At 45.7% G+C, this 63,000-nt stretch overlaps 1 protein-coding gene across 2 annotated transcripts; it reads left to right on the top strand.

Moving 5' to 3' along the window:
- The first annotated feature begins 8,573 nt into the window (after positions 1-8,573).
- On the top strand, positions 8,574-38,844 carry LOC116942496 (interleukin-17 receptor A). Of its 2 annotated transcripts, XM_032954497.2 has the most exons (15): positions 8,574-9,195; positions 17,343-17,367; positions 18,521-18,670; positions 19,278-19,399; positions 21,233-21,359; positions 28,248-28,295; positions 28,937-29,100; positions 30,988-31,056; positions 32,074-32,145; positions 32,548-32,632; positions 33,100-33,126; positions 33,954-34,040; positions 34,715-34,765; positions 35,624-35,647; positions 36,482-38,844. In XM_032954497.2, exons 1-15 carry the CDS (start codon positions 9,073-9,075, stop codon positions 37,849-37,851), a joined length of 2,544 nt encoding a protein of 847 aa, XP_032810388.2. In that variant the 5' UTR covers positions 8,574-9,072; the 3' UTR covers positions 37,852-38,844. The 2 variants fall into 2 exon arrangements, with proteins under 2 accessions (XP_032810388.2, XP_032810389.2); XM_032954498.2 differs by lacking the exon at positions 33,100-33,126 and having other exon boundaries at positions 8,577-9,195.
- Positions 38,845-63,000: the final 24,156 nt, after the last annotated feature.

Genomic DNA, 63,000 nt, shown 5'->3' with positions numbered 1-63,000 from the left:
TTGATTTAGAACATCTTTCCAGTGATTGCTTAATTTGAAACCATCCTCTCGGTTGAAATTGTGTCTGTGTTTGTAAGTCTGAATTGCCTCGTGGACAAACCTCTGATAAAAAGCGGTAAGTTCGCAGAGAACCTTGGTATTGGAGAAAACTTCAGAGCTTTAACGCTCTGTCGTCCCGGCAGTTTTTGTTCCTTCACCTGAAGAAGGCTACTTGTGTTGTGGCCAAAACGTCGTGAGAATTTTATTGTTTTATTTTATTATTTTATTCTCATTCTACATGACTTTACCGAAAGAACCAAAGAAGATCTAGGAATGTATTCTATAGTTTTGCATTGAACTCGGAGCCATTGCCATTGCCTATAAATATATGGCATTTCCCCACCATTTCTTCAACCAAGCGTCAATTCTGATGAGACACTGAATGTTGAAACCAGTTCAAATGTTGCTTGCATTAAACTAACTGCTGAAAAAAATACTCCCAGAAGGCCATGTGGAGGGAGAGCTATGGGAAGGAAGCATAATGTCTGCTTATTGTAATGTCAGCTAAGTTAATGTCTGCTTATTTATTTTGTGGTGTATCCCTCTTTGAATTGATAGCATATACCTCATGCTCCCACTGAATATATAAATGAGTGTGATACATAGAAGGCATGCTGTGCATTAATAATAATTATTTTTTTAAAAAAATATTGCGCTATCATGCAGACAGACAAGGCTATCGTGAAAAAAGGTGCTGTGTTTCACAGTCTGCAGTATTTTCATAGTAGGGGGCGATGTTACTATAATGCAGTCCAACTAAGTAATATATGGTCAATCAATCTTTATTTTGTGTGCCAATATCGCCTTCAATAAAGTAAGCATCAGTGCACATTACAACACCGCTGAGGTCCTGAGGGGAATGGTACAAGGGCATGGAGTAATAGGAAAGAAAGAAATCCGTCACGACCCCAAGCGGTCTAATTTTTTAATTTGGAAAATATGAACCGTGACTTACGGGATCTGTAACAAGAACTGAGGCAAACGGCACGTAGTATTTTTGCTTCATGTGTAGTGACATAAATGGGGTCACTATGGCGTTTAGGGCCAGCTACCGTCACAATAGTGGAGCTGTGTGTCTTGGGCTTCTCTCGGGTATCAGAGTGGGTATGTCATGGAAGCGGACCCTAGGGGGCATAGTCCTGGTGACAGTGAGAGAGAGGTCGAGTGAGGATATATACAGTCTGGGTGACCCCGAGAGGGCAGGTGACCGGACGAGGTGGCAAGGGGGCCCCAAAAGGGGGAGAGCGGGACATGTGATGTAGGGGCCAGAGTCTTCGGGAAGGATCTGGAAGGGGGAGTGGCCAAGCGCGGAGCCCGGCCATGCCGTGGCCCATAAAGGCCGAGTTCCAACCCTCGATCGTGGCTGTTCTCTGGAATCAACCCTCGGTGCTACGTTTCTCCGATCTTCGGTCTCCGCTCGACATCGTGGGTCATTCAGGATGTTACTGACTGACCCTGTTATGTAGTTACCCTGTAGGGGTCTAGTTAACGTGTGTCCGTTTATGTAGTTGGCCCTGTTGGGGCTGTGTAATAAATATGTTGCCTCCAAGTCAAGTATGTGCCTGAGTGAAGAACTGGAGTCAGAAGTTAAACAATAGTTAGGTGATAGCCTAGCGTTAAATAATGTTAACTAGGCGGAAACAACTCACCAATTCGTCTTCAGACGAGGAGGAGGATGACGGGGTGATTCCACCGACAGCCCCAGGAGCTGCAGCCCCGGAGATGGAGCACGAAGATCTTCTGCCGGTGGAGCAGGGAAAAAGCCCGGACCTTGCCGTGCCATCACCGCCGGAAAGGGAGCGGCGATCGGAACTGTTCAGGGCATAGAGGTGCGGATGCTCATCAATACCGGAGCATCTGCTACCATCATTTCAGACATAATTTTTAAATGTTTGCCGCTAAATTCGCACACCATTCGGCCCGTTGACATCACTTGTTTTGCCACTAATGGACAATCCTTAGGGATTATTGGCCAGATATCGACGACAGTCTGTATAGGCGACATTCGGTTAACAGGACCAGTACTCGAAGTCCCTGGCTGTACCCTGCCTGTTTGGGACAGATTTTCAAGGGAAAATATCACTGAAGATTCTTGTGGATCAAGGCTGCATTGAGTTACCGTCGGGCCACCGAATGGCGTTTTTGTCCTCTCCTACTCAGTTCCGCACGGCTAACGCCACGGTCCAAGTGCTGGCCAAACAAACTGTTAAATTCCCCCCTGGTGCACAGATGCACATCCCCTTGCGACTGCGAAAACAACTCGACCGGGAAACGACCACGGGAGTGATGCTGTTAGTCCCCTCTAACAAGTCAGTTTGAGTTCCAGCTTTAGTGTATGCGCAGACTTTAGTGGCAAACGATCAGCAACCATTTATCCAGGTTTTGAACGTCGGTTCAGAGACATCCGTCATATAAGCGGGTACTGTTTTGGCTCATGCGTCGGCCGCGTGTTGCGAGGGGGAAAATGGCGGGACTGTGGGAGTTGCGGCGGCTGTGGGGCAGGGTGAAAACTGTGACGAGTCGTGGATTGACGCACTCTGCTCCGAGGGCCCGGATTTATCCGAGGCACAGAGGCTCAAGTTGCGTGCATTTTTGAAGGAGTTTTCAGACGTTTTATGTAAAACTAAATATGATATTGGCTGCATGCCGCTGTTATGTCACCACATTGATACGGGGAACGCCGCCCCCATTTGCCAAAACCAATACAGATTAAGTCCCAAGGAGAAAGACCATGTGCGTCACGCGGTTGCCGAGATGTTGGCCGCTGACATCATTTCCCCGTCAACCAGTCCGTGGGGGGCTCCCATTGTGCTTGTTAAAAAGCAGGATGGGAGTCTGAGGTTTTGCATCGATTTCCGCAAACTCAACAAAGTCTCCGTGGCTGATGCGTACCCACTCCCACGGATGGATGACTCTTTGGGTGCTTTGTCAGGGGCGCGTTTTTTCTCCACCGTTGATTTGTTGTCGGGGTTCTGGCAGTTGCCCTTAGACGACAGTTCTAAACCTAAGACTGCATTCCACACAATCCAAGGGTTATTCAAATTTAACCGTCTCCCGATGGGACTTCACTCGGCCCCTGCCACGTTCCAGAGGCTCATGGAGTTGGTGTTTGTGGGGTTCCAAAGGGACGCTTGTCTGATTTACCTCGACGACGTCATTGTTTTCGGCCGTACGTTCGAGGAACACCTGCAGAGGTTGCGTGCAGTTTTTCTTAAAATGCGGACTGCGGAACTAAAAATTTAGCCGCAAAAATATAATTTGCTGCAAAGGTCTGTCCAGTACCTGGGGCACACTGTCAGTGAATCCGGGCTATCGACGGACCCTGATAAAACTGCGTGCGTGTGCACATGGCCAACCCCCAAGTCGGTGGGTGAAGTTCATAGTTTTGTCGGGTTCGCCTCGACAAAACGGCGATCGCAAAGCCTCCCCATGTCCTCACGATGGGAGGAGGAAGAGGCTGCGTTTGCCGCGCTGCGAGATGGCCTGGTTAATGCACCTCCCCTTCGGTACCCTGATTTTTCTTTGCCCTTCATCCTGGGATTGGCGCCGTGTTATCCCAGGTTGTAAATGGAGTGGAGCGTGTGCTTGAGTACGGGAATAGTACTATCCCCGGCGGAGCAGCCCTACTGCATGACACGCCGTGAGTTGCTGGCTATCGTTCACTTCGTCCAGCAATACCGTCCATACTTCTATGGAAGGAAGTTTGAGGTACGCTCGGAGCATGCGGCTCTCCAGTATGCGCCATCCGGCCAGCTATCCCGATGGCTAGAAGTCCTTCAGGACTACTCCTTTGTGGTCTCATAAAGAAAGGGTGTTCGCCATGTAAACGCTGACGCACTATCACGACTGCCACCAAGTGATCAGTGTAAAGGTATTACGTGGGCAGAGCGTTGCAAGCCTGCTGTGACGGGACCATCTTGCACTGTTTTGCTGCAGCGGATGTTGCACACACAGACACTGCTGACATATGGGACAACACAATCGGCCTCACCCATACGGTGCCTCCTTATTGAAAATAAGGCACCGTGCTAAGTACTTCATGGAGGAGGAGGGCCGTCGAGCATTGTCCACGGTGATCTTTAGAGGGGGTCTATTGATGAGGTAGGATGGAAAATTGCGGAAATATAACATCGTTGTGCCCACCGTTTTGCGGGGCAAAGTAATATGGGCGACGCATGAATGAGTGATGCATCTTGGTGTTCAAAAGACATTGTCGACTCGGAAATGAAAGGCGCGAATGCACCAGTATCAACGAACATTCTGATTTCAACCCCCTCTATCAATCCGATAACAGCAGATGAACATACGGTCGCAGCAACCACTCTATGGGCCAACTCCGACGTTGTTGCGGCACACGGCAGCCCGACGAGATGTGTTCCTGCAGGCCGCAGTTGTAGCACACGACGAGCCTGCTCCCAGGACGAAGTTGTTCATCCCGTGGCACCATGCCGTCCCCTCGCCAGCCTCCGCCATGGGTCGAAGCACAGGCTTGGACGGGCTCCACATCTTCAGGTGTATCATGCGCCTCACAAGGCGCGGTACACGCCGCCAACCCCTTACATCGTTGCAAGAGCAGGTGCGCCTAGATGCATCTTGCAACCTTGAGAGAAGGCAAATCATCTTCGGCGACGACCGGCATGACGATATTGAGGTCCTTTGCCAACGCCAACAATCTCTCGACGACCAGCGAGTCGACTCCGTCGTGGTCCATCTTCGGGAAGGCAGCCTTTGCTAGCGCCAATAGTGCGCTACAGAAGGCGAGGGGCATCTCGGCCTCCCCCCTCCTCTGCGCAGTGAACTTATGGCAAATGTTTGACAGAGGTTCGTAGATAGCCACCATTTTAGCAAAGGCTTGTTGTAGCGTGACCCTCTCTGACAGCGGGATGATGAGAAATGCCACTAAGGCGCCGTCGTCAATGGCGGCGGGTAGCACTCTCAGCGCCTCTGCCTCTGTCCACCCCGCCAAGTCGCAGTTTGTCTGGAAAGGGCGATTGAAGGCCACCCAGTCACCTCTGGCGGCTGTAAATTCTTTAACAAAGGGTAGTCGTCGCCTGAGAGATGGAATGTCAACAGGTGAACTTGATGCCATCTCAGATTTGGTGGGCTCTCCGCTCCGCGAGCTAAATGCTGGCCACTTGCGCGGGCAGCGTCACGGAGGTTTTCCGTTGGTGGGAAACGGCGACGGGATGCTCGACCCCGCGCAGCTACGGTGCTCTCTCCTCCACTGCTGGCTCTTCGCGGTCGAGCTCCGCGATGATCATAGCCACGGCCTCAAGGAGTTCAGCGAGGCGGGAGCGGAATGTGCGGCGCTCTCTCCCCGATGTCGCTGGGATGGTCGTCGCGATGCTCCGCCGACGGCGCCTCACTCCCTTTCTCCGGGATTGCTATCCCCGGGGCTGTCTGAGGAATAACGCCTTTGTCGTCCTCGTCGTCCGACGTCCTGGTATGTAGTCTGCGTCGCGTAAGCATAACCTAACTCAGCTATCTTACATACAAAATAACGTTTGGCCACTCCCGACACCAGTTGTAGTGAGTTCAACTGAGTCACAAACGTATGCTTGGAGGCAACACATTTATTTAACTCCAACACACGAGGTAACGTCCCCTTAACAGAATAACAACCTGGCTAACTACACTAATTACAATGTTACTAGCTACTACGGACCGGGACCACAGCTCGGGTCCAGGTCCACGTGTTGGAGACTCGTTGAACGGAGAACATAGACGTAGACGAAGGTTTCTCCAGGATGAACAACAATGCCGGTCCCTCTGGGGACCCGGCTTATATTCTCTGCGGCGTGGTTGGCTCCGCCCTTGGCCACGACCACCTTCCAGAATCCTCGGGAAGGATCTGGATGCTAACCACATGACCACCCCCAACCTCTACTTGGGCCCCTTTATAGACTTAACTGGTCACATGTCCTCTCGGGTCAACCAGAGTGCCATGGCCTTTAGTAACCTCATTCCTACGGCCGACACTCCCACACCCTGTCCTGTCGGGCTGGCACTACATTTCAAGCGTGATGCCATCTAGCGCTATCCATCAGCGCTCACCGGGCCCTTCTAGTGCCGGTACTACACCCACACCCTTGTGGTATCCGCGATGTCGTTACACCGCACGCCGTGCCTCTCTAGGATCGACACTGCACAGTGACATCCCGCGATGCCACTACATATTTATTGCTGTGCTCGGTTGAATGGAGGCCGTTTGTTGGGAGCAGTTCAAGCGTCGTAGGTTCAATCACAGTGGTATATAGAATATGAATTCCTGCAGTCACGAAAGCTTGAAAAGTTAACCGCCTCTACGGGGAGGGTTTCCACATAACCATAAGATCTTTTAACAAACTCCGAGTCAAGAAAGCTCATCTGAACGAGTCACTCACATTTCTGAAGAGATGCCGCGACTCTAAGTGTGGGTGTGTGCAGCAAGGTGCAATGCTTTGATTGGTGTAGACCTACTGCCGGTGTCGGAGCCTTCTCCTACATTAACATTAGCTGCGCTGCCCATCTCTAAACCTTTATAAACAGCTCTTTGATTGGTGTAGACCTACTGCCGGTGTTGGATCTTTCTCCTACGTTAACATTAGCTGCCCTGCCCATCTCAAAACCTTTATAAACAGCTTGCCCTCAGAGGCTAACCTCCCTGTTTCTGATGACGACCGCTTGTGTTGCGACCGAAACATCGTGATATTTTTATTCACTTTATTTTTATTATTTTATTGTTATTTTTTCTATCTACGTGACTTTACCGAAAGAACCATAGAATAAGGGATTTAAACCTTTAAATGAAATAAGTCTGTGTCACCGCGGCCTTACAAATTGCACACGAATGGATGGAATGAATATGACGTCGCAATCTGCTTTTCGCTTGAATGTTTCAGATTTACTGCAATACGCCCGTCCTTGAATGGGCTATATGCTCGTTACTACTATAATGAACCAATAATGTATGTTTGTGTGTAACGTGCGTAACGTCACTCCACATCACACCTCCCCATCATTAATATTCATGAGCGGGTGGATTTCTACACTCACGCAGGTCGAGCAGAAATAAAAAAAATTGCAAATTCGCTTTAAGTTTGACGTTTCTTTATTGAAACTGAATCTAATAAATAATTCTACGCAGCAACAAAGTGGATTTGGTGTCTTTATTTCTTCAGCACTTGAGACAAAAGGTAAGTCTAATTTATCCTTCTACATTATGGTCAAATAGACATTTCTCGGTCATTTCCCAGATATTGTATCGAATTCAAATGTATTTCAACCCCAGCGACCAAAAGCAGAAGAGAATAAAGTATCAGAGCAGTGAATTTGAACAAATTGAAGGTCAAATTTCGATTTAAAGCTTTCGTGACTGCAGGGATTCTTCTTGGTTCTTTCGGTAAAGTCACGTAGAATGGAAACAAAGTAATACAAATAAAACATAATAAAATAAAAATCTCACGACGTTTCGGCCACAACACAAGTAGCCTTCTTCAGGTGAAGGAACAGAACTGTCGGGACGACAGCACTTCAATGAACGCTGCTAAGATTCGTAGCGTCTTTTAAGCTAGGTGAGAGAAGTAAATCGCTTTGACAAAGCAGTTTACATAACAGGAGAATTTAGCATTGAAATAGCTGAGGGATTAGCTTGTGACTGGTCACAGAAATAGCTATGTTAAAGTCAAAGTTTACATATCAACAGAGGCATTTAGTATATGGACGCTAAAGGGCTGCAACTACCCAACTATCATACAGTAAACCGATGTGATACTTCACCTGAAGAAGGCTACTTGTGTTGTGGCCGAAACGTCGTGAGAATTTTATTTTATTGTTTTATTTTTATTACTTTGTTTCCATTCTACGTGACTTTACCGAAAGAACGAAGGAAATTGAAGGTCAGTTATATACAGTGCTAGTGACATGAACTGAGGTTTTTATGACGTAGTTTTGTGCAAGATTCACTGCCATTACATTTACACAAGATACACTTATACTCTGCCCAATTTTTTCGTAAATATTACAGCTTCCGTTCGAGGACGGGCAAACAAGCAAGTTGTAATATATTTGTATAGAACGCGTGGAGTTGTAGATAAGCGGCGCGAACCCGCAGGATATCGGTCTTGAGCATTCTCCACATAAACACCCGCAGGATAACTGCACTCCCTCTACGCTGCTCAGCGTGCGTGCCAGGCTAGGTGTACTCCACCGAGAACAGGACGAGCCGTCTGTCCTGTACCCACCCAGTGCGCCTCCTCCTCGCCCGCTCACAAATACCGCCCGCCCACACAACAAAGATAAAGATCCCCCGTATTATAGCTTTCACAGAATGCTGGGGCAAGTGCTGTTAGCGAGCACCTATTAAGGTCGGCACACAAGGTGGAAGGCCAGCACCACGCCCGGCCGCCTTTGTCTCCCGAGTAGCGATATTTACACACCGCACCAGGTACTCATTGGAGGCTGAGTAGGGGAGCCCCAGAACAGGTTCAGATAATCGTCACTGTATATCTGAATGTACGGTATTTAGAACGTCTTTCGCACTGTAGGTAGCCAACCGTGCTCATCAGACTGGGCTCGCCGCGAACCGCCGCGCCACCGCTCCCCATCGTACGCCCACACACACCGACACACACACACAACGACACTCACGCCCCACACACACACACCGACACACACACACCGAAACTCACGCCCCACACACACACACAACGACACTCACGCCTCACACACACACACCGACACACACACCGACACTCACGCCCCACACACACACACAACGACACACACACACCGACACTCACGCCCCACACACACACACCGACACACACACACCGAAACTCACGCCCCACACACACACACAACGACACTCACGCCCCACACACGCACGCGGAGGCACGGCGTCACAACGCGGACAGGTCGGACCGGTCCTGCCCCCTCTCCTTCCCCGTGTGCTGCGGTGGCGACGTTTGGCTCTCGTCGGATTTCCCGACTGCTGGAGTTGGTACCAAACTCGCGCAGAGGATAGAGGAGACAGGGCGAGAGGCAAATCACGAGATGCCGCTCCTGGGAATCGCGTTCCCCGTCGCGGCGTGTGTCTTGCTGCTCTGGGCGCAAGGGGTGACGCAGACGCTGGGGTTCGGCATCCTGCCTCTACATGACTTCAATTGCTCGCAACTGGTGAGTGGTGGTGGATGTTAGGCAATGGCGAGTGTGTGTGTGAGTTGGTGAGATGTGAGTTGTGTGTGCGAGATGTGAGAGAAGTGTTCCGAAAAGTCTATTTAGGATCTTTGTAGTGGTGTGTGGGTCTGTGAATGTGAGTGTGCGTCATGATGAGAGCGTGTAAAATGACGGTCTAATGGTGAATGTGATTACTGGAGTAGGAAGCGTGTGTGAGAGATGGTGAGAGGGTATTGGCGAGTATGTGTGTGCACATAGCCTGGCACAAGCGCCATTGTGACGTCACTACCACATAGTGGAGAATGGCGGTGGTTGTAAACATCGCTACTAGGGAGACAAAGGCGGCCGGGCGTTTTACTGGCCACCCCACCCACACACCAGTGTGTCGTTCCAGCCTTCAATAGGTGCTCGCTAACAGTAGTTGCCTCAAAAATATGTCAAGGCTATTACAGTACGGGGATTTATTTGTCTTTGTAGTGGTAAGTGTGAGTGGGTGATGATGGTGTCATGGTGAATCTGTGTATGTGTGTGAATGGTGGTGAGTGTTTTTGAAATGTAAGAATGATGGTGAGTGTGTGAGATGGTGTGATGTTTTGGGTGAAGATGGTGATTGTGAGGTGGTGGTGAGCGGTGCTTGAATGTGAGAGTGAGATAGTGTGAGTGAGTGCTAAGATAGGATTGCGAAATGGCTCATAATAGTGAGTAGGATGGTGAGTGCTCAGATGGTGATCGGTGATAGATTGAGATGGTGAGTATAAGATAGTGTTTGCGATTGTGAGCGAGTCTAAATAAACCATTTAAACCAGCTGTGGCTGGCCAGGACTTGGCAGTAGAGCAAGTGAGTAGGTTAACCCTCTTGTTCGGACCATTGGAGTGTATGGTGGTTTTCTACAGAATTGGCCCAACATATCAGTGCAGAACCCTCCTGAGCAGAGTATTGGGACTTGGAGAGGTTTCGCCTGATAAATGATAGCATTATTTATTTGCTGAGTGTCGTTAAATGCCAGATGTATAAGTGAATTCGTTGCAGTCTACAGTGTGCTGTGTAGTTGTGAAGGTGGCGCTGTATTTGTGCTCCCTTGTGAGCTGCTTGTTTTGTGTTGTGTATCATGCAGAGGCTTTTTCGTTGACCTCAGACCCATATCTCACAGAGTCCTTGCATATAAACATCCGGCAGTTAAACAGCATTGGTTCAAGCACGTCTGAATGCTGAGACACTAAATGTCAAAACCGGTCCAGGTTTAGCTTGTGTTGAAGCTATGTTGCTGCAATTAGATTGTGGCCAAAGGAATGTGTAAACAAGCACTTACATTTTCATGTGGAGGGATAGTTGTGGGAAGGAGGCGGATTGTCACCAATGTTTTGGAGAGTAAATCCACACCATTTCCAAATCGAGTACGACGTTTTGACGATAATTACAACTAGCCTCATCAGGCGATATCCAGAAACGGTATGCTGAACTAGTAACTAATTGACATGCTTTGTTTACGCGACAAATCTGACTAATTGGCTGTCGGGTGGTGGCAGGTTTAATGATACATGTATATACACGCAATCTAACCCAAAAAAACCTCTTATGGATAATATTGGTCGCGAAAGCCTACCTGCTTGACCAACCCCATATTGATCACATCTCGAAGAAAATAAAGTCAAAATAACATTTTTGCATAGAAACAAACATTGTCTTCCCATTTGTTTGCGCCTGCAAAATGTTGAAGCTATCATTCTATCACTGCTTGACTATGGTTATACTGTTTACAGATCAGCTCCTAATGAATCACTATACAGACTGAACCCACTTTATAATGCTTCTCTTAGATTTGCACTGAATGTACCATACAGGACCCATCATCGTCACTTCGACTTAAAATCTAATCTCATTTCACTTGATGCAAGAAGAAATCTACATTGGGCCCTCTTCATAAAATCCTTCTTGGCAAAATTTGCGCTATACTTAGCTAATTCATTAACCCCATCGTCAAATCCAATAAACCTAAGACGTCCATCGAATTGCCTTTGAACTTTCCCAAGAACAAGAATTCGAATAGGTGAAAAAGCCTTTGCCATTACAGCACCAATTTTTGGAACAACCTTGTTTCCTGCCTTAACATACATTTTTCCTTCAAAACATATTATGAAGCAGAAGATTGGTGCTGGATACAGTCACATTTGCAAATGTGATTTGGAAATGTGATACTTAAATATTTCAACAGTTTTATTGAGAGACTGTGTGTTGTCTTGGTGTGGTCTGGGAGTTTGCATGTTCCCCCCGTGGTCACGTGGATGTTTTTTCCGGGTCCTCCAGTTTTTACCTCCACATTTATAAACATGCGTCTAGATAATTTTGCTACTATAAATTTCCACGTAATAAGCCATTTTGTTGACCTATCATTTGTAGCAAGGTCGCTTTTGAAAAAGAAGCTAATAGCTCAGAGGGCCCTACCTGGTAAGATAAAAAATTGTTTAGTTTTATTTGTAAATATGTTTAAGTGATTTGTTTGCCTTTCCTATACTTTGCACGCCTATCGTGTTGTATTGTTTGTTGTTGTAACGTTTTGTTAAGAAAACGGTTGCACATAGAAGAAGACCTGATGCAGGCAGTGATGAGAAGGAACCTGTCGCGATTTGGACATATGTAGGAAGGACAACAACAGGAAAATTAAAAGTATTGTTAGGAAAAATGGAAGGAACAGGAAAGAGAGGAAGATCTCACAGATAATGGTTTGACGACGATATAAGAGATTGGTGCCAGAAAGATGTGGCACTAATTGCGCATATTGGCAAAAGACTGAGGAAAGTGGAAACATAATGCAGCGTGCAGTAAACACCTATGGTCTATCTGCCCATGGATAGTGATGATGATGACTTCCTACTTAAGTGTGTTGTCAAATTTGTAACTGAATCCACTGTAACTCATACCGTGTGTAGTTTTGAAAGTCATGTGCATTGTACAAGTTCTGGGCTGAGGCATATGGACACTCGTTTGCCTTTTACTTCGAGGGTGGTTCAGTGTTACCGGTAATGATTAATACATGCTCGGTGAAACGGTGTTGTGTTTCACAACATTTGGACTCTGGAAATTGAACCCAGGCAATTCAGATCTTGTCAAACTGCAACAAATGTTGGACATAAATGATCATATGGTAGAATATATGTACGTATAGAGAATCCCATTGAAATCGTGGTAACCTTGGTTTACATAGAGCAACACTAACTGCTGATAAACAATAGACAGGAAGGACAAGTTCAGATGGAGCGATGGTCAATCCAGCAGTTAGTTATTTTGTTTTCTGTAATTCAGAGGTTTACTAGCTACCGGGGAGAGTTTTCAATCAGTGCGTGTTGCTGTGACGTAGTGAACAGAAATGTGCATTCGGAATTTTTTTAATGAAACAAATGTCCAGAAGTACTATATATAAAACAGCATGGATAGATGCATGCTTGGAATGATACTGAGAGGAAGACAGATCAATGAACATCACTGGGCTTTCGCAGGCTGCATTGCTACAAGGGAAGGTCGCTGTTGGACAAGGCTGGCTTAGGGATGGCAGCCAAGTGAGAGAAGGCTCAAGGGTACATTAACCTTGGAGATGGAGCGATGGTCAATCCAGCAGTGGATCCAGCAGTGGATTGACCATAGCTGATGATGGCGATGAGTGAAATTTTATTAGAAAAATACTGTTACATCTTTTTTGGCAAATATAGCCTAAAGTATGTTTTTTGTAGCAAATGTTCTTTTCTGTTTAAGTCTCTTCAGAGCCATGCCCAGCTACAACCTGGAAAAGGGAGCCCATATGCAGTGTTAAACGTATTCACATCACTCTTGGAGCTCATTAGCATGGCGTGGCATGAGAGTTCTTAAAGGCGAGGAGGCCCTGTCAAAGTCCCCAGAGAGCCTTAGGCATGCGAGGAATTGAGGCGAGGAGAAATCTCGTTGTGTTGTCATGTGCGGATGCAGCCATGCAAATCAATAGGATAGCGTCACTCGCGACATCTCTTCAGGCTCGAACTGAAACTCATCCCATGGTTTGTATTATGGTTTATTCCACTTGCTTACCCAGAAAGACTTACTGAATCTCAAAGTTATTTTCCAGGAGGCTCCTGGTGGGTGATGTTACTATGTGTAATCCCATTTTGGGTAATTTACAGGTAGATTTTCAGAAGTGGAATATTTTGGCCCGATACCAGTTACATTGGTGTTTTAGCTATGGGAGGAAATCGGAGAAACCGGAGAAAATCCATGCATAACAGGGCACTTTAAAGAGATAGAATCAGTCTGTGACATATAAAGCTATCCTGTTCTTGCGTTTAATGGCAATCTGTTCAGGCGCTAAATGGAAATGTTGAGGTCTGCTTGCCACTAGAGGGCTTCAGGAGAGCGTTTGTGTAGTTTTGTTATTCCTCCATTGAAGGACCACATTTTGGTTACATGGCCACAGTCGCACTGCTATAGCTTGTCTAATGTTCTATTCATAAAGGGGATGTGTTCTTCACCCTATTGACGTTATGATGCAGTTGATGGTTAGACCAGTGTCTTCGAGGAATGTTTAAGCCAGGAGGTGCGATATTTGGATCTCAAATGAGGTGTTTATTCTGTACTGTCTGCAGTGTTTCACTCTGTTCGCCATTGTGCAATCCTGATCTGAGTTATATTCTAGGTTGGTGACAGGACAAACCCAGAAGAGGAATGGGAACTTGAGTCGGCAGCGAGGAACATTGATGGATAGGTTGTGGTCGTTGGCAAGAAAACGTGTAAACTTGTTTTTGTATATTGCATGTCTTTGCAGATATTTGGTGGCAGAATGTTTGCCAAAACAGGGAGCAAGTAGATTTGTGTCAGTTTCAGAGTTCTGGTTATGATGTGCATTCCATCTAGAAGTTTTTGTGTATGTACTCCCGTACCAAGCTGGAGCACAATTACAGTACTCTGGCACTGAGTAGATCAGCGATAGAGCAGCAATTGGCAGCACATCAGTTTAGGGTGCTCCAGGTAATTCCTGCAAGTTTCTGTAGCAGGGCGATACAAATCTGTTTTATGTGGGACTTTTAAGGTCAGGCTCCTGTCCATGATAACCCCGAGGTATCTTGGGGTTACCACAGAATGTTTTACCACAGAATGACACATTAAGCATGGCATCTGCTGCTTCAATGTTCAAGTGGAAAGCACTTGTGTTGGTTTTTGAAGGATTTTATTGCATTCTCTAGTGATGGAAATATGCCTCCAATAAAGCGAGATCAGCTGTTAGAGGATTGACAATGTTCTTGAGGATTGTGCTCTGTACAGTAAGGGCTATGTAATCTGCATGTATGAATTTGCGAGATAAGGTACATTACAGGTCACTTATATGTACAGCGTAAATAGTGATGGTGCAAGTACCGAGCCTTGACAGAGGCCATTGTTCATAATTCTCTTGTAGCTGTACAACCGAGTTGTACCTGGAAAAGTACGGTTGCTGAGCATCGCGCCGATTAGGTATGCAGTAGGACAGCATCTGATGAATTTCACCAACTTCAGCAGCAGTTGGTGAAATCAGCAGCAGAGAGGTCAATCATTGCTGTGTCAATTGTCTGTTGACATGTTCGCATGTACCAACCAGTGCATTCCAGACAAATTCCACTGGGATCAATTACAGGTTCCTGACTTTTCGAAATCGGTATTCGACTTAAACAATGGTTTCCAATGTAGCAATTGTTGTTTAACAAGGTGAGCTGTGAGAGCGACTTTTTCTGTGACACTTGGGTGGCCGTGAGGCTGATCTGCCCACTTCTCACCACCGTCATTCACTCTCTCTGACTGGAATTTCCAAAGAGTCTTCAGCTACTCAAATGAGGAAGCAATAATTTTTCATATACTTATAGAGGCAAGAACGTTGCGTGGAAGAAGTTTTTTCTTATTATAATGACGTTAAATCATGCACTCTGCCTGGGGTTGGATTTGCAGTTTACATGACTTAACATTAAATAAAATTGTTCTTGGTAATAGTAATAGTAAGAGTTAAGGAGTCAGTTACATTTTTGATTCAGCACTCACTAATTCACTCGTCACTCACCGGCAGTCAGTCATCTCCTTAGCAGTCTTCTATCACTACTGCCATGGTTACTGTTCCTGTGAACTTGACGCGTTGATTTCTCCTCCCATGTTGAGGTCTCGCTCTACCATACACTGTTTTGTCCTATCCACAACACTGTCTTGAGCCACCATCCAATACCAACACCCACCGTTCACCACTAAGTGACGGTGACGTCACCACGGCGCCTGTGCCAGGCCAGGTGCACTTTGAGGCCACGTGAAATTTCGAAGGCTTGCTAACAAAAGTTCTCGGGACAGACCCAGCAGGTGCCATGGGTTGGCTGAATGAAATTAATGGTAGATGCACCAGCTGTACCCCCTACTGTGCCAACTTGCTGCATTTTAGCCGCCCGGCGTTCTGCTCGCTGTTGTGAGCATCGCTCCTCTGCCCTCTGTTGTTGCTGGAGGGCGACTGCCTCCAACTGCCTTGTTAGCATCCTTCAAGAGCCTCCTCCATAGAGGCCGATCTTGATATCGCTGGTACCGGTTGTCGGCAAGTCCACTCAGCTCCACATCCTCCTGTACCGCATTAGTCCATCTCTTCTCCAGCCCATGTCATGACCGTTTAGCCTCTATAACTTTTCGGAATCAGTATTGGTGTCTGGACATGCAGGCTACATGAAACAGCCAACGCAGCCTTTACTGACAGAGGAGCTCACTGATGGGAATGTATCCAGATCTTTCAATAATTTGTGAGCGCACACAATCCAACCTCGTTAAACCCAGGATGGACAGACATGCCAGCCTAAATGTTTGTAACCAGCGCCGATGTTCCATTAGAGGTGTCCACGTTTCACAAGCATTAACAAGGGGGGGGGGCATGAGTGTGGCCGATAAGACTCGAAGCTTCGTGCGGAGCGACAGACCAGGTAGCTTCCACAGCATTACGCAGCTGATGAAAAGGTTATGCCGCCCGACTGATTGGGATTGAGACCTCTGCTTTCAAACTGGAGCTGGTCATAAGCACACTGCCCAGGTATGGGAAACTCTCCATTCTCTCCACAACTGCTCCATCACCTATGGGCAGCTGAGGGGGTGGGGTGTTTGGTGGCACAAAATACCCAGGGAAATGCTTAGTTTTGGTTGAGCTGATGGTAAAACCCCACCTCTTAGTGGTACACTCCAGTTTCAGCAGCAGGATTCCTCTGAGTGAGCAGCAATCACCAGATCATCAACATACATAACATGGTTGATCAATAGGGAGCCATACTTGGACAGTACCCGGGCATTGATCAGCCTCCCATTGTATCTATACCAGATGTAAATTCCTCCGATAGAGGCATGGAAAGCACCATCACACTGCTGGTTACGCACATTCACCCCATTTACTGACCCACCTACGTGCTCACCCACTTACCCACTCGCTCACTCATTCATCCACTCATTCACCACACTGCAGGTCACAACACTTCTCTATCTGCTTCTACTTTCACACTGCTCCACTTTGTAATTCCTACCATCGTCTTGTTCCATAAACTCTTATAACCTTGCTGAATTCAAGAAACGTGTCAACTTTTACCCATTACACCATTAACAGTGTTGTTTGTTGCTGGCCACTTGGAGTTTTGGGCCTGTGCCTGACCACTCGGTAAATACCATGCAACAATAACTGTTCCACGTTGCTTATTTGATTGAATCTCATTACTGCTCAATTTTACCCTCTCACTTTAATCATTAGCTTCACAAATGTATATAGTTGCATGAACTAGGACCATTATCTAACAGACAGAATCCTAACCTATAAATATCAGGAAGTTCACCAGCATTGGCCCAAGCAAGTCGGACTGCTGCTGAGACATTGAATGTCAAAACCAATTGAGACTTTGCTTGTGTTGAACCAATGCTGCTGAAATTATCCACTCCAAAAAGGCTGCGTGGCGGATGGGATTTGTAAATGTACCATTATTTTTTATATGGAGGGACATAATATAGAGGTGAAAGAGATGTATTGTCTGGTTGACTGCCTTCCTGGTACTTGAACACTTTCTTCGGGTTTGTGGTGGTGTAATTGTATTCAAGCATGGAAGGGCGTACTTCATTCCACCTTCCTGATCTCTTCCTCATTCTCTCTTTGCAGGGTGTAGAGTGCACTGCGGAGGAAGGTGAGTTGCCTTGCAAGCTGTGTGCACTGATTACCATGTTGTATTTATAAATAGATAGTGGCACGATGGCCTCACCATTTTAGAGCATTGAGTAACACTTGATACTGATGCTGGGTTTTAATTCAGGTTTTAATGACCTGTGCATCTTTTGTTGCTTATTTTCTCCACAGTGACGCTCATAATTATTTTATGATGTATGTATGTTGAACGTCTGCACTGTACATAGCCAACCATGCTAATTGGAGGTGTTGTGTATTCTCTAGTTTTGCATCAAAGTAGGACCCGCATTTCAAGGGGTTTGGTTCTGAATAAACTCTGTAGATAGGCAAGGGACATAGTGATGTATCTATGCAATTCAGATGAACTTGACCTTGTAAATTGCTCTCCAATTTGAACGAGAATAATAACCCCTCTTGAAATATAAATCAAAGTGATGGGTGGGATAGTTAATTTACAAGTTAAAGTATACAGCAGAATGAGAGATTGGATTTAGCAAATCCAAAGTGGTTGTGGAGGTTGCTTTTTGTTTGTCAGCATAGTCTAGGCGAGGCATAATGGCAGTAGGTGTTGGCCGTGAGCTGGAATGGAACTCGAACGATCGGGTTCTAAACGCAGCGCGGCTAACCTCTACACTACCGCTCTTCACAAATATGCATGCACACATGTAATATCAGGAACAAGAAGTAGCTCTGGGCCCCTCTTAAGTCGACTCATCCTCAAATGAGTACTTGGTGCGGTGTGTAAACATCACCACTGGAGAAACAAATTGCGGCCAGACGTGGTTCTGGACACCCTCACCTTTATGTGCTATGCCGGCTTTAATAGGTGCTCACTAATCCCTCTTGCCCCAACAGTCTGTTAAGGCTACATGAGGGATCTTTGCGTGCGTGTGTCTAGTGAACGTCGAGATTTTCCATGTTTGGGGAGCGGTCGTGTCGTGGTTAGTGCACTGCGCTCCGAACCTGGCGACCCGAGTTCGATTACCGCTCATGGCCACCACCAGTGACAATTATCTGAATTGGTCCTGGGTCTCCCCCTAAGTCGACTCTACCTCAAATGAGTACCATTGCGTGCCATGCCTTCATAAGTGCTCACTTACAGCACTTACCCCAACAGTCTGTTAAGGCCACACGGGGGATCTTTGTCTTTGTAGTGAACGTGCCGCCCACCAGCTGGTTCGAGTCTATGAACTGGACGCCGATGCCACCCCAGCGCATGAATGTGACGCTGGCCTTGGTGACTGAATCCACATGCCCCATTCCCCAGGCTGTGCTCAACATTACCTGGCAGGTCGCCACAGACGGTAAGTACCTTCCATGTGTTATGCATGTATGTGGACCATCAGCACTGGGGATATTAAAGCAGCCGGGCGTGGTGCTAGCCACACTACCTCCTCGGTCACCATTCTGGGTTCTTTCTCAGAAAGTCTCCGACTCTGTATGGCTATATGAGGGATCTTTGTCTTTGTGTCTTCACGTGCACATTACGTTTGCGTGTACGTTTACCTGCATGTGTATAAGTTTGTGTGTCAGTCAATTCACCCTTAATACTGGAGCCTGTCCCGTAACCCCCTGCCAGCTGGTCTCAAAGTGCGCACATAGCATGGCACAAACGCTGTGGTAACATGTGTGTGTCCCCGCAAGTGTGTAATTTTACGTCTGTGTCTGTGCAGTTCTCATAATATTTTAACTGGCACTGGGACTGCCCTAGGTCGACTCAGCCTTCAAATTATTACCTGGTTCAGTGTTTAAACATTGCCACCGTGGATACAAAGTTGGCCGGGCGTGGTGCTAGCCATACCACCTCATCGTCTGCCGTGCTGGGTTTAATAGGTGCTCGCGAATGGCATTTTGCCTGATATTTTGTTGAGGCTACAAAGGGGATATTTGTCGTTGTCCGTCTGTGTGCAGCGAGCATCCTGCACCTGGAGGGTGCCGAGGTGTGCGTGCTGCGCCACCAGGGCAGCCACAGCTTGTGCGTGCGCTACGCCTTCAGCCGCTTCAGTAGCCCGCACAACCCCAGTGGACGCCCGGTACGTGTCACTCCAGCCAGCACGTCAGGCCTAGCTTTGTACATAAAACAAAAATAAATACACGCAGTCCCCGAGGTACGAACGTCTGACTTACGAAGATTTGTACTTACAAACGAACCATCCAACTTGCAGATGTTTGGTTGTACTTACGAACTGAATCGCGGAACTATTTTGTTCGGCGGAGCTCTCTTTCGTGAGATGTATTGAGTCCCAACAATCCCGAATGATGTCAACGATAGTGAACTGTTCAACTGAAAGTAAGTGAAAATAAAGCTAATATTTTATTTTCATGTTACTTTATTTTATGTTTTATTCACCATACAGTATTTCAGTATTACATTTTAAATGTATAATGTTTCTTCTTGTATGTATGTTGAAGTTTTCTCGCACCATACGTAGCCAACTGTGCTAATTCGAGGTGTGGGGCAAAGACAATAAACTAAACACAAAAAGCAGTTCTAAAGAAATGAGATTTAAAAGTGCATCACTCCAATGACTTCCTTCTTATTCATGATCTTAACAATGCTTCCCATTTTTGTTGAACCATAACACACTTTATGGCTCCTACCTGCAGCCCCTCCTTTCGCACCCCTCCCCATGTGCCCCCCCAAACCCCCTACGATGCCTCCCGTTGCCCCCCCCCCTCACCCACTCACCGCCCTTCCCCTCGGGTGTCCTCCCCCACGCCCCCCACCCGCATGCTGGCCATGCAAACCCCCCCCCCTCCTCTTTGCGTGCTTTGTCGTGCATGGCCTCCAGCCAGTGGACCTCGCCCAGGGCAGCACATGGCCATCTAGCAACACTTGTCTGTTTTCATATATAGCACAATAGCACTGTGTTTATCTTAGGAAAGGCTCACTAAGTTTCAAGATGTTTTTTTCAGGAGGGTCCTGGCAGGTTTTTGCAGTAGGGGGTGATGCTGCTCTCTAATTCCAGTTGAGTGATTTTCAGTTACATTGTTTGTTTTTCGCTATGGGATGAAACCATTGAACCTGGAGGAAACCCATGTAGAACAGGGGGAGAACATACAAACTCAGCACATTCACACACGCTCACAAGACACAAAGATCCCCCTTATCGTCTTAAGAGACGTTTTGGGCAAATACTGTTAGCCAGCACCTATGAAGGCCAGCACGGTACATGAGGGGGTGGGTGGCCAGCACCATGTCCGGCCGCCTTTGTCTATTGGCGATGTTTACACACCGCACTGGGTACTAATTTGAGGCTGAGTCGACCTAAGGGAGACCCAAAACCTGTTCAGATAATAGTCACTGGTGTTGCCCATGAGCGGCAATCAAACCCGGGTCGCTGATGTTTTAGTGCAGAGCACTAACCGCTACACTACTGTTCCACTCAATCACACTCACCCACCAACACTCAATAGGAAGGGAACATTCAAGCTACACACAGAAGGCATCCAAGTGGGGAATCGAACCAAAATCCTTCTTCCTGTGAAACACATAGGTTACCACTGTATCACCCTGCCAACCATGATGATGATTATTATTATTAAAATCACTTGAAAGTAACATTTCCCTTATATTCTTGGTTCTTTCGGTAAAGTCACGTAGAAGGGAAACAATAAAATAAAATATATATATTTTTATTATTTTATTGAACCAAGAATATGAAATCCCTGCAGTCACGAAAGCTTTAAATCAAAACATTTCCCTTGTTTTCATTCAAACATTAAAAAATTTAGTTTACCCAGGAATCCCTCACTGAGTTTCAAGACTTGGTTTCACGGGGGTTTTCGCTGTCGGGAGCGATTGCTGTGCATTTCCGAATTACTCCACCTTTGCACCCATTTGTCTTCTATCTCCTGTTTTGTAGTGGGAGTTTTACTTTGACAGATTTGAGGCTGAACCCAGCATGCAATACACGGTGTACATCTACAGCCTTCCCATGGCCATGTCAGGGCAAGATGACCTCCACATCTCAGCTGAGGTTTGCATGCCGGGTGAGTCGGTTGGTCCGTTTTTTTGGCGCTCCCTTGTGATGCTTTGGAGGTCAACGTCAAAGCAATCTTATGCTATGATCAGCATTGAGGCGGTGCTCATTGTTGTATATGCCGGGTCTTGAAAATTTAATTAAAATAATAATAATGAAATAAAATTGAAAAAAATGCGTAATTGTCCAAAAGTATGTTAATTGGTTTAACTATGCACATAAATTATGCTAATTATGGAGGCGTGATCTTTTGAAGTCATACAATTGTTTGCGATTATGCTAATGCAAGCCATTATGATAATTAGGCCCTGCCTCGCTGACGAGGGTAGTATTATTGGGATCATACAATGAATTGTATGAAGTTATGCAAGTGTGATGTAAGTATGCTAGATTAAGCTCAGCTTCGTTGTCATGGGTCGTATTATCGATCGGGAGAAAACAATTGTTCTCGCTTTAACATTTACTGATTATGTATTAGTGTGTTTATGTCAGGTCTCCAATTCAAATCTCACCGCAGGATACAGTTCTTATAACTAAGATTAGTTCGCATGAACTTAGGAAGACACCACTCGGACACTTCTGCGTTAAGCAATTTTAATTTCTAAACAAAAACATAACATATTCTTGGTTCTTTCGGTAAAGTCACGTTGAAGGGAAGCAATAAAATAATAAAATATATATAAAACAATAAAATTCTCATGACGTTTCGACTGCAACACAAGCAGTCATCATCAGGTGTGAAAACCAATGGCAAGAACATTTGAAAGAAGTGGCGGTTTGTATTTATTTATTTTAAACGTTAGCACTACGGATAGCGATTTGACAGTTTGTTTAGATGGACGAGTCCATATTATGTTCGGAAAAGAGGAGGGGGGAGACGAAAAATGTATGTATGCTGTCTGAAAGCCACCGTAAGCGTGAACGATCAATTAAGACATACTCTTTGGTTCTATTCGGTAAAGTCACGTAGGTAAAAATAAAAACAACAAAAATCACGACGTTTCGGCCACAACACAAGTGGCCTTCATCAGGTGAAGGGACCAGGCTGTCTCGAGGACAGCGCTGGAGTGAACACAGCCAAGCTCAGACCGCGACCTTTAAGCTTGTGTGAGAGGAATTATGGTGCCTTGACAAAGGAGTTAGCATAAAAATTAGCATTCAATTGGCGGACTTAGCATGGTGAACGGTGTAGAGGGGGTGAACATGTGCAGACCGGCGAGGGGGGGAGGGGGAGTTTACATATTGATGGTGTGAAAAGGGAATTTAAGCAACTGCGAAAGTTTGGGATACCACTACTTGAAAAAATATACTGTACCATTGAAAATTAGTTTAATGTTTGGTTCGATTTAGAACATCTTTTCAATGGTTGCTTAATTTGAAACCATCTTCTCGGTGGAAATTGTGTCTGTGTTTGTAAATCTGAATTACCTTGTGAACAAATCTCTGATAAAAACCCGTGGGTTTGCAAAGAACCTTGGTATCGGAGAAAATTATATCGTGATCACCCACAGCGTTGTAACAGTGATCAGCTACGGCAGAAGAATTCGTTCTGCCGTGTTTAAAATCTGATTTGTGCTCGCGAATTCGGTCAGGGACATGTCGTTTCGTCTCCCCGATATAGCAGTCACCACAGGTGCAGATCAATCTGTAAACTCCGGGGTACTGTAAGTCAGGAATAACATCCTTCGCGGAAGGGATCAGGTCACGGATTTTGTGAACTGTATTGAACCGGACCAGGATCTTGTGTTTGTTTAGAATTTTGGAGATCTTTTTAGTAATGCCTGCTATATATGGCAGTGTGAAGGTTTTGATCGGAGTATCAAGTGGTTGTTTCTGTATGGAGGGAGAAACAGCTTGGCGGATGGTACGGTCAGAGTTTCCATTCCTTTTGAGGGCCAGATGCACATGTTTTAATTCACAGGTCAAGTGGTGTCGGTCCGAAATGCAATGAGCCCTGTGGGGTAACGTTTTGATGAGAGAATTCTTTTGCGTCGGGTGGTGATGGGAATCAGGTTTCAAGTAGGAATCTGTGTGGGTGGGTTTCCTTTAGATAGAATGTCCCAATGAGCCATCAGGTCTCCTCTCAAACAGAACATCCAAGAATGGCAGCTTGCCATCTTTCTCTGCTTCCATGGTGAATTTGATGGCGGGGTGTCTGGAATTTGTGGTCTAGGAAAAGGTTCAAAGCCGGGAGGCCATGTGGCCAAATGACGAAAGTGTCGTCTACATATCTCTTCCACAGGGAAGGTCTGAGGGTGGAGGTCTGGATGGCGTCTGATTCAAATTTCTCCATGAAAATATTGGCTATCACTGGTGACAAGGGGGATCCCATGGGGGTACCCTCATTTTGTTTGTAGAAGGAGCCATTCCAAGTAAAGTAGGTATTGTTGAGGCAGTGCCTAACCAGTGCAGGTGTATCAGGGTTTAGTCCATGTTGGAACAAATTTTCAATTATTTCAATGGTATCAGGTACTGGGACCTTGGTGAACAAAGAGACCACATCGAAGCTGACAAAGATATCGTCAGGGGACAGTACAACGTCTTTGACCATAGAGACCAATCGGGCTGAGTTAAGTACTGCTGAGGTGGTCTTGCCAGTGAAAGGCAGCAAGGTATCTGACAGAAAATGGGCTAGTCTATACGATGGGTCGTAGTGGGGTGCCTTTATGAATCTTGGGAAGACCATAGAATCTAGAGGGTCTTGCAGCAGAAGGTTTTAGGGAGGGACGTTTAGTTGGGTCAATTAGGGAGGTCGAACTTGTGATGATCTTGTTGGTTTTTATCGCTCGGCTATTAGTAGGGTCATTTTAAATTTTTGAGTAACTTCCATCGTTGAGCAGATTCTGGATTTTGTTGTTGTATGAATCCTTATCCATAATTACAGTAGCGTTGCCTTTATCGGCTGAGAGGATTACTATGTCACTTCTGTTTTTTAAATTCGCGAGTTCAGAGCGTTAATTTTTGCTGATGTTGCTAATGGGTTTCTTAGCATTCTTAAGAATAGTGGCTATTTCAGCTCTCGCAACATCTGCTTGGAAGTGTCCTACGCCTTTGAGGGCTACATCGACCTGAGAGATGATATCATCTACTGGTATGTGTTTTGGGGTGACAGCAAAATTTAGCCCCCTACTGTTTTCAGATTGTCCGAAATCGGGGTGCTGCTCTGATTAATGACGATTTTGTTGACGTCTAGTTTTGTTATATGTGGAACTGTGTTCTTTGATAGGTGGTTGAATTTAGAAATCATGTTTGCTTTGCATTTGACTGACAGTGAATCAACAGAAGAAGCAGTCATGTTGTCTATGTGATTCCAATCAGAAGGTGACATTTTTTGTGTTAACATTAAATGAGCTCGTAGGAGAGTCCTGTCTAAAGTATCGAGTTCAAAACGGAGTAGCCTTATCCTCTCTGAGATTAAAGAAAGGCTGGCCTTAAACAGAATCTGTTTAGAATTCGGTGAGGACACAACAGCAGAAGTGAGTGTGAAGGCGATGGGTATTACCTTGTGGTCACGGCATCTTTTGAGGAAGGTTAGCGTCTCGATGAGCTGTGACTTCTTGTCTCGTCTGTCAAAAGCTCTAACAGATAGGTGAAAACCCTCCCCATAGAGGCTATCAATTCTAGATTTGAAGCTTTCGTGACTGCAAGGATCCATACTCTTTGGTTCTATTCGGTAAAGTCACGTAGGTAAAAAATAAAACAACAAAAATCACGACGTTTCGGCCACAACACAAGTGGCCTTGTGTTGTGGCCGATGAAATGTTCTTGCCATTGGTTTTCACACCTGATGATGACTGCTTGTGTTGCAGTCGAAACGTCGTGAGAATTTTGTTTTATATATATTTTATTATTTTATTGTTTCCCTTCAACGTGACTTTACCGAAAGAACCAAGAATATGAATCACTGCAGTCACGAAAGCTTTAAATCAAAATTTGAAAACATAACACTCTAATATGCGAACTCTTATGCTTGGAATTGTCAACATAGTACTCCTGGAGATCTTCCCCTCATTGATCCATACATTTAACCCTCAATGATCACATTGTTAAACTGGGTAACAAAACAATTTATTAATTCCTCAGAGTACACGAGCATATACGGCGATAGGAAAAAGTCTTTAAAAATTAATGCAACGATATTCATACTAAGTGCAATAAAGAAACATGTCCTGAAGGCAAGAGTAGTTATCAATTAATTCATTGGCAAGATTATGCAATTAACGAAAACGGATGAGTAAAATACTTCTAAACAATCGTATTCATGTAACTCGATGGGCAGCAATGCTTTTCACGATCAGCTGATATTTAACGCACCACCTTGGAATGGCAACCCTTCTTGAAACACAAACAAAGATAACTTGTTGGAACAGTCTTATTTGTCCCGATATGCGTGTTGTGTGTCTTCTTTGCCACTTGTTCAATTCTTTGCGTAAAGCAGATGCCGGGCGATGTGTCGTGAGTGTGGGGGAGGGTCATACAAACGGTTTCGTTGCTCTCTCTTGCTCGGGGGCGGCCACAGTTTCTGTCCACAGCTGGCTGGAAGAGTCGGCACGACGCTCGCCGTCGGTGCGCGATGATCCGTCGTCAGATAGCGCCCGCAGCCCGTCCGCTGGTCGCTGTTCCTCACTCTTGTCTTGGTTCCCAGCTGGTGCTGGTCGGTGTGAGAAGTGGGTCGAACCCACGGCGCTCTCGCCAGCACTCTCTTCCTCACGGGCGGCTGGTCAGGCTCTTTGCCCTGCTGGGTGAGCCGAGTCGGCACAACGCTTGTCCGCTGGCAGCTGACACCCTTGCTTGGTGGTGCTGGTGGCGCTGCTGCGCGCTTTCTCCGGCTTTGTGCTCTTTGGCGATGCCCGATTGCGCATGCAGCTGGTGCTCTGCGATGCTGGCTGGGTCGATGATTGGGCTTTCCACCCTTTCTCCCGGATGCTTGCTCGTCGTTGCTCTTTATTGTATTGCTCGGCTGTAGCTGCTTGTGGGAGCTTGCACTCAGGGTAGAATGACATTGAGCGATACTTCTTCTGTCAGCGCTGAACTCGTGTTCGGTGACACATCGCTACTCGGCAAGTCTCCCCATCCCTGGTTGATTGCAGAGTCCCACCCTGGAGCTTGCCGCTTGCAGAGCTCAACTTTTTGCGTTGACTTCGTAGACTCGTGGTTTCTGCTGGTGCAGCTCGTTGACGATGTGCCAGTCACGGGGGCAGGTTCCCGGAGCCTGTGGATCGCAGCTGCTCGTGGGAGCTGGCACTCACTCTCAAAACTTGTGAATTGTATTTGCACACCTCTTACACAACTCTGATAGCTTAGTACAATACAACTTATCGAACTCCTGGACTTTGCAAGCGACTCAAAATATCAGGATAACTGTAGAATAAACTTTCAGCGATACTCTGTCGGTCCATGCTGAACTCGGCACCTAACATCACCTCGCCCCTCTTCTCTGCGAGACACAGCACCCATTGCTAATGTCGAGGCCATGCTCCGGAGCCTGCCCGTCGCAGTACTCTCTGTTGTTCGCAGCACTCTACTTGCATGATCTGTGTCCGTGCTTAAATGTGAAATTGTCTCCCCTCTCTCCGCGTCTCTTGCGAGAGAGAAAAAAAACAGATGCCCTCTGTCACCGTTCTCCCGTGACCGCAGCGGCCTGGCTGCCCCCCCCTTTATGACCTTTGATAGTTTGTTTTTGTTTGCATCCCCAACCCCTCTCTTCGTGGTGTCTGCTAAAAGGGAGGGGAAGCACCCTTCATACATATTTTATGGCTACCATGTGTTTGTGTCAAATTTTTGGAAGACAAAGGTGGCCGGGGAGGCTCTGAAGTCATGGAATACATATTATCTGGTCTTGTGTGTTTGACCTATTTTCTTGTATCTTTCATGAGTTACCCACGGTCAAATATCTCGTGGTTATTATTTGGTTTATGTTTAACCAAGATTCATAATGCCCCTCGTTACCATCATTATTCCGAGGGTTTGTCAAGCTTTGTTATAAGTCTGTGTCACGAGGGATCGCTGTTTTATTCTCGAGTTATATTTTGATATCCCAAGGCTGGAGATATAACCAAGCCCTCACTTTCTTGACTGCCAGAATTCACATTCCTTAGTTCTCTTGGTGAAGTTACATAAATAGAAATATACAATAAGAAACAATGTATGAGTTGAATAAGGGTGAAATAAAATAAGTAATAATAAAGCCACTAATATAGACTGCAGTCTATCATGTCGACTTATTCTTATAGCCAAGCTTCGAACTTTTACCGTTAAAAAAATATATCAGTTATAATGTCCGTTTACCCTGTGCTCTGTGTCTGTGCCTGTGATTCTGAATATTTGTTTGTGAACTGTCCAAAGCGCCAAGCATGTCATGGCATGCGGTCCTTTGGCAATCTGGAGATTTTTCAGATCGTCGTTAACCTTCCTTTGCCCCGGAGTTCATTATTTAATGGCCTTTTACGACCTCCAGATGCTTGGTGCTTGTGGGAGGTAGCGGGTTTGAGGGTGTTTTTTATCGATTATTATTTAAGAAAAAATATTGGCAGAATTATTTTTAATATACATTTTTGGAAAAAGGCCTATATATACAACATTATCTCCGATTTATAGCACTCAGCCATTGGTGTAATTTCCACATTCCTGTGATGGGGATGAGACAATTCACTGTCTGAAACACATCCCAAATTTTTCGTATTACACTAATGGGAAAAGCCATTCCGATTTACGAAATTTCGTTTGACGTTTTTTTTTAAATAAAGCATCCCTTTCATCAATCAAGGGATACCTGGATGTGCACCACCGTACCCAACTTAGTGCAGCATGTGTGTGTAAACGAATTTCATGTTGTATAGTTGTGATCATCACCGTATTTTACGTTTTGCTTAATGGTGGTCTTCGTCCTCTCTTGCAGATTGCAGAAACCAGAATATGATGCTCACCAGTAATTGTGTAAAAAGAGGTCAGCTATTCCTGCCACCCATATACATTGCAAAATATGCAGTGGTTCCCCATTGCAAATGTATAAAGTCCATGAAGTGCCAATTGGATGGTGTTGGTTGTGGTTGCATAAAATAATGGAACATTTCCCTTGTTTTCATTTAAACATTTTAAAATTTAGTTTACCCAGGAATCCATCACTGAGTTTTAAGATTTGATTTCACGGGGGTTTTCTCAGTTGGGGGAAATTGCTGTGCGTTTCCGAAATAAGTTATTTACTGTCTACTTACTAATTTTGATGGGACACTGACACAGAATGACCTGCTCTTCTTAGAATTACGTTAGGGATATTTAACGTCCACTGTGTAGCAGATAGCATGTATTTTTGTCACTGCGAACCTCTACAGCAAGCAGCTAAAGTACTACCACTGGGACATCCCACCCATCTGGTGGTATGGTGCTGAACTTTATTCAGGTATATTGCGCAGCATATGTATGTTTGTAGAACTTATTTCACTCTCTACATAGCCAGCCGTGCTAATTGGAGGTGCGGGGGAAGGGCAACAAACTAAACACAAAAAGCAGTTCTAAAGAAATTAGTTTTTACAGTGGTGATGTGCTGTGGTGGACGGTATGTGACGACCTTACTCGTACCACTTGCAGGAAGTCTATGGCAGCCAATGGTCCAAATGTCCTTATGTGAAAACAAATTGGTGGTGAACTTCAACACGTCCAGCATCTACAGCGAGAAGTACCACGTCATTGTTCAGCCGGATCAGGGGTCGCAATGTGGCAATCGTCAACGACTTGAACAGCGTATCAATGAGGTGAGAGGTCGTCCACCTCCCCTGTCCCCTCTCATCTCACTGGAGACGACTCCCCTCGGTATGCTGTTCTCATGTCTGGGGTGGAGCACCCAGTTTCTACCTTGTTGTAATTAATTGGAATCAACCTAAAGTGCTCAGGTATCTTGACGATCAACCGCTCACTGATTGACTCCAGTCACTCGCTCACTTACTGGTGGTCGGTTGCCTCCTTATCGCTCTTCTTTTGCTTTACCGTGGTTGCTTTTCTGCGAACCTTCCTCATTGATTCCTCCACCCATGTTGAGGACACGGTCTACCAGACATTTGACTGTTTCCTCTGATCCACCACACTGTGTTAACCCAGGAAAATGCAGGTCACAACAACACACTCACTAATTCACCCATCTAACCATTCACTCACTCAGTCACCACACTGCTGGTCAAAATAGTTTTCATTTTAACACATAGGCTTTCGCGACCAATATCATCCATAGAGGGGTTTTTTTGGGGTTAGATTGCGTAAATATATAAATGTGTCATAAATCCACCATCACCCGACACAGCCAATAAGTAAGGTTTGTCACGTTAACAAAACGTGCCACTTAGTTGCTACTTCAGCACTCCGCTGTGTTAAAGAGTAAACCCACAACAGTTACAATTTATATATATACGTGCTCTAACCCAACAAAACCTTATGAATAATATTGGTTGCGAAAGCCTACAAGTTCAATTGGAATTTCCTCCCATCGCCTCTTTCCCCAAGCTCTTATAATTTTCTGCAATATCAGAGATTTGTTGACTGTGATCTATTGGGCCCTTGTTTAGTAACTGTGTTTACAAAAACAAATTTTTGAATGAGTAACCAAGATGTGTCAAGCGCCCAGCAACCGTTCTTGTGATGGGAGGTTTTTTATTTTTTGCTGGTACCAAGTTGCGTACAGCTCCTTCATTATCGCTGTCTTTGTAAGAACTTTGAGTCATGTACTCATGCGTGAATTTTTTCCAGGAACTCTAGTTTCCTGATGTGTACAAAATACTCAGGAATTGGCTATGTGTCCCATTGGTAACACGTCCCAATGTAGAACCTTCCTGAAACCGAGTCTAGACTCATGCGAGGCTGCCGTGGATAAATATTTATCATGACCGTTTCAAACTCATGTGTTATTGGTAACCATAAAGAATAGTGTCCAAAACAACATTGACTATATTCTTGGTTCTTTCGGTAAAGTCACGTAGAAGGGAAACAATAAAACAATAAAAAATATTTTAATTATTTTATAATATTTTATAATAAAAATATTGTAATTATTTTATAATATTTTATAATAAAAATATTTTAATTATTTTATTGTTTCCATTCTACGTGACTTTACCGAAAGAACCAAGAATATGAATCCCTGCAGTCACGAAAGCTTTAAATAAAACCATTGACTATGTGTTATATAATGTAGGCCCATAGTCTAGCAGCAAGACATAAATGCAGGATTTCATGTTAATGGTATTTCGAGACTCCAAGAGCCCAGAATAGTCTTGTGTTCACAAGATGTACAACAATGAAGCAAATAGAAATGGGAACACAAAAACCAAAATGGCACCATGTTTAGGAAGAAATAAAAAACAGTGCACAAACATAAATCACTATCAAAATACATTTCCTGAAATTAAGTTTGCTCAAATAATTTTTAAATATCCTTCACAGTAAAAAAAGTTAAAGACCATAAAAATGGATTCAGGCTGATAATTGCACAATAATCCAAACTGACAAGGATTTATATCAAATAAAACAATTTTTGTTGAGAATTATCCTTGTTTAGCACAAGTATGTGTGTTGTTTTCGTTCCGTGCATATGCATGGCATGCACAGATCCTTGCTGCGGTTTGCATTTGTGTTATTATTTACAATTGCAGACCAAGGATCAGAGATCGATGCTTTCCGACATTGACAAGGGCCTCCATGATTGCCTCATCTTTATGGAGGTGCGTGCACGAGAGAAGCCGAATGGTGCTCACCGGTGATTCCCCCATGGCTCCCTGTGATCAACCACTGCCCCCTTGGTCATGACACAGAGTCAAAGCGATTTCCGGCTCAAATGAGCATTGAGGCAGTACCCATCTCCTGTTTACAGCTGAGCGAGTGAAGGAAATTCCATATTATACTCTTTGGTTCTATTTGGTAAAGTCACGTAGGTAAAAAAACAACAAAAATCACGACGTTTCGGCCACAACACAAGTGGCCTTCATCAGGTGAAGGGACCGGACTGTCCAGAGGACAGCGTTGGAGTGAAGACAGCCAAGCCCAGGTCGCGTCCTTTAATGTGTGGGGGAGGAAACAAAAAACGCCTTGACAAAGGAATTAGCATAAAATGATGTAGCATGAAATGATGTACTGGACTGGCACGGGGGGGGGAGGGGAGTTTACATAATGTTGGTGTGAAGGGAAATAAGCTGCTGTGAAAGTTTGGGATACCACTACTTGAATAAATATACTGCACAATTGAAAAATAGTTTAACGTTTGGTATGATTTAGAACATCTTTCCAATGATTGCTTAATTTGAAACCATCCTCGGTTGAAATTGTATCCGTGTTTGTAAATCTGAATTGCCTCGTTACTTTACCGAATAGAACCAAAGGGTATGGATCCTTGCAGTCACGAAAGCTTCAAATCTAGAATTGGAATTCCATATTCCTATGGTGGGGGGGGTGAGTCTTATCGCTAGGACTGTCACTCCTGGCTTCCACAATGTGGTTGAAATTATATTTAATCTGAATGAATGATGGGCTGAATCAGCACCCCCAACAGTAATTCGACCCACAAAATTTCTATAGCGAGCCACTCTCCGCTGCTGAGACACCTGGCTAGTAGATGGGACAGCTGATTCACTATTGTGGATTTGTTTAACAAAGTATTTGTGCTGTTTGTGTTAAGTGCATATGCATGTCGTGCATATAATGTTTTTTGTGGTTTGCATTCATGTTATTATTTATAATTGCAGACCAAGGTGGAGCGGAAGTCGGTGATTTTTGACATTCACAAGGGCCTTCAAGAGTGCAATCTCTCCATCGAGGTGCGTGCATGAGAGAAGCTGGACGGCGCTCACTGGCGATTCCCCCATGGCTCTCTGTGATTACCACTGCCCCCTCGGTCATGACACAGAGTCATAGCGATTTCCGGCTCAAATGAGCATTGAGACAGTGCCCATCTCCTGTTTACAGCTGAGCCAGTGATGGAAATACAATATTCCTATGGTGGGGGTGAATTTATCCACAGGATAACTACTGTTGAATCCCGCAATGCGTTTTTTTCCTTCATTTTATTCACCCTGAATAGATGATTGGCTGAATCAACCGCCCCAAAGAGTATTCAACCTACAACTTTCTGATTGCGATCCGCTCTCTCTGCCACAAAGCCACCTGGCTGGTAGATGGACAGCTTATTCAGCAATGTGCATGTCCCTTCTCTCACACAGATCATTCCGTTCTTTGAGGCCTGCAAGAATGACTGTACGAGGAAACTGGTGAATGTAACAAAGTGTTGCTCCAGAGGTCCAAAAGGTACTCATCTCATTTTACAGCCCCGAGCCAATGGAGGAACTCCACATTCCTATCATTCAGATGCCTCAATCCGCACGATATAATTTATTGGGGTGATCGGACTTTTGCCAATGCAGCTCCCAAGTTTTGGAATGCTTTGTCTTTGCTAATAAGACAATCAAAATCGCCATCTATATTTAAGTCTGTCTTGAAAACTCACCTCTTCAAACGGGCCTGTACCCCCCAGTTCTGGCCATTGACCCTTCTGTTTATTTCCTGCTTTCCATACATGGTGCATTGGAAACTATGGATGAAATGTGTCTTACAAATGTAAATCTATATTATTCATAGGACAGCCACTGTTGACTTTCCCACTCAAGTGTAGAAATGTTGATGCCCATAGAAATATTGCAAATGTTTGCATTTTAAATTTAACACGTAGCATTTTTGCAACCTGTTGCAGTTCATCATTGTTTTTTTTTTTTAAGAATTGTCAACTACATCCCCATGCCCAGGTAAATATACTATTCAAGATGCGTGTTCACATGAAGCGACCATAGAGAAGCAGTTTGTCTCAGAAATAATTCGGTAGAACATACACTTCCTTACCACATCCGTCTCCACATCTCATCAGCAATACGGCCTTCTGGGGGAGGGTGGGAAATATTTCATCAGCATTGGTTTAATACAAGCAAGGTCATGACTGGTTTTGACATTCATTGTCTCTCATTACCAGTCAGGCTTGCTTCAAACAATGCTGGTTAACTGCCTTTAGATATTGGTCCGAGATAGACGCAACGTTATATAATTTGTATAAGTATGCTGCTGTAATGATGCAATCCCTTGAGTCTGTGTTGCTGACAGAATGGGAAAAAGCTTCCTTTACTTTCTACGTGGACAAATATATTAAGAAGGCAAATTTATCATGCAATATACCTCACCAAAAAAGCAAACTACAGTTGATTGGTCATTGCTCATCGATCTCGATGCCCAGCAAAACATAATGGAACATTTTGTATTTGTTTTATATTTAGAATTTACACATAAGCTGAGATATGAAGGTAAATTTATGAAAAGTTTTTTTTAAGGCAGTGGCAGTTATATTTTTTATAAATCCCAAATGGCATCATTTGGTGTATAAATACACAATGTAACTACGGTGACCATTGTCATTCTTTCATATGGCTGATGTAGATGCAAAGCAATAACTTCAATTTCACATTCGGGTGGTCAAGCCAGATAACCACGTCAGCAGCGCGGAATATATCGCTGTAATGTCTCATTAATAACTTTTTGTTTCATTAATCGCTTTTTCCATTATTAATTATATTTCCCACATCAGTTCCATTCGAAGTCAAAGGCATTATCCTGACTGGTGTGGCGGTCCTCCTGCTATGTCTTCTTCTCTTCGTCGTCATTGTCTGGAGAAGTGAGGAGACGCTGCAAATTACAAAAACTCAACACAATTGTCAATAACATGGTGGAGTGCATAAGAGTTGGAGACTGCACTATACAAAATATACATTATAGGGCGCTTATAAAAATAATGTTAAGAATTTTCTTAATTAAGGCTTGGCATGTGAACCCATGGGATATTGAGTAACAGCCAAACCCTTTCTGGCTAATAGCACCCTTACTGGCTAATTGCATCATGGGTAACTGTGTTGCTCTCATTGAAGGCCCATTGGTGTTGCACATGTGCACCAAATTTGAAATTTAATATTACATTCTTTATCTGTTGTTGGATGAAATGCTCTACCACCACTTCTGTAGTCGTTGTACACCTGCCTAGTCATACCTATACTTCAGGGTTGCATAATTTTGATTATGAATTATGTTTTAGTTTTTCTATCTAAAATATTTCACCTGTGAAATCCCTTGAGATGGAAAAACCCTAACCCAAAGGTGTCCAGGATGCTAGTTGACACACATTACCGTATACAGTATGCATATGTACAGTGAGGTAATGGTTTTGACTTGCTAATTGTTTAACCATACTAACCTCTAATTTGCATGTCGACATGTTTTGTTTAGTTTCTATAATTGAAATTATTTTTTTCAAGTGATACCCACATGCGATGCATTGTCCATGCTTGTTTGCAGAAAAAGTTGCATTTATCCCTCCAGAAAATATCTGTCCTGGGATCCAACCTGGTACGTATTTATGTTGAACTTCTTTCTCACCGTACGTAGCAACCCGAGCTAATCGGAGTTACAATGTTTTTATTTATCCAGAAAAGTATTCCTGAGTCTCTAACTTGTATGGCATTCCAGACGGCCGTGTTATTATACAGTGTCTTTGACACGTTATTTAATGGTGTTATTGACACGTGATATTAAACGGTGTTATTGAGACGTGTTATTAAACGGTGTAATTTACACGTGTCTTAAAACGGTGTAATTGACACGTGGTATTAAACGGTATAATTGATACGTATGTGTTTTCGTTTGTGCACATTCACCACTGGCAAGTCAATTGTTTTGTGTTTACTAAACGTTAGTAGTTCAGTTAAGAAAGACAAAGTGAGTACTTACTGAAATAAGCATTGAGACATTGCTCATCTCTTGTTTGTACCCCTGAGCCAGTGGTGAACATTTCATATTCACATAGCAGAGGCAAGTCTCTCTGTAGAAAAAACACTTCACATTCTGCACAAAGTGGCACTCATTTTCTTTACCCTCGAAGAATGATGGACTGAGTCTACCCCCAACCAATATTTAAACTTACAAGCTTCCAATTACAAACCACTGACTCGCTGGTTAAATGTAAAATTTGAAAAGTGAAAATAAAAAAGTAGTAATTTACATGTGAAGAGTTGAAAAATACAATTCAGTTAGGAAACCAACGTTTTGTGGTGCCTTTGCCGGATGGACAAGGTAGATGATCATCTGTGTCACATGTGGGTTATATGTGCAATATTTAAACAATGTCATGCCACTTAACATGGCAATTATCAGCTTTACAACTATAGAACATACCTAATCAACTAAACAACTGTTGTTTTGTTCCAGGTAAACGCCCAGATGAAGTGCGATGTGAGTTGTTGGACACAGTGTGGCAAATAAAAATGAAGCTTGAATTCCTGTTTTTGTTTTTGCTGTAAAAAAACTTGATTGGTATTTTCATTTCTGTTTATAGCCAAATATATCATAGACAAAGGTTCTGTTTTAATTATTATAATTAAATACTAATGTTTGATAGTCATCATTAAAAAGACGTAAGGCAGCATTTGCACCAGGTCTATGTTGTGCTACTCATCTTAAATAATGGAACACTTTTACACAAACAACTTAGCTTTTTGTCATCCTCAGTGCAAAGATTAAAATGAAATCCAAATCATTATCATCCCTCCGTACTTGGTATTTAAAGACATACATAAAGTATGTAATTTAATTCCTAAAAATAAACAAAGACAATTTGAATATTTACCAAAAACTGGTGTGTGATAAATGGTGCTTATATCAAAATGTGTACTTTATTATAACTTTTTCGTTTGTCACTATAGATGAACGAAAAAAGTGTACGTGAGCGTGCAGTATTTCACGTACATAGTGTGTACTCCATGAAATAGCTGTGTTTTGTCACCTGTGTTAGCAAAGCAAACAAACAAAATCAGGCCGTGTTGCTCGAGAATGAAAATCCGTGTAACCAGTGGTCTAAATGGTTCTGCTATGAAACCGATTCATCCGGCTGCCCGTGTTTACTACCATTTCCCCCTCCGGAGACATTGTGATGTAGCAATAGGAACCGTTGTAAAAAGTGCCGGTAGACGTTTTATATCCAGCTCTAACACTCTGTTTCACGTACAGCTGACGCTCGCGATTTTTCATGTACAGCAGTCACAAACATGTTTCTGTTTTGTTTTTCAGTTCCCTACCATAAAGTTCTGCTGCTCTACTCCATGGACCACACTTTGTATAAGAATGTCATCTGCTCTCTCGCCTCGTACCTACAAGGTTTCTGTGGCTTTGAGGTGATCCTTGACCAGTTAGAGACGAAGAACATCGCTCAGATGGGTAACATGAACTGGCTGCAGGCACGAAAGACTGAGATGGAAGACCCTGGAAACATGATCATGGTCGTGTGTTCTCGAGGAGTGATGGTCAAGTGGAGGAGAGCCATGTGTAAGGAAGGAGAGGCCTCCAGCAGAGAAAACGATTGCCTTATTGGTGACATGTTCACTCCAGCACTTGGCCTCATTGCCAACGACTTCAAAAACCCCATTGCTGCCAGAAACAAATACATTGTGACTTACTTTGAGGAGTTCAGCAGTGAAGATGACGTGCCTGAGATATTACGCATGGCGCTGCAATATAAGCTTATGACCAACATGCGAGATGTGTACTTCAGGATCCGCGGGAAGGAGCAATGCGGGCCAGGGATTGTCTGCAAAGTCAATGGCATCTCCAAGGACGACTATCACACCAGTACCACAGGGAAACATCTATATGAAGCTATTAACAAATTTAAAATGTTCCAGAATTCCAATCCCACTTGGTTTGATAACCTGGATGATATCCCATTTGTATCCATAGGTCACGTAAGAGATGAGGTGGAAAGAGATGGTGCGATGCAACACTGCTTGCATGCAAACCTCCCTGAATTAGGTTGTTATAAAAGTAAAATTGATCTGGCTATTCCACGAGATATCATGCAGTCTCACCTGGTGAAACCACCCTTACCAGACAACACAAGCGCATCACCAGCTCTGGCTCAGTCAGATAGCTTCTCCAGACCATTTGTTGATCAGTGGCCGGCATTCAGAGGGCATCAGTATAACTACTCTGCTTGGGAACAGCAGCACATCCTGGCATCAAATGTTCAGAGCTCCCTCGATGCCAGACCCAGAAGTGAGGGCTATCACTCTTCAGGTTCAGAAAATGGCCGCTGTTCGACGCCGCTGACCTTGGACGTGTCGCACGACGGCCGGGCGATTGAGCCTGCAAATTTACGAAATGGCCCTCGAGAGTTTGGCGAGAATGCCGCCCTTGTCGATAACACAGGCCGCGAAGTCGGATGGCCCTCGGTCGACAATAAGGACAGTGGAATAGATGGGTTGAGTGCGGATGTGGACTCTTGCAATGCGTCTGGCTCGATGATGAAACTCTTGTACGAGTTTCAGCAGTTAAACCTCAGTGAGCATCTGAAGGACCTGCGGATACCTGGCGCTACTTCTGTGCCAGGCGCCCATGTGGGGCCGGCTATGCCAGACAAAATTACGCAAGAGACGATGTTATAAGTGTGACCGAAATCGAGATCAGCGCGCCACTTGATGTATTTATGTTGAACTTCTTTTGCATGGGACATAGCCAACCGTGCTCACCGAAGGTGCGGGATACTGAATCTACAGTGGCTTAAAGCAACGTGAACATTGTACACAACACAACAGGACTTCAGTAGAATGACCTACTAATTGTTGTTGCTCTGATCAAGCGGTTGGCAAATAAGAAAACATCAAATGAAGCCATATAGAAATATAGTGATCTAGTAGAAAGATGAACAATCGTAATGACAATGGTCACAGTGAACTCTTTATCTGATGGTGGATAACTGCAACTTTCTATATTTTTTACGGACACGGGTGAAGTGATCTGAAACTAATGTTATATTACATGTGCTGTGTAAAGTATGCACACGCGTTAACAGTTGTTTCAGAACACACCTCTCACTTAAGCATTGCTCTGTAGTCTGCAAATATGTCTAAGCTGCTGCAGGCCCTGGTGTAATCAATGAGACGGGGCTTCCTGTAAAACTTGTCCCCCCTCGTGCATCTTTGTAGCCCCCGGCGAGCCCGATACAGCTGCACCATCTGCAAACTCAACAATCATGCCACGCTTTCTGCTTCCATGCCTATACAATTGTAAATACTGTCCACGCGGAAAGCTTAAATAATGTATAAAAAACATTGTTTATTCCTACATAATCACAATGTTTCAGTTATTAATTTTTAAAAGTTATGTAAATAGAAATGTTATGTGTAAGTTTGGGAATTCAATGGCAGATGGATTTAAAATGTACTTATCAAGGGACAATATAAAAAATATCTGCTGATACAAAATTAACAATTATTATTTTGAAGGCATCATGTTATGGGTTTTAAATGTTTCTTGTATAATTCTGAAACTGTGAATATTTAAGTTATCGTAGGTGACAACATAAATCTGATTTACAATAATTGTGTACAGTCATAAAAGAAAATAATGCAAATAAAATTGTGCCACTGTGCTGAGAATTTTTTTTTTACGTCTACTTTTTTCCGCAACCCTACATCGTACAGACTCGAGCCATATACCATGCGACTCATCTCATTGAGTAACAATTAAATATTTCATCTTCTTTGGTTATTTCGGTAAAGTCACGTAGAATGAGAATAAAATTATAAATTGATAAAATAACAAAATTCTCACGACGTTTCGGCCACAACACAAGCGGCCTTCATCAGGTGAAGGGACGAGACTGGAGGACAGCGCTGGAGCGAACACAGCCAAGCTCAGACCGCGACCTTTAAACTGTGTGAGAAGAAACAGCGCCTTGACAAAGGAATTAGCATAGAATTTAGCAGTGAAATAGCTGAGTGATTAGCTTGTGACTGGTCACAGAAATGGCTATGTTAAAGTCAAAGCATACACATCCACAGAGGCACCCCTTGACAAAGGAATTAGCATAGAATTTAGCATTGAAATAGCTGAGTGATTAGCTTGTATTTTACGATGACCTTCAGACCGCAGCTCTTTCGCTGGCAGTGACTCTTAATACCTCACACCACGGTTAATGGTATGGTTTACAACATGGAGTATAACAGCGCCTCGCAGCTGTCTCTCTCCCCCTCCTCCGTTCCGACCATGGATGAACTCGTCCGTCTGAACGGGACTCGTAGCTATCCGTGGTGCTAAAAGTTGAGGGTAAGAATCAACTCATTTTTTTGCCATATAGCATTGTGATATATAACGACTTATTGTTGGTAGCTTAGCTGATTGGAGAATATATAGAGTTGATTGATAACATTGAGGTAATTTATATTTTAGTTTTTTTATTGGTTTACTATGTAGTATTCATTACATAGTGTAGTGTATACCCAGCTACTGTTAATAGCTCAGCTTATTGAAGAATATATTGAGTACATTTATTCTGTGGATGTGTATGCTTTGACTTTAACATAGCCATTTCTGTGACCAGTCACAAGCTCATCACTCAGCTATTTCAATGCTAAATTCTATCCTAATTCCTTTGTCAAGGTGCTCTGTTTCTTCTCACACAGTTTAAAGGTCACGGTCTGAGCTTGGCTGTGTTCGCACCAGCACTGTCCTCCAGACAGTCTGGTCCCTTCACCTGATGAAGGCTGCTTGTGTTGTGGCCGAAACGTCGTGATAATTTTTTGTGTTATTTTATTTTAAATTTTGATTTAAAGCTTTCGTGACTGCAGTAATTCATACTCTTAGTTTTTTCGGTAAAGTCACGTTGAAGAGAAACAACAAAATAATAAAATATATATAAAACAATAAAAAATTCTCACGACGTTTCGACCATAACTCAAACGGTCGTCTTCAGGTGTGTTGGTTCGCATAAATGTATTTTTAAACGGCGCATTTATTTATTTATTAAAAAACCGTTAGCGCCACGCGCAACGATTTGGCAGTTTACCCAGGACTAGTCCATCTATATTCTGAAAAGAGGAGGGGGGAGACTAAATTTTTTATAATGTATGCTGTCTGAAAGCCACTGTAAGCGTGAACAATCAATTAAGACCTGAAATGGTTTATCAAATCTTTCCAATGATTGCTAAGATAGAATCCATCTTCTCGGTTGAAATTGTCTCTGTGCTTGTATATGTGGACAGCCTCATGAACGAATCTCTCATGGAAGCCAGATGGCTTACAAAGAACCTCTGTCTTGGAAAAGTCAATGGCATGTGAGCCTACTGAATTAGAACAATGATCTGCCACGGCCGAGGTGTTGGTCCTACCGTGTTTAAGGTCTGCTTTGTGTTCACGAATGCGGTCCGAGACATGGCGTTTGGTTTCTCCAATGTAACTACTACCACAGAGGCAACTTAGTTTGTAGACACCAGGGTATTGTATGTCCGGAATCACATCTTTTACAAACGGAACCAGATCACGGATTTTATGTAATGTGTTGAAACGGACCTGGATCTTGTGTTTATTCAAGATTTTGGAGATCTTTTTTGTGATTCCAGCAATGTAGGGTAAAGTGATGGTTTTGAAAGGCTCCTCAAGAGGGTTCTTCTTCATGGTTTGACATACAATACCCTGGTGTCTACAAACTAAGTTGCCTCTGTGGTAGTAGTTACATTGGAGAAACCAAACGCCATGTCTCGGACCGCATTCGTGAACACAAAGCAGACCTTAAACACGGTAGGACCAACACCTCGGCCGTGGCAGATCATTGTTCTAATTCAGTAGGCTCACATGCCATTGACTTTTCCAAGACAGAGGTTCTTTGTAAGCCATCTGGCTTCCATGAGAGATTCGTTCATGAGGCTATCCACATATACAAGCACAGATACAATTTCAACCGAGAAGATGGATTCTATCTTAGCAATCATTGGAAAGATTTGATAAACCATTTCAGGTCTTAATTGATTGTTCATGCTTACAGTGGCTTTCAGACAGCATACATTATAAAAAATTTCGTCTCCCCTCTCCTCTTTTCAGAATATAGATGGACTAGTCCTGGGTAAACTGCCAAATCGTTGCGCGTGGCGCTAACGTTTTTTAATAAATAAATAAATGCGCCGTTTAAAAATAAATTTATGCGAACCAACACACCTGAAGACGACCGTTTGAGTTATGGTCGAAACGTCGTGAGAATTTTTTATTGTTTTATATATATTTTATTATTTTGTTGTTTCTCTTCAACGTGACTTTACCGAAAAAACTAAGAGTATTATTTTATTTTATCAATGTATTATTTTATTCTCATTCTACGTGACTTTACCGAAAGAACCAAAGAAGATGAATCCTTGCAGTCACAAAAGCTTTAAATCGAAAATTAACGATTTACAAAAAAATGTATATTCCAAGTTGCTTTTTGACTTGTAAACCTCAGGAGTCTCAATTCTATTGCAGGGAATCCCAAAACCACACTTCGGGTTCCCAATTCTAAAGCGGGAGTCCTAATTCCACATTCTGGAGTCAATTCCAACGCCATGAAATCGGGACTCCCAAAAATGTAATTGGGATTAATGGAACTAATTAGGTGTTTAGGGTTAGGGGTTTAAGATTAGGGGTTTAAGGTTAGAGGGTTAGGGTTTGTGGGTTAAGGTTTAGGGTTAGGTGTTTAGGGTCAGAGGGTTTGGGTTAGGGTTTTAGGGGTTAGAATTTGGGGTTGGGTTTAGGTTAGGATGTTAGGGTTTCAGTGTTTTAGGGTTAAGAGGTTAAGGTTAGGGTTAAGATTAAGGGTTGGGTTAAGATTAAGCGTTGGGTTAGGATTTAGGGTTCGGTTAGGGTTTAGGGTTGATTTAGGATTGGGTTAAGGGTTAGAGGGTTAGGGGTTTAAGGGTTAGACATGGGGGACACAAGATCATTCTATGAAGCCCTACAGTCAGTGTATAGTTAGGGGTAAGGGATTACAGATTAGGGGTTGGCTTTGTCAACCTGCCATTACCCCTTATGGCCCCTCATCTCTTCCTTTGCTTATTCCCCTGTTATTACTCCCTGTGGCCGCCAGTCCCCTGTACTGTCTTTACATCACCCCCCCCCCCCCCCCTCTTATAAAGTAGCTGTCCCAGTTAATAACAATTTTAACAATATCTGTTAGGGCAGAGAGACACATTCTGCACAATATTACAAAAACAATCCGACGCCCAATGACTTTAACCATGATGGCCCAGTATTACGAGTGAGTGGTGTTGTATATATAGGTGTTATGAAAATTGACGAAACTAATGAAAATTAAATGAAATTTGAAATTTGCATAATTTATCTGAAATTATGTTAATCAGTGTAATTATGCTCATAAATTATGCTGATTCGAGACATAATCGTATTAATTTATGCGAGTGGGCGTGGTTATGATAATGCAGGTCGTTATGGATTATGTGGTCGAGCCTCGGTGACGAGGTTTGGTTATTAATTGGAACAACGCAATTGATCGTATGCAGTTCTGTAGGTCTTGTGAGCATGAATGAGAGAGAGTCGATTCGACTCTGCTATTTAATTCCGTATTATCGATAAGGATACGATTACTCTCGATTGAACATTATGAATTATGTGTGTTATGGATTATGTGTGGTGATAGTGTGCTTATGATAGGTCCCCAGGATTTAGATCTCATACGCAGAACAATATTACGCAGAATTTCAGGAAGAATCACACACAAACCTTCTCCTTTAATCAATTTTATTTTCTAGCTAACTTTAAATTTTTGGATAATATGAAAACTCAATCTCGGGATTTTGGAATTTCAACACAGCGTTAACATGATACCATCACGATTGCGTTGTTTCACCTCGATAGCGGCACCTGTGGTTAATTTCCGACGCGTAACGCAATCAATCGGTTGTTGAGAGAGAGAGATTTAACATGCATAACTATTCTATCAAACCTTAACTCTATTATATGCAAATTCGTATATTTTAATTATTACACAACACGGCACTCGGTCTTTGATTCGTATCCAATCCTTAACACATTATGATATGCGAAATTATTATGCTTGAAATCGTCAGCACAGTACCATGGCGACGTTCGTTCATTGATTCATCAACGATTATGCAATTAAAGCGTTCGACTGAAATACTTCTGATTGCCTCATCAACGTAACTCAATGGGTGGCGATGTTTTTCGTTATCAGCTAATAGTTGACGCAGTTATGATGAGTCTTGTATATTTAATGGGAGCGTTGTTGATTTCTTGCGTTGAGCAAACGCCTAGGTTAATTTCCTTGTCAAAAAAAATGTTTGTTCGTTGTGTAGCGGTGGGGGAGTGAGAAGGGGGGGAGAGTGTGGGGGGGGAGGGCATACGAACGACTGCCAGTTTCTGTCCACCGCTGGCTGGATGAGTCAGCACGACGCTCGCCGTCGTCGTGCCGATGGGTGTTGAGTGCGGGGCCGCTGCCCGCTCAGCGCTGGTGACGCGAAGTTGCGCGCTGTGGCACGCTGGTGGCACGCTGTTGGCATGCGCTGGTGCTGATGCTGGTGCTGATGGCACACTGGTGGCACATGCTCCCTCTCTTTGAAGATGCGCGAACGCGCCCGTGCTGGTTCGCTGACAGCAGTTTCTCTCCACTGCTGGCTGAGCTGCTGCACGCTCTTGCTTGGCGTTGCTGGCCGCGCTCTTTCTCCTTGAAGATGCGCGAACGCGCCCGTGCTGGTTCGCTAACAGCAGTTTCCTCCACTGCTGGATGAGCTGCGCCGATGCGCGCTCTTTCCGCTGCTGTAGTATCTGACGCTGCACTCGCGGGCGACAGGTCAAGTTTTCTTCTGCTGAGTGAGCCGAGTCGCACGCGCTCTCTTTGTTGAGGTTGTTGGCGGCTCTCTGACAGCAGGTTTCCTCCACTGCTGTATGACTCAAGTCGCACGCGCTTGGTCACTGGTTTGCTGAAGTTGTTGGCGGCTGCTCGTGCTTTTCTGCTGCTGGTTGAGCCACGTTGCACGCTTTCTCTCTGTGAAAATGCTCGAGCGCTCTCAGCGCTGATTTGCTGATACTTTGTTGGCGGCTGGCCAAGCTTTTTCTTCTGTTGAGTGAGTTGAGTCGCACGTGCTCTCTCTGTTGAAGTGCGCGAACGCGCCCGTGCTGGTTCGCTGACAGCAGGTTTCCTCCACTGCTGTATGACTCACTTTTGTTGATACATCGCGACTCAGCGATCCTCGCTACTCAGCGAGGCTCGGAGCCAGCCGCTCCATGCAACTGCTCATCCTGTGGACGTCTTGACTCGCTGATCTGTCTTGACTGACTTAACTCTTGACTGACTTTTGAAAATGCGGCTGACCGTTATATTCAAAGACAATTCTCTCCGCGCAGTGGAAAAGGGGGGAGGGCGTGGTCTGTGTGTGTGTGTGCGTTCGTGTGTGTGTTTGTGTCCTGGTTCTGTTCGGGTCTTCCTCAAGCCATAAACCATCAAGGAAACAGACGCTTCGATTCATCTCGAAGGCGTCTGTCTGTCGACGCTGTTCATCCAGAGAGAGGGGCGGGTTACCCCCCCGGGCGGGTTCCCCCCCTCCCCCCCCCTTTTTCGTACACATTTCCGACGCACAAAGAAATGGTTAAGATTTTTTAAGTTTAACATTTCACATCACAGTTGGTATTGTACCGTACCCATATATGATTCTGCTTGTGGTTCGGGGTATTTGATTTTGTTTCCAAGTGAATATGCTCTTCCGAGCGTATGCATTTTATCATGTGCTGCGGGGAGAGACAAAGGTGGCCGGGATCTTCCCATCTCTCTATACTTTGAGTTGACATCGCTCAAATATCATTTCGACTCCACATTCTACCAGCCTCATCCACCCCGCTACCTTGGCTCTTACTTAGTTTAACAATTTTCGTCACTCTGTGTGTCTTATCATATATAAATGTGTGGCAGTTTATTTAACTTAAAGCTCGCTCACTCTTTTGCTGCCCGTGTGCAGGGTGGGGTGGGGCCACTATTAAGTCCCGTGTGTGGCAGATGGTTCCTGCGATAACGATCTGTTTGCCCTGGCGTGAAATTTCTCTCTCGCGCTCTGCGGGAGAGACAAAGGTGGTCGGGAGTACCTATCTCTTTATACTTTCGACTTTATATTTCTCAAATACCATTTGGTCCCATGTTCACCAAGACTCGTGTTTGTAACTACGTCCTCCCGACACCCCTCTCGGTTTACCGAGGTTCGCATTGTTATGATGGAATTATTAAAAAGAAAAATAATTTTCATCCTGAGTTTAAGAGGTCCGTTTCTTGATTGTTGGAATCCATATCCCTTGGTTCTGTAAGGTTCTATAATGGAATGTCGTGTAAGGTGAACACGTTATTCTTAATTTTATGTGTGACTGATGTGTAGCCACTTCTTTAACTTAAAAACGTGTTCGCTGGCTGTTGTGTGTGTTTTCTCATTAATCCGTCTGGCTAGCTCCAGATGGCCCCTTGTGATAAGGTGTGGTTCCTGCTTCTCTGCGCTGCGAGAGAGACAAAGGTGGTCGGGGTTGCTTGGGATATTGTTTAAACTCTTTTGCAAGTTTGCCCGTTGTCTCATTCCTTCTCGAAAACCTTTGATGCAGTGGTTCTTAACCTTGTTGGAGGTACCGAACCCCACCAGTTTCATATGCGCATTCACCGAACCCCTCTTTAGTGAAAAATAAAATGTGATTTTTTTCTAATTCAAGACATAGATATGTTTTTTACTGGTACACAAAATGAGCCGTGCATGAACATTACCTTGTTCAAAGAATAAAAGTGTAGAGGTGTTAACTACGCGCTGTTGCGTAACCTGCGTTGCCACCAGGGCGGTGCAGCATTACCCCTGGGTACAACGGTTGGGGTCAGTCGAGGTGAAACGGATCGTGGCCAGGGTTTGGTGCGAACCAATCAGACGGTTCCACGTGGGAATGTATGATTGGTTCTACCTGGCCACGAAGGGGTATAAGACGGGTGACCCAACGGACCTGGGGGGGTTCGCTCCCTGCACGAAGACAGAAGACTGGGCTGAAGCCTAGCTAGGACCCTGGACCAGCCTTTCAGCCCTTCTAAGGGCTAAGGCTCGGCATACCCAGTGGTCAGGACCCACCGGGCCAGCGGTGGGTCAGATAGCCTCCCCTAGGTCCTAGCCGGAGGACTAGGATAGCGGTAGACGTGTGAGTCCCGCCAAGTCCGGAGGTTGTACCTCCTTAGGTATCAAGGAGGTTAGCGGTAGACGTGTGAGTCCCGCCAAGTCCGGAGGCTGTACCTCCCTAGGGTATCGGGTGAGGGGACCGAATATCCCTCTGTGTGTGTTAAGCGATGTATAAGGAAATAATACAATAAACAGAGTGTGCCTCCTAAAGAAGTCTGCTCGTCCTTACAACACTACAACTGGAGTCAGAAGTGGTTGGAAATGGAAACCAGAAGTTCAGCCCACGCGCGGAGCCAGAACGAAGATGACGCTGTCTCACCTCCAAGCACCGCCAGCTCCGCTGAAAACGCTGCCGCATTGACGGCCGCCCAGCCACCGGTTGAGCAGCCGGTTGCTCCCCCTGCCATGGGGGACGGACTCAGGGCAGCACACGGCCGTCTCGCTCAACTCCTACACGCCGCGGCCTCAATTCTCGAAGAGATCAACTTGGAGGTTGCGGGCAGGCCGAGTCAACCGCCGGCAGACGTTCCCGCCACCGGCCAGGGCAGACATTTTGATTTTCCCGCCGGGGAACCACGTGATTCCGCCGGAAGCGGAAGCCAGGGGCATCCTGGGAACGCGGGGGGCCCATCACAACCCGCAACGTCATCAGCACGCGACGCTGCGAATTCAACTTTCTCAGCGGACGCCGCGTCATCACTGTACCGACACGGTACAGTAGACTCTATCGGCCGGGAAATCGCCGATCTCCGGCTCGAGACGGTACAAGCTGAGGGGGAGACGACGTCCGCCCTCCAACAACGCCTGCCCATCTTCCGAGAATTCACATCTGAAGGGGGCGACTGGGCGGCATTCCAGCGTCGCTTCCTGAGCCACCAAGAGATGGTGGGCTGGTCGGACGCACAGGCGCTCCGAGCACTACCGGCCACTTTGGATGACGATGCTCTCGCCTCGCTCCTCACCATCCCCAGGCAACAAAGGGCGACTCTTCAATCGGCCCTCCGACGGATGTCCGACGTGTACGGGCCTCCATCCGACGTCCGCAGCCGATTTTACGACAGGCGACGCCGCCCTAAAGAGTCTCCGTTGGCATTCCGGACCGCTCTACTGGCGATGGCAAGAGCGGGTTACCCTCGCATGGACGACGAGGCCATCGATGCCATCGTTCTCCAGACTATGCTGGAGCTGGCGCGCGAGCTGCGCATCGTCATCCAAGCGGTGGACGACGACAGTATGTGCTCGCTACGAGCCGCTCGGTGCATCCACGCACATCTGCTGCTCCACACGGAATCGACCATCGCCGCCTCGGCTTCGACGTCGGAGCCTTCCAGCAGGGATGCCGAGTTCTCCCCCGACCGGGCCTTCATGGCGACCAGGTCAACGGGCCGGCGATCGTCCGACCACGCTGGTCGCCGCAACGACCAGCAGCGGGGACGGCCTGCTCCACGCGGCGACGTGACGTGCTTCAACTGTGGCCGACGAGGCCACATCTCCTCTGACTGCCGTGCGCCTCGACGACGCCCCTCCGCATCCCGGGGCCAGGACTACAGGACGTCCACGGCATCGCGGCAAAACCAGGCAAGTCGCGACGCCTCTCACGCTCGGCCCTCATTCACACCATACACACTGCAGCGCACCATAAGAAGGGCTCGCAATTCGGCGTGTGATGGGGGGTATTCTGGCGTTTGTTCGCGGCCACTCGGACCTGGGCAGTGGTCTGAGTTGGCCCATAGGGTAGTCGCGGCGACGGCAGGTTCATCCGTGGTTGTCGGATCAATCGAGGGTGTGGAATTTCGCGTGTTGGTCGATACTGGTGCGTCAGCTACGATCATTTCGGATCTGATTTACAATATACTGCCCGTACGATGCCGCCCCTTGGAACGGGTTTCTATCCCGTGTTTCGCCGCTAATGGCAGTTCACTTGGCATTATTGGGCAAATTCGGGCGCAAATTTCGATTGGAGACATTAAATTGGCAGGGCCTATTTTGGTCTCTTCTTCCCTCGCCGTGCCGTGTTTGTTAGGCACTGATTTTCTCGCGAAAATGCCTATTAAGATCCTTGTAGATCAAGGCTGCATCGAACTCCCGTCGGGTCGACGGATGGCGTTCTTGCCCACACCCTCACATCCGCGCATGGCTAGTGCCTCGGTGCAGGCGTTTGTTGCGAGCACAGTTCGCATTCCACCAGGGACACAAATGCTCGTGCCCTTGCAACTTAAAAAACCGCTAGCCCCGGAGGCCTCGGCACATGGCATTTTGCTGGGGCCTTCGAACGCAGCTGCTAAGGGGTTAGATTTGGTGGCTGCACAGACCCTCGTAGCAGCCGACAGGGAGCCGTTCTTGCAGGTTTTGAATGTCGGATTGTCCACAACCGTCATTCCGCAAGGAACTGTGCTCGCTCACGCGACCCCGGTGCCGTTGGGGACCGGAGTCGCGGGACACGTGCGTGACACGCCGCAGGTCCCACCTCCTTCCGAATCGGATGAGAGATGGTTGGACGCGCTCTGCACAGACACGGGTGATCTGTCTCATTCGCAGCGAATTAAATTGCGCGCTCTTCTGCGAGAATTTTCCGATGTCTTTAGTAAATCTAAATTTGATATTGGCTGCACCAAGCTGCTGCGTCACCACATTGATACTGGTGACGCTGCCCCGATTCGACAAAACCCGTTTCGGCTTAGCCCAGCGGAGAAACAGCATGTTAAATCGGCTGTGGATGACATGCTGAAGGCCGATATAATTTCTCCCTCCACTAGTCCCTGGGGTGCTCCAATAGTGCTGGTCAAAAAGCACGATGGCAGTCTCCGTTTTTGCGTTGATTTTCGGCGCCTAAATAAAATCTCGGTAGCGGACGCCTACCCTCTCCCTCGTATGGACGAGTCATTGGATGCCCTGGCAGGGGCGCACTATTTCTCCACCTTGGACCTTCTGTCGGGGTTTTGGCAACTCCCCCTCGACGAATCGTCAAAACCTAAGACTGCTTTTCGGACACCACAGGGCCTTTTCGAGTTTAATAGATTGCCCATGGGTCTCCACTCGGCCCCAGCGACGTTCCAGAGGCTCATGGAGCTGGTCCTCGCTGGGCTCCAGTGGGACTCATGTCTCATTTATCTTGACGACGTCATCGTCTTTAGCCGCACGTTCGGCGAACACATCGAACGGTTGCGTGCTGTCTTCTTGAAAATGCGGGCCGCTAACTTGAAATTCAAGCCGCAGAAGTGTCACCTTCTGCGTGAGTCTGTGCGCTATCTGGGCCACATAGTTAGCCGCTCGGGCATTTCTACCGACCCTGAAAAAACCAAATGTGTTCAACATTGGCCGACCCCTACATCTGCGGGCGATGTTCGTAGTTTTATTGGTTTTGCGTCGTACTACCGCCGGTTTGTTGCTGGCTTCGCGACGATTGCCAAGCCGCTCCACGCCCTTACGTCAAAAGGGGTGGCGTTCCATTGGGGGGACGCAGAACAGGCTGCGTTCGACTCCTTGCGGAACGCGCTCGTGACGGCACCGTCCCTTGCGTACCCCGATTTTTCCGTGCCATTCGTGTTGGACACCGATGCTAGCAATACGGGGATTGGGGGTGTTCTGTCACAAAAAGTTGATGGCATTGAAAGGGTTGTTGCCTATGGTAGCAGAGTCTTGTCTCTTGCTGAACAAAGATAGTGTGACCAGACGTGAGCTGCTGGCCATTGTTTTTTTTATTCAGCAATACAGGCCGTACCTGTATGGTCAGCATTTTACCGTGCGATCTGATCATTCGGCTTTACAGTACGCTCTGCGGGTTGACCAACCGTCCGGGCAGCTTTCTCGGTGGCTCGAAGTCCTTCAGGACTACGATTTCAATGTCACTTACCGTAGGGGTGCACAACACACGAATGCCGATGCGTTGTCTCGCCTTCCGCCGGCTCAAAAATGTGCGTGTTTTTTGGGCTCGGGCCGTTGTAAGCCGCCACTGCCTGCGCAGGTCGCGCCTCTCACAACGGTGTCAGCCGCACTTCCCGCCGCCTCAGCGCCGATGTTGGATCATGCAGATCCAATGGCCAGTGACGATTTGCTGGGGCTAACTTTGGCCGAATGGGGTCGGCACCAGGGCGAGGACATGTCATTATTGAGGTTGCGTCGCCACGCGAATAATGCGGTTTCAAGACAGGGCAAATTTAATTCATTTGTCATGAAGCGTGGCTTGTTGATGCATTGGGATGCTGACTCGTGTCAACATAAAATCGTCGTGCCATCCGCCTTGCGATGCAAGGCCGTATGGGCGGCGCATGAGCGTTTATTGCACCTGGGTGTTCATAAGACCATTGGGTTGTTGCGGTTGCAATTTTTCTGGCCGGGCATGCTGCGCGACGTCACTGACATTTTGCTGGGATGCACCCATTGTGCGCAACGTAAACCGCCGGCTAAACCGGCATGTCCACCCCTGCAACCCATTTCGGTCTCTCGTATAAATGAGTTGGTGGCTCTCGATATTTTGGGCCCTTTTCCTACTACGCCACGGGGTAATAAGTACCTTCTGGTTGGGGTAGAGTATTTTACACGGTGGCCTATGGCCTGGGCCCTCCCCAACCAGTCGGCGGCGGCCGTTGTGGACGCCTTTGTTCAAGGCTACGTCCTGGACAAGGGCGCACCAGAACGGTTGCTGACCGATCAGGGAAGAAATTTTTCAGGAGCCTTGCTGACTGATGTGTGCCGCCTGTTGGGCACTAAGAAAGTGCGCACTTCGCCCTACCATCCCCAGACCGACGGCATGGTGGAGCGCCTTCATAGAACTCTCACCGCTATGTTATGCCATCAGGTCGATGAATCCCACCTCAATTGGGACTTGCAGGTTCCGGGGGTCCTCGCCGCATACCGTATGGCACCTCACGCGGCGACGGGATTTTCCCCGTTCTTTCTAATGTACGGCAGGGATGCCTTTCCTCCCGCCGACGTTCGGCTGGAAATCGAACAGCCACCGCAAAAGTCAAAGCTCGTTGACCACTTGCGATTCAACCTCCGTAAGGTGGCCGAGGCACGGGAGGCTGCCATTGAAAATTCGGCTTCCCGCCAAAGGGCGAATTTGCGACTGCGGGACCCTCGGTCGTACACGCATCGGTGGGCACCGGGAGACAGGGCATGGCTCCACTGCCCCCAGGTGCCGGTGTCCACGTCGGCCAAACTCCTCAGACCATGGCGAGGCCCGGTTGAGGTAGTGGAAGTCCTGCGTCCCCAATGTGTTAAAATTAGCTGGGGACGGCGTCGCTGGTGCGTTCACCCCTCTCGGTTAAAACCCTTCGTCATGCCACGCGTCCCTCCACAACACACACGACATGGGGGCCGAGTGTGCGACGCGTCCGACGAGCCAGATGTTGCCCCGTTGGTGCCTAACCCGCAGCGCAGGGGTGTCATTCCTCCTGCAGATGACGCGGGAGTGACGGCTCCATGCAGGCCACGTTCGGCCTCAATGGACCGTGGAGCAGCAGGTGTCCCCGTGGAGATGCATAAAGGCCCACCGGATGCTCTGGCTCATCCTCCTCCTTCCCTTGTGCCGCCGACAAAGCCTGCCATCCCCTACGATGGTCCCGCGAAACGCACGCGCGTGAAATCTCGCCGGTTGTTATAATGTTTTTTTGGCATGTCTAGTGCCTTGTACATACGTTATGTTGTTAAGGGGGGTATTTATAGGGGTTCAATTGTTCTTGTTGTTCGTGAGGCACACTCACAATTCTTCTACCATTGGTAATTTCGGAGTTTCCCATTGTTGCAGCCGGGACGGCTGGAGCTTCCGAAGGAGGGGGTGATGTAGAGGTGTTAACTACGCGCTGTTGCGTAACCTGCGTTGCCACCAGGGCGGTGCAGCATTACCCCTGGGTACAACGGTTGGGGTCAGTCGAGGTGAAACGGATCGTGGCCAGGGTTTGGTGCGAACCAATCAGACGGTTCCACGTGGGAATGTATGATTGGTTCTACCTGGCCACGAAGGGGTATAAGACGGGTGACCCAACGGACCTGGGGGGGTTCGCTCCCTGCACGAAGACAGAAGACTGGGCTGAAGCCTAGCTAGGACCCTGGACCAGCCTTTCAGCCCTTCTAAGGGCTAAGGCTCGGCATACCCAGTGGTCAGGACCCACCGGGCCAGCGGTGGGTCAGATAGCCTCCCCTAGGTCCTAGCCGGAGGACTAGGATAGCGGTAGACGTGTGAGTCCCGCCAAGTCCGGAGGTTGTACCTCCTTAGGTATCAAGGAGGTTAGCGGTAGACGTGTGAGTCCCGCCAAGTCCGGAGGCTGTACCTCCCTAGGGTATCGGGTGAGGGGACCGAATATCCCTCTGTGTGTGTTAAGCGATGTATAAGGAAATAATACAATAAACAGAGTGTGCCTCCTAAAGAAGTCTGCTCGTCCTTACAACACTACAAAAGCAACACAATGCATAAACTCACAACAAATTACATACCTGGAAATCAATGTGACTTCTGCTGTTGCCTTTAAGAGATCAGTTCAGATATGCGTGGCTTCACCTTGGCAAGTGCCACTCTTATGTCATTTTCACAGCAAAGTCTGTTCCTTTTCTTCGTTTTTATGTCCAGCATCCTCGAAAAGGATTGCTCACAAAGATATGTTGTAACAAATGGTATAAAAAAAATCCAGGGCTTTCTTAGAAATAACTGGATACTTGTTCATTTGTCGACACCAAAACGTTGAGAGCGTTGTTGTTCTGAAGAGTTGCTGTTGAACCTGGCTCTGCTAAATTTCAATTATTTCGTCGAGGAATTCATCATTGACATCTGCTGTTTCAACAGCAAACGTGAACGGCTGTCTCACCCATGCTGGATATGACTCTCTTGTAGGGAAATATCCGTCGAGAGACTTTGCAAGCTCATCTAAGTGCGTGGCAATTGTTTGCTTCAGTTCTGTGGATACAGAAATATCTCCGATTCCAGACACATCTTCGATCTTACTTGCACAGTCGTCCAGAAGCGGGAAGTTTGCGAAGTTATTGTTCTCTGTTCGTCGTTTCCATAACGGTAGCTTTTTTTGAAAAGCCTTCAGGTGTTCTTCCGCTTCCATGATATTGACTCCACCACCCTGCATCTGCTGATTGAGATGATTGAGAGCTGCGAATATATCAGCCATGTACGCTAAAATGAGAATGAACTCAGGATTTTTGAAGCAATCTGCATGGCAGTGTTGGTGCTCTTGCAAAAATAGGGCTAATTCCACACGCATGGCAAAAACACGATTCAGCACCTGTCCCCGGGATAACCACCGAATATTAGAATGGAGCAGAAGTACCTCAAATTCAGAGCCCATTTCTTTACACAGCTCACTGAAGATGCGGTGCCTCAGAGCACTTTTTCGCACATAGTTCACACATTCCACCACAGTTTTTAATACTTCTGCCATTTTTGGAGGTAAGGTTTTTGTTGCCAACGCATGCCTGTGCAGAATACAATGCGTCACAATGATGTGTGGTGCATCGGCCTTTACTAGCGCACCAAAACCAGACTTTCTTCCCAGCATGACTGGAGCTCCGTCCGTACAAACTGCAGAAACCATATCCCATGAAAGATTGTTGTCTCTGAAGAAGTCATCCACAAGCTTCTTCACATCGGCTGCCTTCGTTGTTGTTGTAAGAGGCTTACAAAATAAAAACTCTTCTTTTATCATGTCGTCTTTCACATAGCGTACAAAAACAGCAAGCTGGCTTAGATCAGAAACGTCTGTGGTTTCGTCGAGTTGAAGGCTGAATTTTGCCGGGCTTGAAATCAGATCCGCGACTACTTGAGCCAAGATGTCTTTACTCATGTCTTCTATTCTGTCACTGACGGTGTCATTTGAAAGGGGAATTTGGGATAATTTACCTTCGGCCGCTGTTCCGAGTATCAGATTCGCCATCTTTAATGCAGCTGGTTTCACAAGTGTTTCACCAATGGTGTGTGGCTTGCCCTGCTTTGCGATCAGGTAAGCAACTTCGTACGATGCTGTCAGGATCGGTTTGTTAACAGGTACAAATCCAAGAGCAGGCAGAGTGGCCCTTTCATCGAATCTGGCTCTCTTCACCCTGAATTCAGCAAGTGTTGTGTTCTTGTATTCCCCGTCTCCATGCAGCTTCAAGAAGTGTTCCTTTAGTTTTGCCGGTGCAAGATTAGAGTTGCTCAACTTGACGTTGCAAATCATGCAGATAGGACGCTCACTCCCATCACGTTCCGTGATACATGAGAATCCATGTTGTACATATTCGTCCGACCACTTTCTTCTTTTGCCCGACATAGTTAGTATGGATAAAATATTAAAGAAATCACACGACGTACGACAACAACAGTCACACGTTGACTACTGAGTATGCACTAAATTCCCCGCAGCGCTGATTGGCCAAGCAGTGTAGCATGATCATCTGCAGCCAGTGATGGCCAAGCGGGCCGTGTATGTCATCACAAATTTACACAATAATTCAAGTGTGTCCGGACCTCCGTGGCGGGGGCTCTGCCGAACCCCTGAGATCGACTCACCGAACCCCTGGGGTTCGATCGAACCCAGGTTAAGAACCACTGCTTTGATGTGACTCTGTATTTTGTCTCCAAGCTTTGTTTTAACAGTAAAATTATTAAAGGTGAAAATCATTTGATAGCGAATTAATTATTGGATAATAATTCACTGAAGCATCTGGTGGCCTGGTCTTAATTGGAGTGAGCGCGAGGACCGCTAACTTTAGCTTATTCTTGTTATTGCATTTTAAATTTTAACCATTGTTTTAGTGACAAAGGAAAAAAAAGATGGTTCAACCCGTGGGCGTCCTCGTTTCTGGCTTGCGGAGGGCTTCCCTCTGCGTGACCTCCCTTAGGGCACATCAAACTCTTGTTCATCTGGAGATCTTCGCAGATAGCTGCTAACATCCTCGCCTCGAGAGTTTTATTATTTCTTTATTTATTAATGGCCTGTTTATGATCGACATCTGGTTTTTGTGTGCCTGGCTTACGAGTTTTATTGATTAATTTTTTTGTTTGTTAAAAAAAATGATATATATAACGGCAAATATTATTTTTAATATCAATTTTGGAAAAGGCTCATATACAAAAGTGGTGTGAACCATCTCACCCGAATAATAATAAACAACAGCCAGCACGAACGACCACAATAATAATAATAACGCTGGTCTACAGCCAAAATGCTTTCGAAATTAATGTAGTCTAAATTTACTCATTATGGGTCACTGAGTATATATGACCATTGACTTGAGAATGGCGGAGAATAAGTGAGTTGTAAAGGGAAGGGATCTCAATTTAAAGCATGAATGACATACATTTTGTCTGGATCTATGAATAAATCTGACTGGGTTTGGACAGTGCTTGCTTTTTGATGAAAACAATGAATGATGCAATCTGAACCTGATATTGTGTCATACATGATATGAATTGCATCATGTTATTCCAAGAAGTTATGGATGATGCAATCATAACTAGGCTTGCATCCCTCTGCTGAACAAATTGCCCTATATGAGCTCTAGAAATCATACATTGTCGTGTTCTCTTATTTGTCAGTTTAATTTTACAAAGGGAGACATTTCTGTTGAGTCAACGTGAACAGAGATGCCTCGTGCTTGTGTGAACAAAGCAGATAACTTCTGCTATGTTTGTGGTGAAGTGACTTTTGCATTATAAAAGCGCAGTATAACCATTGGTTAAGAAAGCATGTCACCTTTATATTGGCTGCAAAACTGGAGATCAGGCCAAGATGTGGGCCCCACACATATGCTGCAACACCTGTGCAACAAATCTTTGCCAGTGGTTAGGGTTAGAGGGTTAGAGGCTAGGGTTAGGGGCTAGGGTTATAGGGTTAGGTTTAGTACTTAGGGTTATGGTTAGAACTTAGGGTTAGGGGGTTACGGTTATAGGGTTTTAAGGTGTTAGGGTTAGGGTTAGAACTTAGGGTTAGGGTCAGAACTTAGGGTTAGGTTTAGGGGGTTATGGTTAGGGGCTAGGGTTAGGGTGTTAGGGTTAGAACTTAGGGGTAGAACTTAGGTTTGGGGTTATGGGTTAAGGGTTTTAAGGGTGTTAGGGTGATAGGGTTAGGGATAGAACTTAGGGTTAGGGTTAGAACTTAGGGTTAGGGAGTTAGGGGTTTGGGTTATAGGGTTAGGGTTAGAAATTAGGGTTAGAACTTAGGGTTAGGTTTAGGGGTTTAGGGTTAGGGGTTTAGGTTTAGGGGTTAGGGGGTGAGGGTTACAGGGTTAGGGTTAGAGGGTTAGGGTTAGAGGGTTAGGGTTAGAGGCTAGGGTTAGGGTTAGGGTTATAGGGTATTAGGGTTATAGGGTTAGTACTTAGGGTTAGAACTTAGGGTTAGGGGGATAGGGTTATAGGGTTTTAAGGTGTTAGGGTAAGGGTTAGAACTTAGGGTCAGGGTTAGAACTTAGGGTTAGGTTTACTGGGTTAGGGGCTAGGGTTAGGGTGTTAGGGTTAGAACTTAGGGTTAGAACTTAGGTTGGGGTTATGGGGTTAGGGGTTAAGGGTGTTAGGGTTATAGGGTTAGGGTTAGAACTTAGGTTTCGGGTTAGAACTTAGGGTTAGGGGCTTAGGGGTTAGGGTTATAGGGTATGGGTTAGAATTTAGGGTTAGAACTTAGGGTTAGGTTTAGGGTTAGGGGTTTAGGTTTAGGGGTTAGGGGGTTAAGGTTAGAGGGTTAGGGTTAGAGGGTTAGGGTTAGAGGGTTAGGGTTAGAGGGTTAGGGTTAGAGGGTTAGGGGGGTTAGAGGGTTAGGGTTAGAGGGTTATGGTTAGAGGGTTAGGGGGTTAGGAGGGTTAGAGGGTTGGGGTTAGAGGGTTGGGGTTAGAGGGTTGGGGTTAGAGGGTTGGGTTTAGAGGGTTGGGGTTAGAGGGTTGGGGTTAGAGGGTTGGGGTTAGAGGGTTGGTGTTATGGTTAGGGGTTAGGGTTGGATTAGGGGTTAGGGGTTAGGGTTGGGGTTAGGGGTTAGGGGTTAGGGGTAGGGTTGGGGATGGGGTTAGGGTTAGGGGTTATGGTTAGGGGTTCGGGTTAGGGGTGGGTTAGTGGTTAGGGTTAGGGGTTAGGGTTAGAGCAATTAGGAGTAGGGTTAGAGCAATTAGGGTTAGGGTTAGAGCAATTAGGGTTAGGGGTTAGGGTTGGGTTAGGGTTAGGGGTTAGGGTTAGCGTTGGGTTAGGGTTAGGGGTTAGGGTTAGGGTTGGCTTAGGGTTGGCTTAGGGTTAGGGTTTAGGGTTAGGGTTATTGCTAGGGGTTAGCTTAAAGGCCGTGATCTGAACGTGGCTCTTTCACTCCAGCGCTGTCCTACCAGACAGTCTCGTCCCTTCACCTGATGAAGGCCGCTTGTGTTGTGGCCGAAACGTCGTGAGAATTTTATTTATCAATTTATTATTTTATTCTCATTCTACGTGACTTTACCGAAAGAACCAAAGAAGATGAATCATTGCAGTCACGAAAGCTTTAAATCGAAAGTTAGGGGTTAGGTTTAGGGTTTAGGTTGAGGGTTAGTGTTATTAGGGTTAGGGTTATTAGGGTTAGGGTTATTAGGGTTAAGGTTAGGGGTTAGGGTTTAGGGTTAGGGGTTAGGATTAGTGGTTAGGGGTTAGGGTTAGAGCAATTAGGGTTAGGGGTTAGGGGTAAGGGGTTAGGGTTTAGGTTTAGGGTTAGCGTTTAGAGTTAGGGTTTAGGGTTAGGGTTTAGGGTTATTAGGGTTAGGGTTATTAGGGTTAGGGTTATTAGGGTTAGGGTTATTAGGGTTAGGGTTAGGGTTTAGAGTTAGGGTTTTATGGTTAGGGTTTAGGGTTAGGGGTTAGGGTTCTTAGGGTTAGAGGTTAGGTGTTAGGGTTATTAGGGTTAGGGTTTTTAGGGTTAGGTTTAGGGTTTGGGTTTGGTTTAGGTGTTAGGGGTTAGGGTTTTTAGCGTTAGGGTTATTAGGGTTAGCGTTAGGGTTTGGGGTTTGGGGTTAGGGTTAGGGGTAAGGGTTAGGGTTAAGGGTTATGGGTTAGGATTAGGGTTAGGGTTGTTAGGGTTAGGGTTATTAGGGTTAGAGGTTAGGGTTAGGGGTTAGGGTTATTAGGGTTAGGGTTAGGGTTAGCGTTAGGGGTTATTAGGGTTAGGGTTGTTAGGGTTTAGGGTTAGGGGTTAGGGTTTAGGGTTAGGGTTAGGGTTATTAGGGATAGGGGTTGGCGTTAGGAGTTAGGGTTTGGTTAGGGTTATTAGGGCTAGGGTTATTAGGGTTAGGGTTATTAGGGTTAGGGTTATTAGGGTTAGGGTTATTAGGGTTAGGGTTATTATGGTTAGGGTTATTAGGGTTAGGGTTATTAGGGTTATTAGGGTTAGGGTTAGAGGTTAGGGTTAGGGTTTTAGGGTTAGAGTTTTAGGGTAAGGGTTTGTGTTTAGGGTTAAGGTTTAGGGGTTAGGGTTACGGTTTACCGTTAGGGTTAGGTATAGGGTTAGGGGTTAGGGGTAGGGTTATTAGCGTTAGGGTTATTAGGGTTAGAGTTGAGTTAGGGTTTGGGGTTTGGGGTTAGGGTTTAGGGTTTAGGGTTAGGGGTTAGGGTTAGGGTTATTAGGGATAGGGTTAGGGGTTAGGGTTAGGTTAAGGTTATTAGGGTTAGGGTTATTAAGGTTAGGGTAGGGTTAAGGGTAAGGGTTAGGGTTAGAGTTAGGGTTCGGTTAGGGTTTAGGATTAGGGTAGGGTTAGGGTTAGGGTTTAGTGTTAGGGTTCGGGCTAGGGCTAGGATTATTAGGGTTAGGGTTATTAGGTTTAGGGTTATTAGGGTTAGGGTTATTAGGGTTAGGGGTTAGGGTTAACGGTTAGGGTTTAGGGTTAGGGTTTAGGTTAGGGTTAGGGTTAGAGGTTTAGGTTAATGGTTAGGGTTTTAGGGTTAGGGTTAGGTGTTAGGGGTTAAGGGTTAGGGTAGAATTAGGGTTAAGTGTTAGGGTTAAGGGTTAGGGTTATTAGGGTTAGGGGTTTAGGGTTAGGGATTAGGGTTAGGTTTAGGGGTTAGGGTTTTAGGGTTAGGGTTTAGGGTTAGGGTTTAGGGTTACGGTTTAGGGTTAGGTTTAGGGTTATTAGGGTTATTAGGGTTAGGGGTTAGGGTTTAGGGTTTAGGGGTTAGGTGTAGGGTTAGGGGTTAGTGGTTAGGGTAAGGGTTAGGGGTTAGGGTTTTAGGGTTTTAGGGTTAGGGTTTAGGGTAGGGTTTAGGGTTAGGGTTATTAGGGTTATTAGGGTTTAGGGTTGGGGTTAGGAGTAGGGTTAGGGGTTGGGGTTAGGGTTTAGTGTTAGGGTTTAGGGTTAGGGGTTAGTGGTTAGGGTAAGGGTTAGGGTAAGGGGTTAGGGTTTTAGGGTTTAGGGTTTAGGATTAGGGTAATTAGGGTTAGGGTTAGAGTTTAGGGTTGGGGTTAGGGGTAGGGTTTAGGGGTTAGGGTTTAGGGTTAAGGGTTAAGGGTTAGGGGTTAGGGTTAGGGGTTAGGGATTAGGGTTAGGGTTTAGGGGTTAAGGGTTAAGGAAATGGGTTAGGGTTAGGGTTTGGGGTTGGCGTTAGCGTTATGGGTTAGGGATACCATTATGGCTCAATTATTCCGACTCACTACTCTCCAGCACATCTGGCAAAAACATTGCCAATCTGCAGCATGTACAAAAATTTTTGGCAGGCGTCATGACGGGTACTGCAAAATCCGACCATGTCTGTCCAGTGCTCACCGAACTGCATTGGCTTCCTGTTGCCGAACTCATACATAAGGTTGCACTCATTACATACAAAGCGCTTGCCACAAATGAACCACATTACCTTGCTGACATCATCAAAGAGCATAACCATCACGCAAACTCTGGTCATCTTCGCAGCAGCTTTTTGCTCGTCATCGACTAAAGAGGTCGCTGCATCTCACGCTTTCAGATGCACTTCTGCAGTCGTTTGGAATGTTCTTCCTTCCGATATTAGGAAGTCACTGGAGCTTCGCATTTTAAAAATCTAGATTGAAAATAAATTTTCTTTAGAACTGCTTGTTGTGCTTAGTTTATTGTCCTTCCCCCGCACCTCAGATGAGCATGGTTGGCTATGTTGGTGTGAAAGAAGTTCAACATACACACCAACATGGACACTCGCTAAATAACCTAACCAACATGGACACTCGGTGAATAACCGAACCATCATTGGCACTCGCTAAATAACCTAACCATCACGGACACTCGCTAAATAACCTAACCAACATGGAGACTCGCTAAATAACCTAACCAACATGGACACTCGCTAAATAACCTCACCAACATGGAGACTCGCTAAATAACCTAACCAACATGGACACTCGCTAAATAACCTCACCAACATGGACACTTGCTAAATAACCTAACCATCATAGACACTCACTAAGTAACCTAACCAACATGGACACCCGCTAAATAACCTTACCAACATGGACACTCGCAAAATAACCTAACAATCATGGATACTCGTTAAATAGCTTAACCATCATGGACGCTCGCTAAATAACCTAACCAACATGGACACTCGCTAAATACTCTTGTTTTTTTCGGTAAAGTCACGTAGGTAAAATAAAAATAAAATAAATGAAAACAACTAAATTAACTCACGACGTTTCAGAGGCAACACAATCTTCCGTCTTCAGGTGGAACAGTCACAGCAGAACAGCTGTATCAAGTGGAGAGCTCTGAGACAACCGAGATTATATACAGGTTAAGGGGGGGGGGGGTGAGGAGCCAAGAAGGGACATGGGTGGGGGGGGAGGGCTCAGTTAAGCCGCCTTTTGTTATGTTGCAGGGGGTTCGGGGGGAGAGATGCACGAGTACACGCAACCCACTGAGAGTAATGGAAATGGCTGTACAATTATAAGGCAGCTAAAGTTTGACTTGGTTTATAACATATTTCCAATGGTTGCTCAATTTGAAACCACCCTCTCGTTTGAAGTTGTGTCTATGTTTGTATATCTGGATGGCTTCATGGACAAATCTTTGGTAATAACCGGGAGGTTTGCAGAGCACTTTGGTATCGGAGAAAACAATGTCAGTTACAATGATCGGCCGTGGCCGATCATTGTAACTCAGCGCTCCCCCCCACCCACGTCCCTCCTTGGCTCCCCCCCCCCCCTTAACCTGTATATAATCTCGGGTGTCTCAGAGCTCTCCACTTGATACAGCTATTCTGCTGTGACTGCTCCACCTGAAGACGGAAGCTTGTGTTGCCTCCGAAACGTCGTGATTAAATTTAGTTGTTTTCATTTATTTTATTTTACCTACGCGACTTTACCGAAAAAAACAAAGAGTATGAATCCTTGCAGTCACGAAAGCTTAAAATCTAGAACTTGCTAAATAACCCATGGACAATCGCTAAAATAACTTAACCAGCATGGTGCTGTACCGCCACCGTGTGGTCACATGGTACAACTGCAGTGTCTCGGCGCGGAAACAGCAGCAGTGGAACTGTGCGGTGTCTTCACGGCTTCATTACAGCCAATTGTGCTTGGCACTAACGCCAGGACGCCACAGCATCAGCGACTCACAACTACGGGGAATGCGCGGGTGACGCCTAACAGCGGCAACTGCTGGCGTACTGTGTTGGCCTATGCTGCACATGTCCACCAGATAACAGACGTAACCACTAATTGAATGCTTGTGGTACTGAATCTTGACTTGTGGTACTGCACTTGTCCACCAGAGGGCACACGTTACACATCCTGCGCCGGTAAAAAAACGAAACTCTGCAGCCGATTTGCACTGCAATTCTTTATTTCTTCACAGATTTTCAAGTAACAAACTACTGCATTGACATCCCACGCTGTCCCATACATTTACACCGTTGAATATTTGGTGATCATCGGTGCTGAAATACTGAAACGTGCTGCATTCCCAAACAGTGCGCTTCAAATCGGCAACAATCACACCCTTCATTGACCTCAATGCAAAATGCCGCCCGGTTCCACAAGTCACACAAACAAGTGGTGTTTGCCCTTCGACTCTACTTGACAGAGTCGAGCCATATACGATTCAACTCATCTCGCTGCGACCGATTCCTCATCCGGGAATGTGAATACCAAGGAAGTGGTTGTGGGGCTCCCGGAAATGGAATAGGGACTCCCATAATAATCCATATACTGTTAGCCTAGTTAAGGTTACGGTTAACGGCTAGGGTTAGGAGTCAATGAAAAGTGAATTCCTCCATTGAATTTAGTCTTACAATTTATTTACAATTCTTTTTTCTCACCTATAAAATGCATTTTTGTCCGTCTGCTTTGTCTGCGCACGCGCGCTTGCGAGGGATTTGGCTCTCAAACGGTTGGGTTCACGTGAAATAAAATTTGCCAGGCAGCATGCTGTAAGCCCCGTCGAGGGCAAGCGCTATGCCGTTTTCCCGTCACTCACCTTCAAAATAGTAAAAATCACGTTTATTGGCAATATTCTTTAATTATTTATCTCGGTTTGCGGTTAATTCTTTATTTCCCAAGCACCTCAGCCCCGGACAACGTCATCAGCTGCGCATGCGCACAACGCTCGCACGGTTTGCCCCTACAAAAACGAAACTCTCACGTGCCATCGTCGGAGGTGTGCTGACTTTTTTATTCGCCTGCACACTCTACAAGGTACGTCGCACACATTAGTATTATAAGCATTTATATAATTACACTTTGC

The sequence above is a fragment of the Petromyzon marinus genome, chromosome 14 (genome assembly GCF_048934315.1).
Source record: "Petromyzon marinus isolate PM22_M1 ecotype Great Lakes invasive population chromosome 14, UKy_Petmar_22M1.pri1.0, whole genome shotgun sequence".
Classification (NCBI taxonomy): domain Eukaryota; kingdom Metazoa; phylum Chordata; class Hyperoartia; order Petromyzontiformes; family Petromyzontidae; genus Petromyzon; species Petromyzon marinus.
The sequence above is the reverse complement of the archived record's forward strand: the minus strand, read 5'-3'. Positions and strand labels throughout refer to the sequence as shown.

What these genes read in the sequence shown, in the direction of transcription:
- LOC116942496 (XM_032954497.2), top strand. Translation starts at nt 9,073, where the DNA reads ATGCCGCTCCTGGGAATCGCGTTCCCCGTCGCGGCGTGTGTCTTGCTG. An exon ending in TTGAACAGCGTATCAATGAG is followed by an intron (nt 29,101 to 30,987) that starts GTGAGAGGTCGT and finishes TTACAATTGCAG; the next exon opens with ACCAAGGATCAGAGATCGAT. An exon ending in AGTGCAATCTCTCCATCGAG is followed by an intron (nt 32,146 to 32,547) that starts GTGCGTGCATGA and finishes TCTCTCACACAG; the next exon opens with ATCATTCCGTTCTTTGAGGC.